We start from the raw sequence: 64589 nt of genomic DNA on the forward strand, positions 1-64589 counted from the left end.
CCAACCGTGTTTTAATAAATGTTACACTTCTTTTTTTTGGCAAAAAGCTACATTAAAATATTATATCTTTCTCCTCACATGGTTCCCACCCAAACCCACTACTACTTTTTTTATTATATATTTTCTCTCACATTCATTACTTTTCAATAAACTATTAACCCCACTATATTTCTTTTACAATTTTTTAATACTCCAACTACCCCACTTACCTCTTTTTTTTTTTTTTTTTTTTTTTTTTTTTTTTTTTTTTTTTTAAGTCGATTAAATTGCCTAAAATTATGTGCCGGTCAAACTGTAACACGTTACAAAAAATACGGAGGGAGTATATTAAACTACTTTCCAATTAGCATTTAGGGTCAGTTTACATTTACTGAATTGAGCTGAACTGAACTGAGTTGAAATGAATATTTTATGAGAGAGGGAAATTAAGAGCTTAAATGAAATGAACATAACTGATTGGAGTTTAACTGAACTGAATTGAACTGAATTAATTAGAGTTAAACTGAACTGAACTGAAATTAAGTAAATATGAACAGACCCTTAGATTTTAAAAAAAATACCTAAAAGGAAAAAAAAATTTAGGCGGGAAAAAAATGAATGAAAAGCTTACACGTGTACAGTTTAAAAAAAATAATGATGTCAGCGGCTATTACTTTAGTAATATTTATAGATTATTCTCTTATACTATTCAATGTGATTTTTTTATTTTTTTAAGGTCCACAAAAAGTGTTTCCTATTGATAATATATTATTCTCTTGTACTATTCAATGTGATTTCCTTAAACATATATTGGTTGAAATTAGATAAGATTCATTCTCTGCTGTTATTAGGTCCTCTTTATTAACTGATTAATTTAAATCATCCTTTAAATATCACAACATCGTTCATTCTTTCTGTACCATCTATTATCACACCATTCACACAATCACACCCAAACATCCTTTCAAATATATCGTCATAAAGCCAGAGGTGTCAACTTGATGACCTCATCTGAAACCGACTCACAAAAAAAAAAAAAAAAAAAAAAAAAAAAAAAAAAAAAAAAACAAAAACAAAACCATAATTCAAATTTTGAGCTGTTTGAACACAATAATTTAGCATAACTCACATTTAAAAGGGTAAGTCTTGTATGTAGTTAGGCATACGGTGTGGCCAGATTAGTTTATAAGAGTAATTTTCATTCATATGTATGAGTAACCTCATTTTTCATAAGAGTAATCCCATGTTGTCCATAAAAGTAACTCAAAATAATTATACGAGTAAAATCAAGTAACCTCATTTGTTCATTCGAGTAACCCCTATTATTTAGTTTTAATAAATGAATAATAATTCAATTTATTAAAAGAGTAACCTTTTTTTTCTCATTTAAGTGACCTACATATACGTTAAGGTAACCCTATTTACTCATCAATGTAACCTTTATTGCGTAATTAATCGTCTTATATGTGATTATGTGAAGTGGCCATACCATGTGGCTAGCCACATACAAGATTTTGTGAATTTAAAAATTAACCCAACCTCATCAAACCCGACCCAAACACCCAAATTAACATCTCTATACAGGGAAAGGGCGCAAGAGTGCAAGATAACGTTTTGTTAAGGCCAGAAGTTGGCCGGTTTTGTCATTTGGCAAAAAACAAATATAGTATTATTTTCACAATTTAACTTATGCGTCCATGTGAGTCACGATTTATCTTTTTACTCTCTTAATTTATTCTTAAATTCTTGTCCCATTTGGTTTGTTTATTTTAGTTTGTCTTATACGGTTTTGTCATTTGGCTAAAAATAAATATAGTATTATTTTCACAATTTAACTTATGCGTCCGTGTGAGTCACGATTTATCTTTTTACTCTCTTAGTTTATTCTTAAATTCTTGTCCCTTTTGGTTTATTTATTTTAGTTTTTCTTATAATATTTTAGGTTATAGGAACCACGAAGTATAACTTTAATCTCATAAATAGAATTAGTATCTATTCTATTGTTTGTGTCGGGTTTGATGAGATCGGGTCAACTCGGATGAGGTCAAATTTATTTTAAATTTAAATCATTTTTAATTGTGTGTTCATTCAAAGTCGAAATGTAAACTCAGCTATTTTTGAGTTAGTTTTGGATCAGGTCGTGCGATTAGGTTTGAGGCGTAGCCTCTACTCACAACCACTATATACTTTTAACCCACAGCTTTTCTCTCTCATCAACTAATTTCAACCAAAAATTAAAAAAATAACTCCACACACTCTCGAGCAGATAATAGGGGACGTAGGAGTAGTTTGTATAGGATGGTCTCTATCTCTATTTGAATAATTGAATAGGATGGTCTCCACTCTCCAGCAGGCCATAAGATTTAAGACCGGGCATATCTTCAATCATAGGCTTATTCTTATCCATTTGGATTTTTTTGTTGTTTAGAGAGTCATAAAAACGGGGGTGACAATCGATCCTAAGACCTCCTAAATTTGAGAGGGAAACTCTAACCACCTTAAAATTGACAATATCAAAATTATGGACAATAATCAAGTATCCCATGCAGTCAAACTTTGAAACACTTCCCACCCCCATATCACAAAAACACATTAATTCCTAACTAATTTTATATCAATGATATATTTTAAAATTTGATATGTACAAATTAAAAATTTATCTTAAAATTCAATAAACAACTCGGGTATCGCACGGAACACAAAATTAGTATATATATAAAGGGGAGTTTTTTTTTCCCAAGTTTTAAGAAAGCCACGTAGGATTTTTTTTTTTTTTTCAGCGCGCCATGTAGGATAATAAATTTTAGTGAAAGCTAATTAAATACGAGATTATTACTCTGCATTGCTTTAGCTTCTATGTTTCGTATGCGCTAATTGCCACTAGTATACTTCAATTTAAGATACTTGCAATGTACTAGGGAAGCCTACGCGTTCGATATAGCTAGCCATCGTAGGGGAGTTATAATTTGAACCTCAAAGTTTACATACTTTGAGTTGCTGTTGAATTATACTTGTCTTAGGTCGATCAATAAGAGATTATATTTTAATTTGTTTTATTGTAGAAACATGTTTTGTGTTATGATTATATATTTTGAAAATGATCATATATTATAACTCACCAATGTACGTATTACTATATAAAAAGGCCATCAAAGTTATTGCATCATTCTATGACTATAATAGGAGTGTTATGAAGAGGACAAAACACTCATTGAACACCGTGGCACAAAGGCTATGTGAATTAGTATATTTACTTGCAATTAGATAGTCTTTGGACCATATAATGGAGGAGATAGCATTTATGAGCTACGAGTATTTAACTGATGATGTATGAGTACATATTAACTCTTTCCTATAATCATAAACTATAAGCTTTTCCTAGGATAAAAATCGAGACAATGACACAATAACTAAAGCAAAATACATCTTCAAACAACCTCTTAATCAAAAGCATAAAACTATATTACCTCATATGTGAGACATAACTGCTACATTCCGTAGAAGAATCATCAAAAGAGTTGCTTTGTTTGACTCCCCTATAAACACAACTAAAAGAGATTACATCAAAAGCATTACTCTTATGCATTTTTTTTTTTTTTTTATCATTTTAATGGTATCCAAGCAATTACGCTCCTTCACTATGAAGGTACCATTATTGTATTCCTCCTTCAACTCCATCAATCTTGAGCCGTCCCCAACTCTAACCGGATACGAGCGTCTCTAAATAGCATGTTTATTCACCTCTTCGTATAACATAAACAAATAGATTGCACAAACTTTACATTTCCTTTAATTTAGTATTAAAAAAAAAAAAAAAAAAAAACAACCAGCAGGGTCATCATCCTTATAGAATTATCGCGGCGGTGGGTGGTGACCTGGGGTACCGGAATGGAAATTGACATGTTAGCAGTATTTTCCAGCAACCAGAAAAAGAGTTCGTGAGAAAAGAGGAAATTGAGAAATGAGGAGATTTGGCCTTTTCGGTGGTATGATAAGAAGGAACATAAAAAAAAAAAAAAAAAAAAAAAAAAACAGAGGACAAAAATACGAAAGGTTAAAAACTTAAATGCATCAAAATTAATTTTAATTGAGGGCAAATATGTAAATTAACTTTTTTAAGGGTATAATGATCTTCACACTATTCATAAGAGTATTCTCCCACTTTTTATAAGGAAGAGATTTAAGATACTTCCAATGTGTTTGGATAAAGAAAGGGGAGAGAGGAGGGGAGGAGGGGAGAAAAGAACAGTGAGATTTTCTTCCAAATCTCTCCATTGTTGGAGAGATCAATTTTTTTACAATACTCCCTCCATTTCTCTCCCCTTCCATTCCCATCCGTCCTCATTTGTTATCTAAATGAAATATACAACATCTCTCCATTTTTCTTCCCTTCCTTTTTCCCTCTATTTCCTCCAATCGAACACACCGTTCAATTACAATAAGATTACAAATATAATATGATGAGGTTATTTTTAGAGGTGATAAAAAATCGGGCCGGGCCTTAACATAATTTCTTGTGCCCAAATCTGCAAAAAAGTAGCGGAATTGTCGGGCCAAACTGGGCTTTTTCGGGTCGGGTTCGGGTTTTGAACTAAAAATGCGTTTTTAGCTAGGCTTGGCCTAACCCGCCCTTATTTTGACTTTTACAACCTGCAAAAAACGAAAAAATTTGCTTTTTCCACTTCCATAAAAAAAAAAGTTTTATTTTACTACCACATTAAAAAATGAAAGTTGGTTTTACCACCAATTACCTATCATCAACTAACGGATTCTGTCCATAAACCTGTTAGTAGGGTCTACCATGTTATTAAAAAAATACTCCCTCCGTGTTTTTTAAGGGTTACAGTTTGACTGGCACATAGTTTTAGGCAATTTAATTGACTTAAATAAAATAAGAGGTAAGTGGGGTAGTTGGAGTATTAAAAAATTGTAAAATAAAAGATAGTAGAGTTAATAGTTTATTGAAATGTAATAAATGTGAGAGGAGAGATATAATAATAATTAAAAAGTAGTAGTGGATTATAGTGGGGACCATGAGAGGAGAGAGATATAATATTTTAATGTAGCTTTTTGCCAAAAAAAAAAAGAAAGTGTAACACTTCTTAAAACATGGCCGAATTTAGTAAATGTAATACTTTAAAAAAACACAGAGGGAGTAACAAATAACAAAACTCAATAATATGGTTACAGGTGGATGGTCTAAATTAAAGAATTTAGTGGATGGTCTCAATTAAAGAATTTAGCTTGTGTAATCAAGAGACAAGAGGTCTCAATTTAAATTTTTTACACGATCCAATAATTAGAAATTGGTTTTCTAGAAGTGGCTAGCTAGTTCGTTCCCTTTAAAACTTTTGTTTTTCATTTAGGATTTTTTGTGGATAAAAAATATTGAGTGGTGGAAAGTGAGTCACGGCTTCTATAAATAGGTTAAGTCTGGTGAATGAACACAGCAAGAACTAGTGAACTACCAATCTCCTCTCAAATTTAAACACTGCGCTCTACACACAGTGCCCTAAAAATCAAGTCTATATATATAGTACGTAGGCCGCTACGGTACAAACTTTTTAATTTCAATTTAGTTTTCTATAAATTTGACTCACCAAATTGCAATGGGGCCAAAAAATGGGGGCAATGGGAATATATATTCTTACATGCAAATCATCGTTTGTTGGTCATTCATCAATTTTATTTGAAATTAAATAGAGAGATCAACAGTAACAAAATCAACTATATATAATGTTGCATATAACAACTTTTTTTTTTTTTTTTTTTTTTTTTGACAAAGTACAACATTGCAGGTACATAAAGCAGCAAAAACGTCGATCAGGCTGCACACAATGACATAAACTACTATATTGAAGCTAAATATTGATGCCACCCTACTTTGTCATCAATAGTGTAGTTTTATGTCAATGTGTAATTTGCATCTGTGATGTGTAATATCATAATATGTGGTGTTATGTGCACCTTAGCAATATTTATGTTATTGTATCATATATTTTTGGAAATTTTGTCAACAACTACCAATTATAGCCTCTATTTTGAAAACAACTATCTTTTAAATTTTTTTTTAAAACAACTACCACAAAAATTTTAAAAGTTAGAGTAGCACTACCACATTAATATTTTCGGCTAGAATCTCCGGTGATAGGGGCCCACTTTTCACCTATATAAACAGTTATATAGAGAGGAGAGAGAAACTCATATTGGAGGGAAAGGTGAAAAGTGGGCCCCTATCACCGAAAATTCTAGCCGGAAATACTAATGTGGTAGTGCTACTCTAACTTTTAAAATTTTTGTGGTAGTTGTTTTGAAAAAAAAAAATTTAAAGGTAGTTGTTTTCAAAACAGAGACTATAACTGGTGGTTGTTGACAAAATTTCCTATATTTTTTTATCATAAATATGCTATAGGCTGTTTCTCACCAATAATTTTTTTTTTTTTTTTTTTTTTGGTCTTATATATTACAGCTTATTTATCAAGTCAAACAATGAGCATGAGAGGTGTTAATGTTACTACACAAAACTAGTATCAAAAAATCAAATAATATATATCTAGTGTATAAAACAGATTAAATGAACATTACACATACCTTTATACTTGATTCAAAATATAATTTTTATAACCCGAGCCCAACAAATTGCGTTGTGTCCTTAAGACAATTTTGCTCCCTCTACGATACCCAAGGTTATTAAGCAATTGTCTCCCAGGATAGAACATTCACAAACAATTGAAATCTAACAATCATCCCCCACATTAATGAGAAAGACTCATAATGAAACATCAAGGTATGTTATGAAATTTGCGGTTACTCAACGAAAAATATGTGCATTGGGAATAGTAGTCAAAGACTTTGAACCACCCCTAGTGAAGTCCATCGAGCTTACTCAGTCGATCAGTAGTATTTTTCAACTTTGAACAGCCAACTCTGAAATGTAAGCTAAGACAATAGAAATCACACAAATATTTCTCTAAAACAGTTTGTTCTCATGTTCGTGACCGTTTTGGCCATGGACACTCCTGGTTCTGCAAGTGTGTTAGAGAATTCGACCTCTAAATTCTCATGGAGGCGGCCCGTCCTCACACTCACATAGGTGACTTCTATACCTTCCAATAGAAATCATTAAAAATCTAAGCTTAATATTAAGCTTAAACTTAACCTTTCATGTATAAGCACCATTGTCACATATAGGAATGGATTAGAGTTTTGTACTCTATTGTGCTTTTACAGTTATCATAACTTGGTTGTCCCTTTGAACCTAGATCTTGGGATCTCCATTCAACTAGGTTGGGTAGCCGCTATAATAACTAATTGATAGGTCTTAACCCCATTCCCTTTGATGACTTATCCACTAGCTCTCTAGTTAAGCCTTTTGTTAACGGATCCGCAATATTATCCTTTGACCTTACAAAGTCCAACGTGATAATTCCACTAGAGAGTAGTTGTCTAATGGTATCATGTCTACGACGTATATGTCTAGACTTTCCATTATACATGACATTCCTTGCCCTTCCAATAGCTGCTTGACTATCACAATGTATGCAAATAGCAGGCATAGGTTTTGGCCAATTAGGAATATCTTCTAGAAAATTTCGAAGCCACTCAGCTTCTTCACCAGCTTTATCTAAAGCAATAAATTCAGACTCCATGGTAGATCGAGCAATACAAGTTTGCTTAGATGACTTCCAAGATACTGCCCCTCCACCTAGTGTAAATAAATATCCACTGGTAGATTTCGTATCCTTGGAGCCAGTTATCCAATTTGCATCACTATAACCTTCAAGTACAGCAGGATATTTAGTGTAATGCAAGCCAAAATTTTGAGTTTGCTTTAGATAACCCAATACACGTTTTAGCGCTTTCCAGTGATCTCCATTTGGATTACTCGTAAAACGGCTTAATTTGCTAACAGCAAAAGCTATATCAGGCCTAGTACAATTCATGATGTACATTAAACTGCCTAAAATACGAGCAAATTCTTTCTGAGATACACTTTGGCCGTTGTTCTTGGCAAGGTGTAAATTAATATCTATGGGTGTTCTCATGGGATTTATGCCAAAATCCTTAAACTTGCTCAAAACTTTTTCAATGTAATGAGATTGAGAAAGAGCTAAACCATCAGATGTCCTATGAATTTTAATCCCTAAAATCACATCTGCAACACCCATATCTTTCATTTCAAATCTATTAGTTAACATGCACTTAGTGACATTAATATGATTAATATCACTACCTATTATAAGCATGTCATCAACATACAAGCACACAATAACATATCCATTATGAGTGGTCTTAATATAAACACATTTATCACACTCATTGATTTTAAATCCATTTGACAACATTACATCATCAAACTTTTTATGCCATTGTTTCGGTGCTTGTTTTAAACCATAAAGAGATTTAACAAGTCGACAAACTTTATTTTCTTGTCCGGCAACAACAAACCCTTCCGGTTGTTGAATATAAATCTCTTCTTCTAGATCGCCATTTAAAAATGCTGTTTTAACATCCATTTGATGTATTTCAAGGCCATTTAATGCTGCAAAAGCAATTAACATTCTAATGGATGTTATTCGGGTAACCGGAGAATATGTATCGAAATAATCAAGTCCCTCTCGTTGGTTATTACCCCTTACAACCAGTCTTGCCTTGTATTTGTCAATAGATCCATCAACTTTTCTCTTTTTCGTAAAAATCCATTTACAACTCAAGGGCTTAACACCAGATGACAAATTTGTTAATTCACAAGTATTATTATGCATTATGGATTCAATTTCACTATTGACAGCTTCTTTCCAATGAAAGGATTCTGGAGACGACATAGCCTCTTTAAAAGTTTTTGGCTCATCTTCTAACATGAAAGTTAGAAAATCTGGACCAAATGACGTAGAAGTCCTTCGTCGTTTACTACGTCTAGGCTCCTCTATTTCGAGACTCTTTATATCTCGAGGTCTTTTATTTTTCCTATTTGACCCATCTTTATGACTATTGTCACCCTTTTCAGATTTATACGGAAAAATATCTTCAAAGAACACAGCGTCCCTTGACTCAATAATTGTATTGACATGTATATCTTCTATTTCTGATTTGTATACCAAAAACCGATATGCACTACTATTCAGTGCATATCTAATAAAAACACAATCTATAGTTTTCGGTCCTAATTTCACCTTTTTAGGCTTAGGAACTGAAACTTTAGCTAAACACCCCCACACTCGAAAATATTTCAAGGATGGCTTCTTTCCTTTCCATAATTCATAGGGTGTTTTTTGTGTCTTTTTATGAGGCACTCTATTAAGTATATAATTAGCAGTTAGAATAGCCTCACCCCACAAATTTTTTGGTAAACCAGAACTATTGGACATAGCACTCATCATTTCTTTTAATGTCCTATTTTTTCTTTCCGCTACTCCATTAGACTACGGTGCATAAGGAGCAGTGGTTTGGTGTATAATACCAAATTCTGAACAAATTTCCTCAAAAGGAAATTCATACTCACCACCCCTATCACTTCTGATTATTTTAATCTTCTTACCCAATTGATTTTCAACTTCATTTTTGTAGTTTTTGAAGGCACCGATAGCCTCATCTTTACTACTCAAAAGATAGACATAACAATATCTACTGCAATCATCTATGAAGGTTACAAAATAATTTTTACCTCCCCTAGATGGCAGTGATTTCATGTCACATAAATCAGTATGTATTAAATCTAAAGGTTCGGTATTCCTTCCATCAATTGAATGAAACGGTTGTCTAGTAAATTTAGATTCAACACACACTTGACATTTCCTTTTTGAACAATCAAAATATGGTAATATTTCCATGCTAATTAATTTCCGTAAGGAATTATAATTAACATGGCCTAATCTTGAGTGCCATAAATAAGAAGACTCAAGCAAATAAACAGAAGTAGCAGTCTTATTAACATTGTCATCTTTAGTTACAATAGTCATTACATTTAATTTAAATAAGCCATCACTAAGATAGCCTTTGCCTACATACATATCATTCTTAGAAAGTACAAACTTATCAGATACAAAGACCAATTTAAAACCATTCCTACTAAGTAATGATCCAGACACTAAATTCTTGCGAAGGTCAGGCACATGGAGCACATTATTTAGCGTCACCGTCTTGCCAGAAGTCATTTTTAGTGCTATTTTCCCAACTCCTTCAACTATAGAAGTTGAAGAATTTCCCATGTACAATTTTTCTCCTTCCGATGCAGGGGTATAGGATGAGAACATTGACTTGTTTGCACAAACATGACGGGTTGCACCTGTATCAATCCACCATTCTTTTGGATTCCCTACCATGTTGCACTCCGATATCACTGCTGAAAGATGTACATCATCAAGTTCTTCAGAGATCTTATCAACCTCCACAAAACTAGCTTGGGCATTCTTCTTTTTCTTATTGGGATTCCTGCAATCTTTGGCCTTGTGACCAAGTTTACCACACCCATAACATTTACCCTTAAACTTCTTTTTGTGGCTTTGGTTGGAGTCATCATTAGTACACTTTCTTTTCTTGGTTTTTGAAGAACCTTCAACCACATTGGCCTTGGAAGACATGATAGTGTTGCCACCGGCTTTTCGATTATCCTCTTCGATTCTTAACCGAACAATAAGATCTTCAAGTGACATGTCCTTTCTCTTATGTTTAAGATAATTCTTAAAATCTTTCCAAGACGGTGGCAATTTTTCTATACAAGCAGCCACTTGGAAAGACTCACTCAAAGTCATATTTTCAGCATGTATTTCATGGATAATTAATTGGAGTTCTTGGACTTGACTCATTACAGTCTTACTATCCACCATCTTGAACTCCAAAAATTTTCCAACAATGAATTTCTTTGAACCGGCATCTTCTATCTTGTACTTATGGTCTAGACTTTCCCACAATTCTTTTGCCGTTTTAATCGGACTATACACATTATAAAGTGTGTTGTCAAGACCATTAAGTACATAATTCCGACACAAAAAGTCGGAATGCTTCCAAGCATCTATGGCGGCGACCTTATCTTTGTCGGCCTCTCCATCCTTCAACTTAGGGGCTTCCTCTGTGAGGAACCTCGCCAAGTTCAATGTAGTCAAATAAAACAACATTTTTTGTTGCCATCTCTTAAAATCAGTTCCATTGAACTTTTCTGGCTTTTCCCCATGGTTGACACTAGGCAAAGGAGTAACCAAATTGGTGTTTGTAGCCATTTCTATCACAAAAATAGAAAATATGATTAAATAAATAATCACATGCACCACACTAGATAAGAGTTAATTAATTAAAAAATATATAAATAAACTCCACCTAACCAAGAATTTAGATTGTAGTAATTTACGCAACATCTACGACCGACAATAATAAAACAATAAAAGAAAAAATTAAATAAACATAAAAACTTTACTTCTTAATAATTTAATACATGCAAATCCCAAACAAGTTGCATGAATAATAATCGGAACAAAGTTTAGAACTTTACTTCTAAACTCTCATGGCACTTTAATACGAAATGCAAAAGAACAAAAAAAAAAAAAAAAAAAAAAAAAAAAAAAAAAATTGTCTGATATATATTATTTGATTTTTTTATACTAGTTTTGTGTAGTAACATTAACAATCTTAAGACAATTTTCTTTTCTTTTTTTTTATTTTTTATTTTTTTTATTTTTATATACATGCATATAGAATATAAGTTGTAGATGTAGCAAAAAAAATTGTTCACGTTGTTCATGACCAAGTTTCTCATTTGTGTCATATTGCAGCAGACGGGATGCATCATTTCGCAGAAGGCGTTCGTTCAGTAGTTAATAAAGTGGGACACTTTTTCTCGACACTATTTTAATTATAGCAGTACACGTAGTTTATTATAGAACTTTCGTTTAGTTTATTATAGAACTTTCTTGTAATTTTTATTCTGTTTTCATAAAAAGTAGTTAAGCTGTCAGGCTTAAAGTCAGGTTTTTTGTCACTTTTTCCTGTCATGGCCAAGAAAGTGACTTTGAATAAGGCAGCATTGTATAGTATTTTAAATGAACTTGTAAAGTGTGTAGCACTGTAAAATTACTAATGTTTAAACTTGCGTGTTAACAACAATTTGTTTAATTACAAGTTTTACGTATAATCGTATCTTTTAATTTGTGCTTATATTGGTAAATTTTATTTCGTAACAAGTGAAAATTCTAGCGTAGTCATCAGCTATGGACGACTATTGTCGACTACGATAAGATATTAAATCTAAATCGTTAATGTATTATATGTCAAATCCTAGTCGTCCAATCCGACAGCTCAAAAAAACAATCATCAAGTCTTGTTTGGATACATTTTTCTGTTCAAACTCTGGTATTTTTTTTTCTTTTATAAAAGTGAATAAAAGTTTTTTCTAAATTATAACCTTCATATGGTTTTCAACATCATCTTCAACCTATGTCATCTAAAACCTTTATGTTTAACCTCAAACCTTCATCATTCATCTACAACTTGTCCATAATTACCAAAGTATATATGAAATCAAGAAAATCAATGCTATTCATCATAATTCTGGCTCAATTTTTAATAAAATTAAATTCGTTTATTTAATTTAATTTTGTAAATTAAAATCAATTATTTATTTGTATTATCACTTATTATATATTATAATTACGTGTTAACATTTGATCAGTCGTACGATTCAAGATTAATATGTATGCTAAGAATTTATTTTTTTATTTTTTTTTATTCAATGATTTTGGGATTAATTTCTGGATTAGACATATTATTTTTTTGTTTAACTTTGATTAGTCGCATGAATTCATGAGTATTATCCGCTATTGTTGAATGTTGATATGAGCATGATTTTGGGTTGAAAATAAATAAAAATAAAAAGCAAGATATTAAATAAAACTGATAAGGTGTTTCCATGATTTTAGCTTCATATTTTTTATTTAAACAGTCGTTGATTGTGGAGTTTTTTTTAATTATTATGTAATTTTTTTTATAAACAGAAAAGACGTGATTTGGGGAGGGTATCATGATAAAATATTTCCTTATGATTTAATTATTTCAATTATGTAAATAAATTTGTTTCAAAATAAAAAATATGTAAATAAATAAAAATAAAATCTTAATATATAAGAGGGAGGGATCTAATATATACAAAGGAGAGTCTTTCCCAGAGATTTTAGAGAGCCACGTACAATTTAATTTTATAGTGCGCCATGTAGGATTATATATTTAAGTTGTAGCCAAATAAATAAGAGATTATTAATTTCTTTTATAATTAAATAATTCAAATGCCACGTAAGCAAAATTGACGAATGAAATTTTAAGGTTTAAATTAATTAAATACAAAGTATTATCTTTTGAGATTAGGAATTTTATCTAATATTTTAAAACTAATATAATCACAATTTTATCTCATCTTGCATCGCCTTACGCCATCCGACGTCTTTAACCGCCTCTTTGAAAGAATACGATTCCTTTCCCTTAGTAACCGTCGCCAGAAAACACCTGTGTCTCATAGATCAACATGACAAGCTATAGGGAAAGGTTTACCTGAGGAATGTGATTGAGGAGGGACGACAGTTGATGTAGATGGGTCTATGTTTTCAGTGTTGATTGTATGAGTAACATAATTCCGATGCCACGAAGGAGGCCGTTTTTCACGATGACCACGACCCAAATTATCCGACGAACTCCCCCTTAAATATTCCGGATTAATAAAAATAGACTCTCCATCCAATTCTCGCTCAATAATACGCGAAGAACGCTCAACATTACCCAAATTATCAGAAATCGGCAAAGTATCATTACGGCCGCCACTGGCTGCCGGACCACCGCTAACCGGGGTGGGGTTTGACCGGCACCGGAGGCCGGTAGGGGCTGCCTAGTCAAGCCAGGTAGGAGTGCTAACTGCCCTGCACCGGCTGGCTGGTTGCAGCTGCCCTGCTGAGACGCTGCTATGCTGCTGTGTTGGCCAGCGCCCGCTGGAATTCCAACGTGCTGACCAGACTGGTGCCGCTGCCTGCCACTGCTCTGGCCAACTGCCGCTTGAATTCCAGTGGGCTGAACAGTGTGTGTTGCTGGAAATTCCAGCGGCCTAGCAACAAGCGCTTGCTGGGTGTGTAGGGGGGGCTGGGCAGGCTGTGCCACGACTTGGATGTGGCTGGGCTGTGGTGCGGACTGCTTCGATGTTCGCACCCCCCACTCGCTTATCATAAACCCCAAATTCACCAAAATCATCGTCTTCCCATACCGGTAGAGTAGCAAAATATTTTTCCCACAATAAACGTCTGTTATCTGGAAGAGACTCTAAATACAGGAATTTATCTTCAAAAAATTGCCCATCTCGACTCACAAAAAAAATCATTCGTCTCCAAATCATAGAGACGCCAACCCATTTTTCCATGAGGATAACCAACAAAAATACACTTACGACTCCGAGACAAACTTGTCCTTAACCCGAGGACGATTCGCAGCATAGGCAAGGCAACCAAAAACTCACAGACTATCATATGAGGGTGTTTGACCAAATAAACACTCATGAGGCGTTTTACCTTTGAGAACCGGAGTAGGTGTTGTAGACACCTAAAATGTCTCCCCAAAACCAAACCTAGTGATGAACAACCTTTCACCACCATTATTGCTCGGGTTGAGTATTTAATCTTGGAGTGCTTAAATCCGTATTTCAATTTCATAAACCAACCCAATTCCTAGCCCATTTCCCCAAACCATAACTTATTTTCCTCTTTTCGTGCCTTTAAACCCAAAATAATTTATTTCGTGTCCTTTAAAAGATCATTCATTTCGTGTCCTTTTTATAAAAACGTTTAGGTTATTTTATTTTGTTCCATAATCTGGGTTCAATGATTTAATAGTTGGACGGGGCTTAAAAATATCTTTCCAACGATATATTATAAGCCCAAATCCGAGTTATAACGAATATGTTATGGCCAAAATACTAAACGAGTCCAAACCAAATCTAAGCCCACCTTACCTACGTGAAAATAATGAGTATGCTGGAAGGGTTGCTAGCAAACCTAGCCAAATCCGCCCATCAGTATGTTCGTGGAGCTGCCCAAGTCAGGGAAGGGTCAAGGTAAACTGTTATGCCCATTTGGGTGTTAAAACTGGCTTGGGGGCTGTAATCAGAAATGATTAAGGGATTATTGTTGTTGCTGCAGTGAGGCAGGAGGGTTCTGGGTGGGATGTAGGGTGTGTAAAAGTTGCTTCCTGTCAATATGGTCTGCTTGTAGCGAAGAGGTTGGGATACTCTGATGTTCAGCTTGAAAGTGATGCCTTGAATGTGGTGAATGCTGTCCGAAACAATGCCAAAGGATTTTCCCTTGTGTTTCTCCTGTATGATGATATTTGTAGGCTTTCTTCCAGTTTTAGATCGTTTTTAATTTCTCATGTAAAGCGGTCGGGTAATACTCTAGCTCATAATGTCACTAGATGGGAGACTAGAGGTTGTGATGAATTTGTATCTTTAGGTCCTTTTCCTCAAACTTTATTGACTTGGCGGAAATTGATCTTCTTTAATATATTTTTCCCACTACTTGCCCTCAAAAAAAAAAAAAAAAAAAATGCGACGTTTTATTTTTATTAATTGTGTTGATGTTTTCTTTTATAAATTTTGTAATTAAATACGTACTCTTATTATTGTTGATTATTGTTTTTTTATAATCTAGTTGTATAGAATATTTGTTTATTTTAATGTTATTAATTTAATTTATGATAAATTTAAATAACTATAATGTATGTATGATGATAATAATTTAATAAAAGGGTAAAAAAGGTAAAAAAAAAAAAAAAACTTATAACAAAAATTCTAGACGCTTTTTAATGTCTATATATTTTGCACATTTTCATATTTCAAGAGTTTCCCGCCATACTATAGGCTAACACGAATAAACGCTAGACAACAAAAAGCATCGCTAAATTTGAGTATGTGGACATGTAAAAGCGTCGCTAAAAAACTACACAAATTAGGGATAACTAGCATAGTGCTCGTGCGATGCACGGATTATAAATCAAATTATTAAACCCGTAGGAAAAATAAAAATAAAAACAAAGGTAATTCATTTACTATTAAAGGACTTGTACTAATGGTCAATAAAAAAAAAAATTAAAGGAACATTATTTGAATAGTATTTTATGTTATTTGAATTTCTTTTAATTTTTTATAATGTTATTTTATTAATTGAAAAATAATTGAATAATACTCTACATAACTATATAAGAAGTGGACTAATTTATTTATATCTCCCGTTGAGAAAATACTAAAATTTTCTTATCATACCATCCGCATCAGTAGCTACAATCAATCAAATATATACATGTTTTATTTACCCGTCGCACTCATTAAATCTATAGACACAATAATAACTTTATATTTTACCTACCAGAACATATATTTTCCTAAGTTAAGCATTGTGCCAAAAACTATATATTATATAATAGTCAAATATATAACCAACAGCTGATTAAATATAGTATACGACACAAATACTTCTTATATAGGTATGGATACTGATAATTTTATATAAATAAAATATACGGAGTATATATTACTAAGATTTATCCCTACCTTAATTATAAAAAGGTTAACAAAACTCTTATAATAGTGCATGGACATTTATATATCTAAAAATGTTATTTTTACATATATTTTCCCCCATTTAATTTTAAATGCCTTAAAATTGTCTCTTGAATTCGCTAAATTAATTTAAAAGGTTATGTTTATTTCAATATTTAAAGCCATTTACTATTTTCATTTCCTTTTGTTTTAATTTTTCTATTTAGAATTTATTAGACTATTAGGTTTCAAGATCGAAGTCAATATATTTTAACCGTACAATCACTAAATCAAAGTCGCTCAACTAAAGTTTTGGACATTGCATAGCTACACAACATCCAACACATTTAATGATTACATGCAAATAATTTAATAATAAAACTACACATTCGATATAAGTTATTAAACAATTTAACTATATATACATTTTGATAGGTTTATATCTTTCATATTAACAAAAATTTACAAATGTTATTATCATATTTTGAAAAAAAAAAATAGACTTTGGAGTTTTGTATAAGATAGATAAAGGATAAGTTAATTCCCGTCATATATACATTGAGTTTTGGGTGTTCTATTCGGTTCACCCTTTGGGCTAATCCAGATTTGAGGATCAGTTCTAGGTTTTTAGGTTCCACTACCCTTCCGATTGTTGTTGCAGGGGAGCACACAGGTCCTCCCTACCAAGTGTAGTCTCAATCACCACTACACCAACAACCAATTGGTGTAGTGGTGATTGAGACTACAATTGGTATGGAGGACACGTGTTATAAAATATTATATTATATACGTATACTTTTTTATATTATAAAAAATATTATATTATATACACATACTATTATAGTTAAAAGTATTATTATGTATAAAACAATATAAATTATTGCACATGATTGTTGTATATCTAGTATAGTACATGAGCAATGCACGATTTTTAAATCAAAATGTTAGTTTTTCTAAAAAAAATTCATAAGTAATAGCATTGTTCATACGAATATTACAATTTAAAACATGAGTAATAGTTATAATACATTTTATATCTATCCCTTTTCCGTCAAATGTCTATTCAACTTAACTTTTATTCCTCTTGTTTAGATTGATTATTGGTTCAGTTTTTTTTTTTTTTTTTTTTTTTTTTTTTTTTTTTTTTTTTTTAATGCAAGAAAAACAAAAGGTCATTGAAAAAGACATTGTATAGAAAATGAAAGGCCGATTAAAATTAAATTTATGTTCAAGATTATGTATTTTTTTCCAAGACAACATTTCGGCTCAGCATTCAGTATTTGTCAAGGAGTACAATAAACGATAAAAGTAATTTTTACACTATTTTGTATCTTTATCAAAAACTTTTGTATTCATCCGATTACTTGAATTGAATTTAGGATAACTTGTAGACTATTTTGGGTAACTTTTATCAATAAAGCATAAATAACTTTCATTCATTACATGGTAGCTTTTATAATAGGTGCACAATATTTTATTGTACATCTGATTTTTTTAAATGTTTGTATTGATTTCATAATTGACGTCAAACTAAATATTATCGATTTTATTTAATTTTCATAAAAAAAAAACAATATTAGCCTTTCAAAATACGAACTATTTGTTTCCTTAATTATGTCACTTTAATCATATTGCTTCAAATTAGTTATTATTCTTTAACTTAACTATAAATAAAGATTGGAAAGATTTTATGGATTATTTGTAGTATTGGAAAGTATATATTTATTATAAAAAATTAAATCAATATTTATGTTAGGAAATAGGAAACATTGAAAATCTTAAGCATGTATAGAAACTTGCTTTTATTGTTTGAAGTTTAACAAAAATAACTATGCTAAAATATGTAAATATGTAAACAGTAATTATATAGATATATTTTATACATAAGATAAGCCAATGAGAGAGTGACAATTGTCATCCTCACATTAAGGCGCTTGTCTTTTAGTATAATATATAGATGCGCGAAATTAGTATTTTCCGACACTTTGTATATAAGTTGGGACACATAAAAGCGTCGACATTCTCGACGCTTTTTTGTGTCCTCCAAAATTCTCGACTCACGTATTCTCGACGCTTTTTAACAACGTCGAGAAATATATTTGCGACGCTTTTTAGCGTCGAAAAAAGGTCTAAAAAGCGTCCAAAATACACGCTTCTTGTAGTAGTGTAAATTACTAAATTGGGGTAGGCCAGAAAACTTTTTTAAGTTGCATGAATACAGTGTTTAATCTTAATAGATTGGCGATCTTATACATGTATTAGTGCATGATCGAAGATTGTTCTTCAATATATATGTGTGAAAAAAAAAAAAACCCTATTATATTATATATTAGTTCTATGATTGAAGTAATATATGAAATGTACAACTTAGCTATACTCTTGTATCAACATGTAAACTGAACTTTAAATTTCATATGAATACATGATGTCTTTTTAAAAAAATAAAATAAAAATAAATAAAAAATTTAAGCCTTAGCATGATTTGTGATTGCCTATATATCTATCAAACACGCAGCATAACCACCGTCCAGCTTGCGTTGACTAAGAACAATTGGACTAATCATAGTCCAATAACTATTAATTAGTGTTCCTAATAAGCAATGAAAGTTGTTGAGCAATTAGGTTTTGATGATTATCTATCTAACGTGTATGTTAAGTTGTGCATAGAAAGAGCAAGTTATGCTTGGAACAGGATACAAGGAACCTGAGTAATGACAGGTATATATGTAAGGAACTTGAGCAATATAGGATAAGCAATAGAGAGACAAGAACAACGATAAGTGTTATGGTTGATAAGCATGATGATGGCTAAGGAATCATGAAGGTAACTATGTAAACATGTGTTTACATATGTTAGCTTCATAAGGTAAGTATCCTATACATATTTATGTCATGTATGTGTAGGAGTCTTTTAATTTAGTTTAGTTTTCTTTATTGTTTTTTATAAATGAAAAAACTAACCTTCTGAGTTACTTTGTTATCCTAGAAGTTTGCTCAGTTTGTCATCATTAAAAAGGGGCAACTTGTTGACCCTTATGAGGTTTTGATGATGATGTTAAGAATTGAGCAAACTTCCATTTAATAAGGATTTTCTAGTGTTGTGATGTTTGCAGGTTCAGTAAGCGTTGAGGGCTGAAGTAGGAACTGAAACAGAGGAACTTTAGAAGATCCATGAGGATACAAGTAAAGTTAGAAGAAGAGTTCCAGAAATGGAACTTCTAGAAGTTTCTTAACAGGAACTTCGAAACGGGTTGTAACGACCTGGTTCCGGTGTAATGCTGGGGCAAACCCTAAGATCCAGATTATATCAAGACTACAGGATTCCAGAACAAGAGTTTCAGAGAAGCAACATGAAGACAGAGAAATAGAAGTATATTGCTCTAGGATTCATGTAAGTATGTTGGACATAAAAGTCGGTCTGGAACAAGTCTTTATAGAACCAAGGTGAACTCCAAACAGTCAATGAAATTAGAGTAACTGACTTGTCAGGAACTCGGAGACTGTCAGAGTTCAGGAACCTAATAGGAACTTAAGTGTGCACGTCGTTAAAAAGTCGGTTTTAATGATATATATATATTTACCTTATACGTGCATATCTTTTAGGGATTTAGTTTTACTGAATAAAGATATTTATCTTCTAATAAATCCCTTTTGGAAAAAGATAAATTTTGTTTAAAAAGTATTTTTAAACTAAAAAATAAGATTGAAATAAAATCTGATTTTATGTTAAGTTTATCTTATTATTATTGACAGATTTTATTCTTAACAAAAAGATATATTTTCGGAAAACTTGTTTTTAGAAAATATCTTTTAAACTTATCTTTTCAGAAAATCTATCTTTTTCAAGATGAAATGAATAATTCGAGTGTACTATAAATATGCTCATATGTATTCATTCAAAGTTGAGGCTGACGAAGTGTAGTGGTCGTGCTTAATGGTTTTATCCTTCACCACGAAGCTAAGTCAGTCCTCCTGGTCAAAGTTCCTATCAGGTTTTTGGTTACAGTACGTCCAGTGAGTTTCAGACAGATCTTGAGTGTTCAGCATATTAGTTTTTATCTCTTTATTCATAGATATGTATTTAGGGATATTCAAAGAGATCTTGTAATGGGAAAAAGGGTTTTGAGTGTTTTGTATTTTGGGGTGAGATTGTGAATTCTCTTAAATTCACACTTGTGTATGAGTTTGAAATCTCGTAAAATTCGAGTGATAGTTAGTCACCCTGAGTGTGTCTTGGGTTGCACAGTGAGTGAAAGGAACCTGAGAAGTGTCTTGGGTCACCTAGGAAGTGTCCTGGGTAAAGGGAGAAAAAGGGTCTTGAGAAGTGTCTTAGGTCTGGTAGAAAGTGTCCTATCATAGAGTCAAGTGTCCGTGGTGGAACTTGCAAAGCAAAGGTCTGTGTAATAGGTTGTACTAGGAGAGTTGCCTATTATAGTAGAATTTGTTTATAAGTCCCAATAGGGCCGAGGTTTTACTTCCAGTTAGGCACTGGATGGTTTCCTCGTAAAACTTGTTGTGTGCTTTAAGTTCCTTTACGTTTTGTTTTTAATTTCCGCATAAGTTCCGCGATTGGAACCTACTACCATTCACCCCCCCTCTTGTAGTAGTTCATCTAAAATAACAAAAGTACAAAAAATAAAAAGTGTACATGCTACATTCCTCTCATACAAAAACAATGGAGTAATAATAAATTATACTCCGTAATAAAACAAAAATTAGTAACTTTCTTTTAGCTTCATTTGGCCTTGATCACAATAGGGCTTCTTACATCATGTTTAGCGTCAGACCAAACCAAACTTCCGAAAATGTAATCTTTAGGAAGATGTTTAACATCCGCCGTGAAGATAAGCTTAAACTTTCTCTTTTGATTCTTCTTGGAGAACACCAATTGCTTAGGCTCTACGACGATTGACACCCCAGGTGGTGCATATATTCGTGGTTTGTAGGTATCCGGTTTTCCAACATTTTTCAACTTTCGCGTAACAATGGCATGGCCAGAGAAGTCAGGAATAGTTATAGACGGATAATTGAAATCCAATATATTAAATGAGGTCGGACATTTGTAAGAATGGTGTTTACTATATGCCTTCATTGTTGTAATGTTATGAGAACGTGAGCAAATGAAGTTAAGGTAATCATATTGATTCAAGTCATAAACCAAGCCAGGATCCATTGCTTTGTTGGGTATCACGTGACCCGACCCGTATGCAAAAGGTGTTGCCTCCGTTACCTTATCATGATCACGTATTGGCATCCCCGTATTGTCTAGGGGACTTGCTGCATTATTAACAGTCATGAAATTGGTTAATTGATTACACAACTTAGCTAATTAAAATCGGGGATTAACAAATATTATCGCATAAATCTTCATAATTAATTTAAATAAGAGTTGCAATTGTGTACCTGTTGTCATAAGTGCTGATTTGATAGCTGCAGTACTCCAATTAGGGTGTAACTTTTTAATAAGAGCTGCAATGCCAGTGATATGAGGAGCTGACATTGATGTTCCGGATCTCATAACGTATGAAGCATTCTCAATATTTGGAGGAAAAGCACCTAGAATATCTACTCCAGGAGCTGTTATATCAGGCTGTGTGCATGGACAAACGTGACAAATAAATGAGATCAATGCGCATTGTGTGCAGTTAGCCACACCATGTGGCCACTTGTAAAATAAAAATGTAACTCTTATAACACCGATCAAGTAACTCCTGTAATACTAATCGAGTAACCCCTATAAAACTAAATGAGTAACCCTTATAACACTAATAAAGTACGGTACGTAACCCTCATGAAGATGACCACACTGTGTGACCAGCCATATATAAAAATTTGTGATGTACGTTTGTTAAATAACTTTTAATTAGCATGACAGGTAATAGTAAGAAACCTTCAAAATTCCAGGGGTAATGACGTCTGGACCGCGTGACGAGAATGAACCCATGAACGGTGAAGGCTTTACTCCCATTACAGTCCTTTCGTCAGTAATTGTTGCAGTTGGAGAACTGTTGCATATGATATAGTAGTAGTGAATTATTAAATTGGTTATGCAATCATCGTGTTTTATTTTGGAGGAGAACAATTTTGTGTTTACATAGTTAGTTACCCTTCATGTTCTTTACATAATTTCTTTGAGCAATTGAATATATATAGCGAAACAATCAATATAATTGATTGTCCAAAAACTTTTTTATAAGAACATTGCATGAGGGTAACCAATTCAAATAAGATGCAAGAATAAGCTTTTAGTACACGTGATGTGGCTAATCTTTATCCTAAGTAAATTATATGAATACGATAAAACAAAATCTAAAGATAATAAATCTTGATTTTTAAATTCTTGATGCTTGATCCACGTCAACACGTACATACGCACATATAGTTTTGTAGTTATGAATTAATTGAACTAATATAATCGTAATTAATCTATTTACCCTTTTAAACGAGTTTATTAGTATTAAATATCATAAAAAAAAATAGTACTTTATTTTTTTTTTCAATTTGTTAGTTCCATATACTATTGTGAGCGTTTCAAAAACATCTACCCATATTGAATGCATTTCACTTTTAACCTAGTTTTTATTTCCTATTTTATACATATTAAATAATGATTTGTGCAATTATGGCTAATGCTTTCTTAAAATTTTCAAAAAAAATTTAAACAAGGCAAAACTATTTATGAATTATTTTTTACTTTAATGTCAGATTTCAAATAATCTTCTTTTCTTATTTTATGTGATTGATTCCATATAACACTATCATATTAAAACGGAGGGAGTAATATATACGAAATTTAATTGTTCTTGCCTTGTAGAGTTGATGTAAGAAAAAAGAGCTTCGGCGTCTTGGTAGCTAATGTGCACCGTGGAAACCGGAAGAGGCGCAAAAGGGCAAACTGCCGTGGTATTTTCATCTACTAAGATAAGCCCAATAGCTCCTGCATTTTTAGCTACAATGCTTCGTGAACTTTCAATTTCATATGTTTCATTGTGCGAGTTAAGACATACTAACATCTTTCCCTTCACCTTCGCTGCGTCTAGAGTTCCAGGTTGACACACCAAACTAGATCAATTGTAAATTAAACGTCACTCACAAAAGAACACAACTCAATATTGTAAGTATGAAATGAATTAAATCTTAAAAATCCATTTAATTAACTCACGCAAAAGTGTAATTAGCAGTAGGAATACGAGCCTCTGCGCCAGTTATTAAAGAATACAAATTTTTAGGGTCACTTGTACTTATCCACATATCGCGAACCCTGCATTTGTTTAACTAAATATTAATTTCAGTACACGCTATATATTTAAAATAAAGAATCACGTACTTTTAAGTATATATCAAGTTATTAACTAGTTAAAAATTAATTGCTCCTTCCGTCTGTAAAAGATCATTAGGTTGTTTTGACTTTTATTTGTGTGAGACGTTAACCATTTAAACAAATAAAAAAGTTTTAGAAAATGAAGGGGTATTAATAGAAGTGAATTGCTAAACACCGCCAAAAAAAAAAATGATCACCACCGCCAACATTTGGTGTGAATGGACAATCGTACCCTTACTACTTCACCATCCCTTCATCCTTCCGGCAACCCACAACCCCTTCCAACCGGCGATCACAACCCCTTTTGACCGACGACCCACCACACCCCCCTCTATGACAACCCACCACCTTCCCTGGTCGGCGTGAAGGTGGTGGTTTTTTTATTTATTTTAGGCAACCGTGGTAACCGGAGCCCAAAACCGGTTACCGTGCGTGGTAACCGGAACCCAAAACCGGTTACCGTGCGTGGTAACCGGAGCCCAAAACCGGTTACCATCCATGGTAACCGATTTTGGGCTCCGGTTACCTCACACGGTAACCGATTTTGGGCTCCGGTTACCGTGCACCTTAATCGATTCTATGGTAACCGGAGCCCAAAACCGGTTACCATGTACGGTAACCGGTTTTGGTTTCCGGTTACCATGCATGGTAACCGATTTTGGGTTCCGTTTACCATACACGGTAATTGATTTTGAGCTTTGGTTACCGCGATTGCCTGAAAATCTGAATTTTTTTTTAAAAAAAAAGAGGGAAGGTGGTGGGTCGCTAGTGCGGTGGTGATTGTCGCCGGTTAGTATGGTGGGGGTGGTGGTGGTGGTGTTAGTCGTCAATTAGGGTGGTGATGTCAAGGTGTTAGTGATTGATGACAAGAGGGAAGATAGTAGTGAAGTACTAAGGACATGATTGTCCATTCACACTAAATGTTGGCGGTTTTGATAATTTTGGATGGCGGTATTTAACACCCCTCCCTTGTTCTGACTTTCTGTTAGGGTGTTCATCCCAATCTCACATAATAATTTGTTATATACACCCGAGTGTACCGTATATCCAGGGTCATTTGCTCTCTAATCAACAAAGAGCAAATGATATTTAAACTCATTTGTTGATTGAATGAGCAAATAACCCGGATATTGGGTACACCCGGATGTACATAATAGGCTCTCGCTCCTATATGAAAAAAATTAATGATTAACAAACCTTGATCTTTTGATGGTTACCGAGTACGACAAAAGCCGAAAATTCTCTATCAATAGAACTAGCAGCAACATTTAACATCCATGGGGCAGTATTAGTAATACTCCCGGGTGTAGGTCCATCATTTCCACCACTAGCAATAGTAAGAATGCCATTCTTCATAGCATGGAATGAAGAAATAGCAACAGCATCATTATCAAAATACTTGCTATTATCCTCAACTAAAATTCCCTCGGATAAATTGATTACGTCTACGCCATCGTCGATGGCAGCTTCAAAGGCAGCCACAAAATCCATTGCATTCCCTGCAATTGGAAAACTTGTAGAAGGAGGCCAAACATTCTTGTAGGAAGCCAGACGTGCTCTCGGCGCAACGCCTTTCGCAGTCCCATTTGCTAAGCCTTCCCAGCTAACTCCGGGGACAATGTTTCCTCCGGAATTAGATAGGGTGTGAGTGCCATGCCCAAATGTATTATCTCCTGGAGTCAACTTATAGTTGAAGGTATAGTTTAATAACCTACCTTGTTCCTTAATCCCTTTGTAAAAATATCTAGCTCCTACAATCTTCCTGTAAATAGTTATATACTTGCTTTAAATTTAATTACATGCAATGATAAATCATGCATGGTGATCTATCTATAATTATTGTATATAGATTGATAGCATGAAAAAATTCGTTTCAAAATAATTGACACAATTCATTTCGTTAAATGTTATTTGCAACTTTAGGGTATTATCTATGAGATATAAAATATTTCAAAGTTGCACATAACATTTAATGGAGATGGTATATAATTGGTAAATTTTGTGACTACTATTAATAGGTACGGAGTATAATTTACCTAACATTGTACTACTATCTCTGTTTTTAAAATGCTTCTTCCATTTTGCTATTATTGCACCATTTGTGGAGTTTACATCTGATTTAAAAATGTTTCCTCCATTATGCTATTATTGCACCATTTGGGAAGTTTTATAAACATTATGCCATACTCGTTTTAAGAAAATAAATATATTTGTTCATGATGCAAATACCCTATATACCTTTTCATGTTACCATCTATTTTGTTAGTTTATAATTACAATTATATGAACATTTTGTACTTGTATTTTTCTACTTTCTCTTTCTTCCTTTTTCCCATTACCAAAAATATTGTGCCCTCCCCCCCCCCCCTCCCACCCTCCCCCTCCCTCTCCATAGGGCAATATTACTGTAACAAATGAAGTATAATTTCTTAAAATCTTGTCAAAGTGGTGCTAGAAAGTTAAAAAATCGAAATAATGCATCGTTTATAAAACGACAGTATTTCCTCCATTCCTTTTCTAGGGTCACATTTTACATAAGTATTAAAGTGGGTAAAATGGTTGAAAATAGGTAAATATTTTCGTAAATATGAATACTTTCTTTTGGAGTAGGTAAGTTTTCTAATAAACGGAAATAGTTGATTTAAGTGGTTTAAGATTATATAACTGTTTTGATAGAATGAGAATAGTAGTTGCATTAGAAATAGGTAAATAAAAACTATTACTTTAAATAAAAACATAGCCAAAGAAATGGTAAATTAATGGACACTACTTGATAGAGTAAATGGTTTATATCGGTAACCATACTTGTTACACTTGAATGTTGGATCGTGTTCATTTTCACATTTTCCTTTGAATTTTTTGGGAACTGGGCCAAAGCCTTCATCGGAAAAACTCTGACTCTCTGGCCATACACCTATCACACATTAATTTATGTAAATAAAATTAGAGGAACTTTATTAGATTTTCTATTAAATAATACTCTCTTCATTTTCATTTTTTTAAGTGTTTTGATGTGAAGTTTTGCATTATTCATCACGTAATCCACTTTAATTATTGTTAAGCCCTATTCTCTTCATCTATTCAAATACGTAGTAATATTTTGTAACAATGATTTAAGTTCAATAAAAAAAATAGTTTTAGCTTGGTAAAAATAAGCTAAATTAAACACACACACAAAAATGAAGTATTTAGTTAGTAAAAATCAGTAATATTAAAGAACAAATGTAATTGAGAATTAGTAACAATAAGTTTTAATCAATAATGGTTCAATAAAAATCCTCAAGTTCCTTAAAAAAAATTAAATTTAAGAAAATTATATCAATTCGGCAAAAATGAGGTGAAGAGAACATCACACTAGTGATTTATAGTCTTATACATAAGAAATAATATTGTCGTGTGAGTACATGTTAGCATCGTCTTAATGTATTGTTTTCTAAATATAAACTTTTTATAATACCTTTTTTTTTTAAAACAACTTTTTATAATATATACACATTGATAATCAAAGATATAATTGGTCAAAGTTCTACATTAACATATATGCCCAATTAAACTAGGTTACTTTAATAAAAATAGCAGTATTACCACTGCATTAGCTAGTATAATTACTCCTTAATTATGTACGAGAAGTTCCTTAATGTAAGATAAAGTAAAAGAGAGAATATAAAAAGGAAGGTCGTGTAAGTAAAAGGTGGTTAACGTAAGAGATGGAATATGAAAAGCAAAACTTACTGGAATCTATATGTCCTAAAAGAGATAATATAAAAAGGAAGGTTGTGTAAGAAATAGGTGGTTAATGTAAGAGACGGAATATTAAAAGCAAAACTTACTGGAATCTATATGTCCTATAATTGTATGAAAAGCATAACTTACCGGAATCTATATGTCCTATAATTGTGTCTTCTCCGAAGCTTGCTTTCTTCCATATGGACTCATCAATGGTATAGTCATCTTTATGTTGATTTGGAAATCCAATGAAATCCACTGATCGAGTTGTAAACAAATTTACTGGCTTGCTTTCAATTAATGATGCAACGCTAGGATGTTCTGCATTTTTAAAAATAAAAATACATTAAATGCAATGATTGGTCCCTCCAATAGATATTATTGCATCATTAAGTTTGTTAAAACTATAGATAACCTTTGCTTTAATTATTTTATGTCTTACTTGAGAGTACGTTGGCCTCCTCTTCGTGCAAGTTTGCGGCAAAGGCATTAAATATTTTATTATATGAATATACGATCCTTTCTGAAGGGTTTACATCACTGTGCAATTCAAGCATATATATACATACATCATTAAATGAAATAAATTAAATGAAAATGATGTAATTCTAAACAATAAAAAAAATATTGATTTATTTTATGTGTTTCCATTTTCATATACTTGAAGGAATTGAAACATTAAATGTACCTCATTAACACAGAAGAAATCAATTCATGATGTGAGTTTGTAACATTCTCCGGATTAGCTGACAAACGAGGTTCCGCATGGTGAGATGCCAAATAGATGATGTAGTGCTGCATTTCCATGGGAACAATTATTGATACTAATTATTTATTGTAAATAATCATGTATATATTAGTTTGTAATTTACTATTATGTCCTTAGCTGTAAACCCTAGACTAGGCTTGTATATATATTGATGCTTGATCAATGAGAAGCCTACGGCAAATATTCTCTATCTCTTACAGGTACACTTAAGTCGATCAACAACTTACATTTTACAAATATCGCGAGTAACCTTTTCTAAGAACTTGTTCACTTTAATAGAAATTGTCATTTTGTATTATTCATATATTGACATAATTTTACACTAATGTACAAAGGAAATATTATCAAGCGATCTAGATCTTATTATATTTGTTTCAATTTGTATTCTCTAAATATTTAAATATTACAATATTTTATAGTACACAATCAAGGCTTGATATGATGATCTAATTTTGATCTAAATATTTACTACATATAAGTTGATGTGATCGGTCTGGTTTAATTTGGGGGTGTTAAATACCGCCATCCAAAATTATCAAAACCGCCAACATTTAGTGTGAATGGACAATCATGTCCTTAGTACTTCACTACTATCTTCCCTCTTGCCATCAATCACTAACACCTTGACACCACCACCCTAATTGACGACTAACACCACCACCACCACCCCCACCACACTGACCGGCGACGATCACTACCGCACTAGCGACCCACCATCTTCCCTCTTTTTTTTTTTTTTTTTTTTTTTTTTAAATTTCAGATTTTCAGGCAATCGCGGTAACCAAAGCCCAAAATCAATTACCATGTATGGTAAACGGAGCCCAAAATTGGTTACCGTACATGGTAACCGGAGCCCAAAACCAATTACCATGCATGGTAACCGGTTTTGGGCTCCGGTTACCATAGAATCGATTAAGGTGCACGGTAACCGGAACCCAAAACCGGTTACCGTGCGTGGTACCACGCAAGGTAACCGGTTTTGGGCTCCGGTTACTACGGTTGCCTAAAATTAAAAAAAAAAAACCACCACCTTCACGCCGACCAGAGAAGGTGGTGGGTTGTCATAGAGGGGGGTGTGGTGGGTCGTCGGTCAAAAGGGGTTGTGGGTTGCCTGAAGGATGAAGGGATGGTGAAGTAGTAAGGGTATGATTGTCCATTCACACCAAATGTTGGCAGTGGTGATCATTTTTGTTGGCGGTGTTTAGCAATCCACTTTAATTTTAGCAACAATAAGTAATAAGTGTTTTAAAAATAAGTTTTAAGAAAATAAAATAAAATGAAATAAAAACAATCTAAGACCGATTACATTTAACAATGTATTAGAAAAAGGCCGGATAGATCTAGAAGGAGAGCATCTTATGAGATTGAAGTACCTTGGTTTAATTTCTCCCACCAATTCCAAATAAAAACATGATAATTAAAAGAAATAGATAAAGTACTAAATTAATAAAGAAATTTTTCATAAAAGAAATTGAAGGATTATGCAACAAGTTGAAGACTTGCCTTAGGGGCAGCAAAGATAGGTACTTGCCACAATGAAAAAAGAAGAATTGATAGGAAACCATGTAAAAACATTGAAATCTTCATTTTTCTTTTAATAAGGTTATTCAGCCTTTTTTTTCTCTTCTAGTTAGTCTCGTCCTTCCTTCACTTCTCAATCAGATTTGAGAATGCATTATATAAGTTTGTTAATTTCGCCTTGAAATTCAAACTTGTTAATTAGATGGTTAATTCACAAATTTAGTAAAATTTACATATATAATATGTACATGGTAATTAGAAAAAACTTAAGTGGATGCTTCTTAAGACTGCAAAAAAGTTTACAATTTTTTTTTTTTTTTACACTTTTTTTTTAATCCAAATTAAATTCATAACCTAGTTCCATCATCCATATTTAGTTAGTATGTATTGATCATTATAAATGTGATTATTATTAATTGATATGAATAGCTATAGGAATATTTAGGTTCGTGTTGGATTTTTAATTACACTCAAATGAATGTCTCTCCTAAAAGTTCTCTACGTTGCACACTTGCATGAGTCCTAAGGAGATCCTTATTAAAACTATGGTATTAAAAATATTGAAAAGCAAAGGTCCTAATAACAAGGGTATCAAGTTTTTATTCCTTAACATAAATGAAAAATATGAACCCATGTTTCCAACAATATTCTTAAACATGATTTTAGAAGTAACATATTAAGGTGTCATTCGAGCCACACAATACACTAATAAATTCATTAATTGAAAAACTAATTAATTTGTTGTTAAAGCAAACTCCTGCCATCAAGGAAAGGTTATCGAGCTTCTTAAAGAACCTTTTTTTGAAAAAAATTAAAAATTATCTCTTACCAAAAAGCTTTAGGATAGATAAAAGAGAACTTTCCTCTCAAATATTCATGACCTTTCTCACTAAAGGGGAAAAAAAAAATCAGGTCCTAATTATTAAAGGACCAACTCAACCAAAAGCTTAAGCTGATGGTTGAGCCCAAGAATATGGTTTATACTCTATCACGTCCCCTCACACGAGAGCCCGTTTGGGCTAAATATGTGGATCAATGCTTAATATTCGACTTGAAAGTGGAGGGCGGATGAGATTCGAACCCGTGACCTTTATGTCACGCTGGCTCTGATACCATGGTAGAGGACCAACTCAACTAAAAGCTTAGGCTAATGGGCGAGACCCAAGAATATGTTTTATACTCTATCACTAATGATAATATATTATTCAGTCCTCTTTGTTAACTGATAATTTAAATCATCCTTTAAATATTACAACATCGTTTATTCCATCTGTACCATCTATTATCACACCATTCACACAATCACACTGCAAACATCCTTTCAAATATATCCTCATAACGCCAGAGGTGTCAGGCTGTCAGCTACTTGACTTACTTGATCTGAAACCAACCAAAAAAAAAAAACAAATTTTGAGTTGTTTGAATAGAATAATTTAGCATAACTCAATTTAAAATTAACCCGACCGAAACACCAAATTGGAACCTCTATACAAGGCAAGGCAACATTTTGTTAAGGCCTCCCTCAAAAAAAAAAAAAAAAAAAAACAGCATTTTGTTAAGGCCAGAAGTTGGCCGGTTTTGTCATTTGGCTAAAAAAAAAAAAAAAAATAGTTATATCATATTATTGCTTCACAATTTAACTTATGCGTCCATGTGAGTCACGATTTATCTTTTTACTCTCTTGATTTATTCTTAATAAATTCTTGTCCCTTTTGATTTGTGTATTTTAGTTTGTCTTACTCCTTATAATATTTTAGGTTATAGGAACTATAACTTTAATCTCATAAGTAGAAGTAGTATCTATTATGTTGTTTGTGTCGGATTTGATGAGGCCGGGTTAAGGCAGATGAGGTCAGATTTATTTAATTATTTTAAATTTAAGTTATTCTAATTATGTGCTGATTCAAAGTCTAAATGTAAACTTGCCTATTTTCGAGTTAATTTTGGATCAGGTCATTGGTCACACGGTTAGGTTTGACGCATGACCTCTAGTCTACTCATAATCACTACATATTTAACCCCACAGCTTTTTTTCTCTCATCAACTAATTTCAACCAAAAATTAAAAAAAATAAATAAATAAATAACTCCACACTCTCCAGCAAATAATAGGGACGTAGGAGTAGTTTGTATAGGATGGTCTCTATCTCTATTTGAATAATTGAATAGGATGGTCTCCACTCTTCAGCAGGCCATAAGATTCAAGATCGACTGGGACTTCCATATCTTCAGTCATAGGCTTATTCTTATCCAATTGGATTCATATGTACTTGTACTTATTACAAAGTGTGTTGCATGTAGTAGAGTCGACTGTCTAGATGGCTACAAAGTTAGGGGTACTCGATTACGTGGGAGGAGGGGGACTGCCGGAGTGGACCGTCTAACTGGTTTTTTCCTCCCACCCTTTTTCGACTTTGTTTTTTCTCCTATCCCTCCCTCACTTTTTTTTGTTTGTTTCTTTGTATTTTTGTGAGACAATTTTAAAAATTTTGACCACACAAACTATCGTTAATCTATTATAAGAACTTAATCAAATAATGTATTTCTTGGTTTTGTGTTCGGACAATGTCTAGATTATTGATTAAGTTTTACAATTAAGTTTTTGTCTTAAATGTCGAATAGTAACATATTTATGTATTATTCAAATCGATCCGATCATAATGATCTGAACTATAAGAGGCAAATTGTCTATTCTAATTTTACATATTTTGAAATAGCATACTTCGTATGTATGTTATAAAATTACGTACAGTCTATATGAGATGAGAGAAAAACAACGGTGTAATCTCTATAGTTCCATAAGTAAACTATATTTACGTTACTTCAACTACGCAAGAATTAATTATCCCACGATAATTAATTTATCAAGTAAAAAATATATTATCACTGCTCCTAAAAGTTGTTAATAAGTTTGGGATATTACAAATTATGAAAAACATTACGACAATCATATTAGATTGTGAACTTTTAATTTTTAATCAATTATTAAAACGTATCATTAATGGATTTTGCTTTAAGTTAACTACTCCGTATTTTATAAACAATTTTATGATGTAAAATATTATTGGTCTTGTATGGACCCGGTCTACAATAAATTATTGTAGACCTAAAATTTGACACTTTCAAATAATATAATCACATTCTGGATGATATAATCACTTTTTTAGATGATATAATTATCTTTTTGTGAGTCATATTTTAATCTCATATTAAACCATTTAATGAGATTATATAATTATCTTTAGGATGATAAAATTTAAAAATCATATTTTGAATGATGTAATTTACTATTTGATGCTTTTTATAATGATAAATTCACTTTTTGAGTGATACATTTACATAATAGTTTCAAGATGATATAATCACTTTTGTAATAATATAATCACATTTCGTATGATATAATCACATTCGTATGGTACACTAGAAGGTTGGGTCTACAATAAGTTATTGTAGACCGGGTCTATTCTAGTGGGATATCCATTGAAAATTATTGTATAATTAATTTCTTACATACGAAATGTTGGAAGTTTATTATCCAAAATAAAATTATAAAATAACTTTTCTTTCCTAAAAATTCTGTTTGAATTTCACTTATTAGTTGACATTATACTTGTCATATTAATACAGTAAATACCCATGGTCAATATTAGTATGATGATATCTACATTTTTTTTTCACGGGATGATGATATCTACATTATTTTAATATAATAGTATTTGTAAGATAAAAAATATTCAAAGAATAACCATCAATGGTTAAGAAAGATTAAATAACAAACTTTTTAGTACAATAACAATAAATATATTGAGCAAGTACGGGAATGGAAAAAAACAATATCAAAATTGTAGACAATCCAAGTATCCCATGCAGCCAAACACTGAAACACTACCCACCCCCATATCATAAAACCTCATCTTCTGCATAGCTTTAACTTCTGTGTTTCGTCTGCGTTAGTTGCCACTATAATATAATTTAAGATACTTCCATTACTATAAGATTACAAATGCAATATAATGACGACATGTAAACAATAAAAATGAAGTAAAACGACTAACAAATAAAAAATGCAAATTAAAAACATAATACAAATCCAAATTATACACAAAAATCAATGAAGTATTACGACAAACGTAATTAGTTGGTAGGGTGACACGTTAATGAGTTCAAATAGGATTATATAAAGGAAGCCCTAGTTAATATCCGAGATTAACATTTCAGTTTATCTCCTCTCACACCTTTATGCATTGATTTATGTACTACTTTATTAATTTACTTTTATCATTCAAAAAATAAAAGAAAATGATTAGGTTGTGAGAGAAGATATATTCACAAATTTATCTCAGAGAAAAACTTGAATTTATCCAGATTATATGTTGACATTGCATAACCAAGTTTATTACTAGCCACATACATATTGGTAGGATTGTACACTGACTCAAAATCGAAGAGGGGTAGACAGGGATTGGAATGAATTGAGACCAAACCGAATCCTAAAATATCTTGGACCAGTGATCAAACCCTTAAAAATCCGATCCAAACCAATCTAGACCTGGCTTTAGTAATCAACAGACAAGAGGTCTCAATTTAAATTTTGTACACGATCCAATAATTAGAAATTGGTTTTCTATTAGTGGCTAGCTAGTTCGTTCCCTTCAAAACTTTTTTTTTTTCATTTAGGATTTTTTGTGGATAAAAAAGATTGAGTGGCGGAAATAGAGTCACGGCTTCTATAAATAGGTTAAGTTTGGTGAAAGAACACAGCAAGAACTAGTGAACTACACTGCCAAATTGCCAATCTCCTCTCAAATAAAAACACTGCACTCTACACAGGCCCTAGCGATCAAGTCTATTCATTAATTGAGCATATAATATATAGTAAGTACGCTGCTACTGTATAAATTTTTTTAATTTCACTCAATTATTTTAAAATTTAACTCGCCAAACTGCAATGGGGCAAAAAAATGGGGGCAAATGGGGATATATATTCTTACATGCAACTTATTAATTTTATTTGAAATTAGATAGGGAAATCGGCAGCAACATTAACTACGTAGTACATATAAAGCTGCATATAACAACATAAAATATTGCAGGTACAAAAGGCAGCAAAAACTCCGACCAAGGCTGCACACAATGACATAAACTACTACTCCCTCTTGTCCCTATTTTTTGCCCCATTGTAAATAATAGGGTCAACTTTGAAAATTTTGACCATAAATATCTATTAATCTATAAGTATTAATATAGTCAAGCGAGATTTTGTTGGATTCATCTCATGGTATATTTTTATTAATATCAAGTATTTATAATTTTTACGTGTATAGAAATGGAGTTATATCGTTGTAATTAAGACATGTCTTGGAGACTGTGATAAATCAAACGGGGAAAAAAATTAGGGGCGGATGGAGTATATTGAAGCATAAATGGTTAAAAATTGATGCCATCTTTTTTTTTTTTACCTTAGAAATAGTTTGTGTCAATATGTCATTGTGTGCACACTTGGACGAAGTTTGTGTTGTAATTTACATCTGCAATACATAGTATGTGTTCTACAGTGCAACTTAGAAATAGTTGGTGTTATTCACTTTTTTTTTCACATATACTTGTATGTTATAGGTTGTTAGTTGTTTCTCACCAATTTTATTATTATTTTTTTTTTTTTTTTTTGGTCTTATATATTACAGCTTATTTATCAAGTCAAACAATCAGCATGAGAGGATCAGTAGACCAAAATTCTGCCTTGATTTTGTCCCTATGGCATTGCAAATTTGCATGGTTCTTCGCAGATTCAACAAACAAATATGCCAAAATGTTGAGCAGGTCTCCGATGATACACAAAGCATTGGGATCAATCTACCACTCCATGAAACCCCTTCGTATTGCCATTCATGATCACCACATCAACAACATCCCTGAAATAGCAAGACACTTCAATTGCATCGTCTTGGAATCCGGTATCCCGCATGAGGTGTGGATGGGGGAGCTTCATTCCTTGATGGAGGAAGTTGTATCCATTAGCCATGTCCTTAAGGATTACCAACACCGCCTTCTGGTGCACGCGAATGATACAAAGAGCACAAGCACGCTGAGAGATAGTTTTGATCACATTCATGAACAACCCAAATTTACAGTCTGTTTATTAACCCTTTGGTATTGGTTAGTTGTTTGGTGCTTCCCTGACAGTAGTAAACCTTCTTCAAATCATAGTATTAATGACCATTTAAAAAATGAATTTATTTTGGCTATTGAGTCACACTTTGACATGTTAGCAAGATGTTTGGTTAACCCTTCACCAACGATAAATAAAACTGAGCAACACCACCTCCAAAATCTCTTTACTATGCTAATAAGGATGCTGAAATTAGACCTTCAACATTGGATCGACGCCTTGGATTATTTCACCGGTAAGATGGCGAACGCTGGATTATTACGAGGACAAGTGAAGAAAGTTTTCAATGCCACCACAGCTCTCAAAGATGATGGTACAATGCCAATGGTAAGTCAATTTGTAATCTGCTGCTAAATAATGCATGTTTTATACTACATCTATTTCTTATTATTTGCAACAAAGGTAGTAAAATCCATTTCAACTTGCAAACAAGCTTTTCTTTCCCTTTCACTTCAAATCCTTCTAGTTGCTCCATATAAGATTCTTCATGTATTTATAAAAAAAGTTTACTACTACAGCATACATGTATTCATAAAGTGATTACAGCTAGCCTTAAATAGAGGTAGTAAATAATTAATTATTATTACCATAGTAGGTTATAAGTTAATCTGTACTAGTCCATTATATATACAATTAGGGTCTGTTCTCTTATGTTGAAATTCAATTCAGTTCAGTTCAGCTCCTAATTTCCTTCTCTTATAAAATATTCAGTTCAGTTCAGTTCAGTTCAGTTCGGCTCAGTTCAGTTCAGCTCAGTTAATGAGAACAGACCCTTAACCTCTTAAATAAATGCAAAAGTAGTAGCAAAAAATAAGGATATAATATCTTTCAGTGACAACCATAATTCAAAACACTACATCCAACATAAAAATTTCAAACGACCACTACATTCATGCTTTGTAAGCCTTTTTTTTGGGGACCAATTGATCAAATTTTCTTGTGTTTTGCAATCGCAGTTGTATGCAGCAGAAACGACTCAAAAAAGTTTGGTAATGTCCGCGCCGAAGTTTTTAGGGAAAAAGGGCTGGCTGAAGAACCTTATACGTGATGCATTGATACAGAAAATTTTCAGCGAAGTAGTTGATAATCTAGAGCATGTGGTAGTGAATGTTTACCATGGCCTGAAAGATGCCGCAGATTTTCTCGTCGAAGAAATTCCAGAGGTTGTAGACGAAGTTGGTCATGAAGTTGTAGATGTAGCAAAAAAAATTGTTCACGTTGTTCATGACCAAGTTTCTCATTTGGGTCATATTATAGCAGACGGAATGCATCGTTTCGCAGAAGGCGTTCATTCAGTAGTTAATAAAGTGGGACACTTTTTCTCATCAATATTTTAATGATAGCAGTTACAGAACTTTCGTTTAGTATATACTCGTAAAACAGGTCATGATTTTCCGGGTTTTACCTACTAGGGAGTACTAAAAATGCCAAAATCAATTTCGGAAGTACCAAAATCAGTTCTTGTAATTTTTATTTCATTTTTCATAAAGTAATTAAGCTGTCAGGCTTAAAGTCAGGTTTTTTGTCACTTTTTCCTGTCATGGCCAAGAAAGTGACTTTGAATAAGGCAGCATTGTAATAGGAGTATTTTTGATGAACTTGTGAAGTGTGTAGTAATAATAAAATTACTAATGATTAAACTTGCGTGTTAAAAACATTTTGTTTAATTACAAGTTCTACGTACAATCGTATCTTTTAAGATGTGCTTATTTTGGTAATTTTTATTTCCCTAATAGATTATGCGTATGACATTGTGAAAATCGATGGAATTATGCAATATTCCCTCCATTTTCTTTTGTGGTTCCCGTTTTGAATTTACACAATGTTTAAAACTAACATCATACATCAATTTCATTAAAAAAAATGATATAATAAAACTGCACAATGATTGAGACAAATGTAACAATATCTCACATGATTATATCTATTATATTCCTTTCGTTATTTCACATTATGATTTTGGCACTATATATACCACTTTGACCAATGTTTATGCTTTATACGGAATACATAATACGGAGTATAAAATAGGATCATTTAGATATTTGTTAGAATAATCTCAACATATATCTTTCGAATAACTACTTTTTATATATTACACTATTGTTATTTTCAGATAATATTATATTGGTCAAAAAACACTTGAAAATACAAAGGAAGTATATTAATGAGAATATTTGTCAAACATGAAAGTCAAAACAGGATATGATCTTATATCTTTAATTGATTATTGTTTTTGTTTTTGCTAATATCTGTGAGTAAAATCCCTATCCAGGGTTAAGCGTAGTGGCGAAGGTTCGGTTTACAGTTTGGATTATACCCTAAACCGAATCCAATCCATATTAATTTGTTTGAGATTTTTAAACCAAATCCAAAATGTATTACTATTCGGTCCAATCCAAACCAATCTGATTCGATTTTTTTAAAAAAAAAAATAAAAAAAGACCAAACCAAATCAAACGTTAATTTTGGGCATAGTGTAATAGAAAATGTCTAATTATTACTAATAGATAAGATAAGGTGAAATGTTAAATAGTGTTAATTATCACTATTGGAGCAAAATTGGCGCTATGTTTTTGTATTGGTGGCCCTGTAAAGTAGTGTTACAAGCATTAACTGCCGTTGCCAACAAATTAGTATTCCAAGTTGGTGAAGACATAATATTGTATGTAGTACGGAGTAGTAGATTGGAAAGTGCTACGGAAATTATAAACAAGTTTCGTGATTCCGTTCAAATAAATTAAATTAAAGATGTCGAATCATCAAATGGAATTTTGAAAGTGGAGTAAAGGTCCAGTCTTAAAGCGTGAGAATTGCAAAACATCTGAGTCTTGTCTTGCCTAAGAAGCACGAAACATACCTTCAAAAAACAGGTCGAGGCTGTCATGGCTAGCGTCAAATGCCAATAGTTTCTCAAGTGCTTCCTGCATAATGACATTGTAATTAACAATAAAAATAAAAAATAAACACCACATACTCTTATAATCTCATGAATACGTAAGCAAGAGTCGAACTTGGCTATCTTAATAAATTTCTATGATTTAAATCGAGAATGACAATTCAAGAGTCCACGCTCTTGCCAGGACCAAAGATGAAATAAGGGCTTCAATGACATTATAAGGATAAGAAACAACACCTAGTATTGCTGATCTTGAGCCTGTATACATTTAAAAATGAAAGGAAGAGTTCAAATGACATTAGACAGATAAGAAACAACACCTGGTATTGTTGATCTTGAGCCTGTATATTCTCATTTGAGAGTCGCTCAACATGATTACCCTTCCCAGTTGCATCCAGTATCTCAGCTGCTCTTTTTACAACATCATTAGAAATACCTGTGTGAAGTTAAACAAACACTAGGATGTTTATACTCGCAACTAGATAGTGAAATTTTCACACCCCCAACCCACCCAACCTACGTAAAACACAGCTTGGAAGCAGAACAATATCAATCACAATGATATCAAGAGCATGCTGTTGCAGTGCGCATCTATTATTGTGACTAAACAGCAATTCCAGATATAAATGGAAGTGCAATCCAACTTAATCATGAAAAATTAAATCTAAGACATACCAGCAAGCATTGCACAATGTAGGCCTGCAAAGAAGAAGATATTTGAATTAAGAAACCTCTCAGAGTGTGAACTTAATAATTTGGTTAAATATAAAAATAAAAAAGCACTTACCATAACTCAAGTGTGCCTGTCCTGGAACTAATCTGTGTCATTGCATATTCAGAAATAAATTAGTTCATACAGAATGTCTTTCAGAGGGAAAATTAGAAATAAATAACAACTAATACGGAGTACTACTTAAGATTTCTTTGAATCACAGGACTAAAAGTAGATAAAATCATAAAAGAAAAGATTATGAACAGCTATGACTGGGTCGAATGGCATCTTCACACAGACATGTATTGTAAATAAAGAAAATGGAAAGGATATGATCAGTATGCTACGGAAAGGTACCTATACAGAAACACAATGTCTTCTGAAGGCATACTGCTTTCTTCAGGTCTCAGCACACTCATCGTGTAGAAGTTGATTTTTTCAGACTGCACAAAGTTCAAAGAAATGTCATTATTCAGTTGGGTTACCAAAAAATCCATGATTCAGTAGTACTAAGAGATTGACAAATAAAAAACCTTTGGCAGCAAATTCTTGTGAAATATTTCAGTCAAATGAGTGCAAACAAAAACCTGCAAATCAAAGTCAGTGTCATGAGCTGAAAGTCAAAACTCCTGTCAATATTAAGACTCTCTAACCATACCAAAAAGTCAGATTCATCAGTCAAGACATGAAGGTTAATGCTAGCAAATGGTAGTACAACTTTGTGCTAATATACAGTTACTGTAAAACTCAATTGGTTCAATAATATTTCCAAAAGCACATAATATAGAATTCAAGAGCTATTTTGCAGAAAGCAGGACTCTAGAATTCTCACTTCCCTCTTGCCCTTTCTGTTTTCATTTTATTAGAGGGGAGAATTGGAAAGGCCATGAACAACTTCTAACTTCAGCCATCTTCCAGGAAATAGACTGGTCTATCAAGTTTGGCAAAATTCCAAATAGGGCAGTGCCTTGACGATTATGTGGAAGGTCAATCAATTAATTTTTTAAGGACTGTAGTTAATAACTATGATTAAAATCTTTACATGTAACAAAGATATTAGGACTTAATTTACACATCAAGGGTGGTAGAGTATAAAAACCATCAAATAACTATATTATAGAAGAAAACAAAAGAAAATGAAAGACGCTGCAAAATGTTAAAATCCCATGAGAGAGTACTCAAATAAGACAAGCAAAAATACCAGGACGCATCAACTCCACCAATCTTTAGGGAGAATGCCTCGAAGAACTAACTTCAATTTATCTCTCAAGAGAGCCATCCAATTCAGCAATTACCATAAATTTGGTTATAATAATATATAGTTTGAAGAAACAAATTTTTATACTTGGAATGTACTCCCTCCGTTCAAAAGACCAGAACTAATGGTCAGATGAGCAATTTTATGATGGCTGGAAAAAATAATCACATTCTTAAAAAAGTTAATCATTTTTTTATGATTGGCTTTCTTAATACACCCTTTATAGTGTGTTTTGATGAAGATATATATAGGAAAAATACAACTGAAGGGATCCAGGTTCTTTCGCCTATTAATGAACCAAATTCTCCCCCTTTCAAATAAATTTGGAAGGGAAATGGAATCACATTCAAACCTTTCCCTCCTCTCACCTCCTTTTCCCTACCACTCTTTTCTTTGCCCTCCCCTTCCCTACAAAAATGCAAACCAAACTAAAGTACAACTATAAATGATGGTTAGTGATGGAAAGAGGATAGATCTATAAATGTACAGATATACAGAAGACAAGAGTCACAAGATCAAGAACCTTTCAAGCACAGATGGAATAGAGAGACTCATAGTTGTATCAGTGCATATAGTTAGTCAGATATCTCTAGCACAGACAGTAATATAGGTCTCAAATTTACTCAAATGATCAACAGTCAACAGTTTATTGATGTTACTCAGTCAATAAGCTCCTTTTCTTTTGTGCCTTGTTAGCTGAAGGACTGAAAACTCAGGGGAGAAAATTCAATCTCTAACCTTTGGAGTATCATCATTACCAGCAAAATAGTTCACAGTTCCACCAAGAAGACCAACACCATCTGAAAAAGACATGAGATGCAATATCTATTGAGCATAATGTCTGGAAGAGAAGAGATACAATTTTAAAAGAAGCGATAAAATTTCACCTTCTGTAAGTGTGCCTTTACCGAATTCATCCAAAAGGCATAGAGATCGTGACGTAGCTTGCCTATCAAAGTTTATATTGATTTCCTTATTGTTACAAAGCTAGATCAAAATTCCAAAGTACACTAGTAAACTTGTTTCCATAACGAAGCAAAGAAGTTCAATATTTAACAGATATAAAAGACATTTCACCCCAAACTTCAATTCAAATACAGATATGATGACCAATCGACCAGTAGAATTACCAGAAATGGACTAGCAGTATTTAAGAACAAAATGATTAAATTAGCAAGCACAAATATTACTTTCAGCAATTTCTCACAAATGTATACCTCAACATCATGCTTACTTGCTGTAGATCAATCATAAATGTAGACTGTTCAGCAGCCATGAGCTTGCTTCCCATTGCGCAAAATATCCTGTCAATAAGTATAATAAAACCTATCATAGCTATAAAAATATGCCACCAGCACATAAAGAGGCATGTGACCATCATAAACATACCTATCAGTTAATCCTACCACAGCAGCATCCGCAGGTACAAAACTCCCAATGTGAGAGAGGAAAACAATCAAGGCTACCTGCAGAAAAGAATACATATGAAACACAACCATCTTGTACAATCTATAACACTTCTTGAGGCAGTAGGAAGCCTCCATAAGTCCATATACATAAAGGTTGAAACTGTATTTTACCTATTCATTCTCTTTTTTTCTATTCAATGAAACATTAAAAACCCTACATAATAAAATACTTCATATATTCTAGACTCAAAAGATATTTACAGATAACAAGGGTCCAAATCATACAACTCAAATCTGCAAAGTTGAAAAGGAAAAGGTACTCCATAGTCCATAGTATTTTACAACAGAATTTGTGATCCATATTTGGCCAAAATCTTAAAATTAAAGCTCCCAAAACCAAGCATTAAAGTTGAAGTTTGCATCTTAAATGAATAAACAATCTCAATTTCAACCCTTCAAAATAAGCCAATAATAACAGAAGTTTGCATTGTAGCATAAGAATTCTTGGAAGACACGATTCGGAGCAAGGTGAATGTATCTTTTTAATCAAACCAAACTCAAAAATCTCTTCACAACTGTGACCTTTGAATGAAGATTGCAAAATTAAAAATCTATAGTTGAAATTCAGCAGAGCTAGTTATGATATTGGTCCATACTTTTCTCATAATACTGCAATATTTATTGAAATTTAGAGGAGACCAAGGTTATACAAAAGAAATCTAAATGTTAAAAGTTGTCATCATAAATTTTACTTCATGAGTAAATCAAACACAAGAAAGTGAAGAAATCTGAAAAAATAATACTTCCTTCGTTCTTTTTTTATCGCACCATAAGTGATTTCACGCTTGCCAATACATTACTTTGCCTATTAATATCTTTAATTACACTTTTTGTAAAAATTATAAAAATTAGATATTTGAAATGTAGATTTCAAGACGAATCTAACTAGATCCCACATGAGTATGTTCTCCCTTATGAATAAATCACAAATGATGGTCAAAGAACATTATGTGAATAGTGTAAAAGTCTTTATGGTACAATAAAAGAAAAACGGGGAAAGTAATAATAATAATAAATAAATAAAGGTAAAGTTCTAATTTTCAATAGAACTTTTTGTATGTACAGTTTCTGCCCTTTTGGGCACTTTCCAAAAATGCAATTTTCTAAGATGTGCATTTTCCTTAGAAAGTGTGGATTTTACATCTAAAGTTTGACCAAATGGCCACTTAGATTTAATCAAAGGAAGGTGCAATCAAACGATTATAGCAACAACAATCTAATTGAATTTCTTCAAGGTTAAATTTATAAAGGTCGAATGGTATGCAGCCTTACTCAAAGCTATTCAAAGACTAAATAGGTTTTTCAAAGAATCCAAACTAAGGAAGGGGGATATAAAAGTAATAAGTTAAGATAATAGCAGACCTGTTTTATATAGATGCTTTTCCCAGAATAGTTTGGACCAGTTATGATATTAATTTTTCCTGAGAAATATAAAATGCACAATTTGAGTCATATATAATGATGACTGATTAGATAATAATTCTGATTCAGTTCAGATGAATGTCAGCTAGGAAAATGACAAGAAAGCGTGGTGAAATTTGAATACTCAGACCTTCATCAAGTATGTTTGTGTCATTTGGGATAAACGTATCTACTGTCATTTCCTGCAAAACATGTCTGGCGAAAATGCATTCTTATCAGGAATTCTTTTATAAAGAGCAACTCATTTCAATATCAAGAACATAAGAAGCAGCAGTATGTTAGAAAACCTTCCATTTTGTACATTCAGTATGGCATCAGTAGTCAAATTAGGCCTTACATAGTTGTTTTGTCGAGCAACCAAAGCCAAAGACAAAAAGCTACGAATGAAAACAATAATTTGATGTCAGAAATAGCACCAATGAACCAGACCACATAAATGACAACATTCAACCATAAAGCTTGAATTTACCAGTCAAGTTCTGCTGCAAAGTTCATAGCTTTAAGCAAATGTGTTGAGAATAAGAGAACATGTGATATCAGGTCCCTTGTAATCACCCTCTCCATGTCTAACACAATTAAAGAAAACAATTATATAAAATATCCCTGGGAACATTTGCAAGTTTATATTTCACACGATAAATAAGACAGTAACCCTCTCTGATCTGTCTTGTCAAATGTAATTCAAGCTGCCAGTACATTACAGTATAACACCAGGCCATGAAAACAAGTACAATGGAAGATACCCAGAATTTTGTGATATATGTCCCCAAGAAGGTTGTCCAACTCCCGTGTCTTTGAGGTACGATAGAAAAACCTTTTTGGCTCATTTTCACCATCAGAAAACTGCATTAGAGCTGACACCTCAGTTGCTAAAGTACTATTGCTAACTTTTTGTAGTAACATTTTCAGTGAGATCCGCTACACTTACAGCAAATTCAAGATCTTCAAGCGTCTGTAGAGTACACTCATCAAATTTTTCATCAAGTTTGCACAGCAAGTATCCTGAAAAACATACAAAGTTGTCTAGCTATAAGATACTTGGAATCTCATAGGGCCAGGGAATATAAGGTTTGGGTAGAAAAAAGAATGAAATTCTGGATCAGATTCATGAAAAAGAATAGTATCAACATGAGACGGAATCACATCTAGCAAGAAAAGCCAGACAAAGCATTATCTTGCAAAGACAAATGTCAAAATTAAGAGGTCACCGGATTCAGGGAAACAAGTATGGATCTTGCATTCTCTTGCTAAACATTGGAAATAGGCTGATTTGATCAATCTTGTCCACAAATTATTATCAGGCAAGGAAGCATATAAATAGGCACCTAAGATCTAAAGTTGTAAGATGTCTTATGCATGCTGTCAGCCTATTTGATGTTGTAAAGACTATAAAAGACATAATTAAACCCAGGCACAAGAGCGCAGATTGTAAACCCACCTATTTGATGTATGTAAACAATAGATGGAACATGCTCGTCGCGTTGCAAATTAGGCAGTCGTGCAAGCTCCAGTGACGACACCTACACATTTGAACAATTGCTATGAAGTCGGACATGGACATAGCCAGGAATGTGAAAACTGCTCCCTTTGATGACTTTTTTTACTTAATAGCTACCTCTTCCAGAAGTTCCGGCAGCTCCTCGTATATTTGTCTCAGTTCATCTAACTACATAAGAAACATTGAATATTGATTAGGCGCATCAGTTCATGGATATCATAATAAATAAAGAAAATATTCGCTTTTTAATACAGAACAATGTCTTTAGAAAAGTAAAATGAACACGAGTCCAACAAGTAAAACTGAAAGAAAACATAGAGCAAGGAGGTTAAAAACAAAGGCAATGCAGAGACAATGCAACATACAGTATTCAGCATAGAAGTGAAGCACTAGAAAACTAACCTCTTCACAGAAACCCTCTTTGACAATTGTCCCGTAACCTTTCTCTTTTTCTCTAGTGACATCAATGATGCCAATAACCTGCATAATCGATATTATCTTGTTGACGGCCATTAAGTACACAACACTACAGATAAAATATCATTGCCACAATATTATGTGGATGAGAAAAATATTAACGGAGAAAACAACTTAGAAAGTGTCTAATATAAAAAGGTTTAATTTCCAGGACCATGATGTATGACAAAGTACACTCTCTTTGCTATGACATTGTTATCTACTTTTGGCTATGCTTGCAGTAGCAAGAAGATATGCTATCAAGATGCTTTACAACTCTTATAAAAAGCTGAGGGTAATTACAGACTTACAATTATTCCACTTTCATTAATTGTAAAAAAAAGGCACAATATAGCTGACCTTCCCTACCAAGAAGTAGACAGATAAATGAATACAAAAGGACTACCCAAACAAATAATCAAACAATACATTGTTCATTTGGTTCACGTAAGCTTTTGCAATGATTTAACTTAGCTTAGACGCCGTTGAATCGACAACGGTAGATAAAAAGGGAAGAATATTAAGTTCAATTGATTAAAACAGCAATAATAAAAGATAGTTACAAGCATTTGAGAGGCTTGTTTTCTTCCAAAATGTAAAGCAAATTAATGATAAACTCCCAATATTATTCCAAGTAACTCTCTCTCCCTAACAAACTACCTATATTACTCTTTCAAGCTACTAACAAGTTGGTTATAATTCTACATTTCTACTACCTAAAGTGCCTCTCCCCCAAAATATTGGTGCTTAGCAACTTTTATACTAATATTCCTTACCACTCTAGTTACAGATGATCTTGCCATTAGAGGTATTGGAATTAATGCTGTAGATGAAATTAAGGAACATATTGACAGCCAACAAGGCCCACCGCAAAAAATGCAAGAAAATTCCTATATGCTTGAGAAACCTAGGAAAAAGGTCTTGATGGATGATCATCAACACTACCAAATTTGTTTCAATCAAGAGTTTAATTAATGCAGTCACAGCAGATAACTTCAACCTCAGTGGCCTCATTATATGGGCTGCAAAATGCTCTCATCAGCTGATATAGCAATATTTGCAAGACATTTAGGGATGGAGGTGGTAACAGATAAGCAAGAGTATTGGAAGGAATTAAAGAGCATTACCAGTTCATATATATAAGAGAGCTCTGTTGTAACACATGAGGCTGCCTGAAACATTAATAAAGATGATAAAGAGTTGCCACATCTTTATAACATTTAAAGCATAGAGATTGAAAGTATCATCATCAATTGTTACCTTCTCGGCAATATCCAGATAAAATTGATTGGCATGCCCCCTCAAACTTTCAGAAATGCCAACTTCGAATATCTTGTTCAGGTGCAGGAGAGAAGAAAGGCTCTAGAACAGAAGGTTAATATCATACACCGTAAGCATGATGATAATTTAACAAAGTACAAGAACTAGCAAACAACTGGTCAAGGAGGGAACAAAAGAAACCCAAGTGTTTTACATAGACAAACTTAAGTTGAATGCCAAACAGCCTATTAATCAGTAATTATGGTGCACTGTATATCAATGCATACCTTTAAAATGACATACAGACAGAGATATGTATATCATACTACAGTGCTTAGAACAATATTAAACAAGAAATTTTGACATGACAGGCTAATGCAACTATAAGTCTATAATTGCCTACTTTGTCAGAACAGAAACTCTATAAACTGTGTTGCACGACAAATAGAAATCACATAGTCAAACTTAGAAGTTTAGAAAACATCGGCCATCAAGTGATGGCTTATAGAATAAATCAGATTCACAAAAAAAAAAAAAAAATAAATAAATAAAAAAAAATCCCAAATATATCTACATGATGGACCAGGCCTGTAAAATATTATTCCATGGTTTTATAGGTACTTGATAAAATGTTTCAGAGTACAAATAATAGAAAAAATGAGAGACATTAAAGTTAAGCTGACCTTAAGAAAAGCTGCCCAGTCACTGGTTGTGCATACAGAGCTTGGGGAATTGAATTTCTTCCATCAAAAAAAAAATGAAATGTGTGACCAACTTTTGGCAATTAGAAAATGCACTTTACATTGCATTTGCATCTATAATCAAAGGAAACATTTCCAAGAGTAGCAAATGCATAACTGCAATTTTCATGGTATAGGATTTTTATGTTAAAAAAAAAATTAAAAAAAAAAAAATTTCATAAACTGCACCAAATTTAAAAGTCACGTATGCATAATGCTCTTACTGGAATAACTGATAGATGTGTACACAGATGACCATATAAAAATAAAAACACCCAATCATTGAAGGCTAAAAATCTGAACAGACAAAAAAGTATAGACGAAAGATCAGAGGAAGAGACAAATAGACAATAGTACCTTCAGTATGTAGGGGACATCTTTTATGGATTTAAGTGTTCCTCGTATAGATGTCATAAGCTCTTCAGAACACAAGAAAAATGATATCTTCACAGAATTAAGGAATGTGAAATATCTGTACTGCTAATACTACATTGTTCTCAGATGCTGTTGGGTAAACCTATGTCCAGTAGTGGCAGAAATATTTCTGTATAAATAGTTCTCCTGTACAACCTCAATATCTGAAGCATAAATTTTAAGATCACACATACTATACATGCGATTTAGCTTTTTATAAAGCAGACTAGGGAGAGGAAGCAAGTATGCTGCGTGCCCTTTGTACCTAGCTCATACTAATCAGAGCAAAATAAAATAAAAATATGCAGCCTTGTAAATTATTTCAGAAATTACAAAAAGATTCACCCATGAAACAAGATGTTCTTACTAGAATATATGTCAAAAGGGATATGGATTTAATAAAATGAAGCAGCTAAACAAAAGACATATACCTCAAGCGCTTCATTCGGTAGTTTCTCAAAAACTATGGTAAATATGTAGCATTACAACAGCTTGTCTCTTATGACATAGACCATAAAAGCAGACATGAGATTAGCATGGGTTCAAAAGCTCAAAAGTGTCTTCTAAAGTCAGGTAAGAAAAGGATACAGCATCAAGCCGACTGTTTAAAATTTCAAGGTCAAGTATGGGTCGGAGGAACCAGTTTCTGCACACATATCCGTTTGCAAGAATTTTTTCAGTAACAAATCTTGTAGTTGTTTTGGTGGGTCACAATGTTGTCAGTTTAGTTTACCTCAAGAGACGTCGACCCATTGGTGTAACACACTGAGAAAATGTAGCAATGAATCAAACCACATAGCAAAATACCCTTGTCAATCAAAAAAATAAATGTTGAGGTACCGCACCTTGTTCATCATTCCGAAGACAGAGAACCTACAATCAGAAAATAGTACTTGATAACTTCGAAAGGCAAAAAGAACCATAACAAAAAGATGCATTTTACCCTTCTTTTGCTCGACCAATTCCCATATGGCTTGGATGTTTGTCTATTTGGAAAATTTGCAATGCTTCATGAGCTGCTGCGTCCAGTTTGAGGAAATTATTTCTATCCCGGTTAAGTAAAACTCTGGGTAAACAACTCTTGGAATAAGTGTGCAACACATTATCCTCTCATTTACAACATAAACAAGTGATCAGATTCTAAAAGTGCGCATCTTAATCATATGACATAGGATACAGTGAAACCTCTGTTAGACAATCAATTGAAATAGATGCATCGCCATACTCCTTTGGTTCAAGGGTATCCACAATCCTTTCATTCTCCAGTATTGCAAGAAGGCCCCCACTAGCACGAACTTGAACCTCACTTGCAATATCCATCATAGAATTAAGCTGAAATAGAGTCAAATATGAAACATTCAACAAGAATGAGTTAATGACTATTTCCAAACAAATTTGCTTTCATACTCTAAATAAAAATTATCAAGAATAGACAGCTAAAATAAAGAGCCCAAATTTCAAGAATAATTCAGCACAAATGTTTTGAACATTGATTGAGTAATTAATCCATACAGCAAAAGTATTATTTTTTTTCAAATTTGGAAAATAAAAAAGAAATTGAGCACAAAAAAAGGTGTGTCTATCATTAGCAGAGATATTACAAAGATAAGAACATGAGAATGGGGATTCTCCAAAAGATTCAGCATAATAAATTTTCTAGTGATGATCGATGCAGTATCTGTGGAAAGGGAAGTTATATCAGATTATTAAGCCATATATTGTTTCAGATAGTTTCCCAAATTCCCAGTATATGCACACTTTGATGCTGAATATGTTCCACATGCGTACATGTCACTATGAAAAAGGGGCTTACAAAAGCAATCCTCTCTTTGACACTCAAACCGTCATCCATTCCTGAAACTCTGAGATATATCAATCTGCATTTTACATAAGATGGATCAAGAAGAATGGAAAGAGAGAAAGGAAAAGAATGCACCTATCAAGTGGAAGGACCTTATCGAATTCTAAATTTTAAAAGTAAACCACTAAACATAAGAACAAGCGTTGTCAACTTCTTCAAATTCTAGCTGCTATAACAAGCACAAATCATCTTTTCCTAATTCCACTCCCCAAGAATCTCAGCTTAATTCCTCATCCTTCAAAGAAATCCCTTAGTAATGACATCCAGACAACAGTAGCAGTAGACTCCATCCAACAGTACAATACACCAATATTGCTTGAACTGTCACTTGGCATGTCATATTCTTCATCTCAGATTATCTGCTAAAAACTCAAGGGAACTGCATAAAGTGAAAATGGGAGAAGCAAAAATGACATATTAAACGTAAATGAATGCAATTGAAAGAACCAGCATCTCAAACGATTTGTGGATCACAGTTTTCCTTCTTTTCCCTTTTTCATAGCCCAGTAATCCCTTTATATGTAGATTAAACAAGTCTCGCAGACTCGCAACAATTTCAATGCCGAGAATCAAGACAATTTATTGGTCAGGCCATGTGTGATAGAATCAAATAATTCACTGGTCGGACACATATATCCACAATTTCATACACTGCTTTTCACATCAAATTTTGGCAAGAAGTCAACAATATGAGTCACTGATGCAAGGATTTACTCATTCCTTTAACAACATAGGCAGCTAATTATGCTCATGGTGATCTCTTTACTCCAAAAGTTCCTTCCAAAATTCAACTAACAAACATGTATGATGTATCCCAAGAAACATGCAATGGGATAGAGAGAGAATACACACCTGTGCCAAGCTTGTTCATAGCTAAAAATTGAACTTTTCATAAGTTTCACTGTGGGAGTAAAGTTTAATCCATCTGCACTATTTTTAAAAAGAAATGAGATCAACCCTTCATTTCTTTAACTAAAAAACAGAGTAATTTACATACCACTTCTTTGTAAAGCCGATAAGAATGACTCATCAACTTTGGTGCTGGTGTAAATGATCAAAGGCTGTGCCTGATATTTCACTGAAAATATAGTAAAGTCAAAATCAAAAAAACATGATTACATTGAATTGAAATGGCAGCAAGAATATAAAAAAAAAAAAAAAAAAAAAAAAAAAAGAGCAATTGGCAATGGTCTATTACATGGTTCCAACCCACACACAGTACATCAGTAATCCAACAATCCCTTTACAGCTTTACTAGATCATGTATCACAAAAATATGAAAATGAAATTCATACCCAAATCAATCAATGAATAATCTGCACCATCCTCCCAAACTTCTAGCACACTAAGTTGTCGAACACTGGAATCATAATAGGAAACTCCAACTCTGTCATACAACAAAACAATAGATTCAACAAAGTTTGGGAAAATATAGCACATTTTTCAAAATCTTATAAACTATTTATTAAATACTACATATTCAGCCATTTAAAAGAGACATAGTATCAATACACAAGATACAAAGCTTTAGCACAGGCATGTTTATTTACCCCAAGCATCAAATACCAAAGCCGCAAGTAGGAAAAACAACTGTTAATAATTAACCTCCCAATGGTTTTAGCAAATAATACATTGGTAAGGAAAAAAATACCTATGACCATGCATGACACATGCCATGTAGACCTGCATATCAAATTAATTTGAGTCAGAGCATAACAAATTAGAGCAGAATCAAAAGATTAAATATACAACTCCCCAAGACAGATCTGAATAGTCCATTGGAATCTTCAAGCCAGCCTTATGTTCTCTGATTTCTTTTCTAAACTTATTTACTACCTCCGCCCACAATTATCTGCAACATTTGTCATGAATGGGTGCTCTCTATTATGTGCAACAAATTTTTTTCTTTCCTCTTTTAGTAAAATTTAAAGTGTAAAAAGGCCATCTTACCCTTACTTTTTTGTTTTAATTTGTTTTAACCTTTTTTAATTAAACATATGGGAACACTTTCTCTCTCCTCTTTCCCACTCACTATAACCCACTATCACACTTAAACATATGGGACTACTTTCTCTCTCCTATTTTCCTCCTTTTTACTACTCCATTTAATTAAAACCCACCCAAACTTAATTAAACTAAACTAAAAGTTTTGCCTAGGAGTCCGCAAAAAGTACATTTGGTGCAGATAATCGTGGGCGGAGGTAGTACATAACTGAATGCTTTATTAAAAAAAACCAAAGATTTGCAAAGTTTCTTTTGGTTAATCAAAAATAGAAAGCAGGAGTATAGAAATTTCAACTCTTCACAAAATAACAGGCTAACATTATCTTTTGTGGATCAAAAACTATGAATACTAGTCATTTTCCAATGAATGTAATCTCAACATGAATCCACATACTTCTTTTAAAATTAATAATCGAAGTTATCAAATTTTGAGATTTATTTACTTCAAACATATGTGGTTATTAGTTTGGGAAGTGTAAAAGTTAGTATGAAGTATATTGCAGCTTTCCTCGGCATCATCATAAACACATATAATTGCTTAGGAAATGAACTCCAAGCTTATCTCATTCTGTCTTCCACTTATTACTCTACATAAAACTCACAATTCATAAAAACCTCAATTCCTCCACACATCATCAACCAGCATCCTTCTTCAAATTCTCTAACCTTCATGTTTAAACCTAATTATCGTCGAAACATCTGATCAAACCTGACCTAGATGATCCTATATACTCAACTTCCAATACATTACTTTGCCCATATTCACTTCATCCAAATAAACGCCAAATCATAACACAACTAAAAAAATAGGCCAAATACATAAAAATTTAACAAAAATTGCGGTCGCCACTTCTTACATCAAATTACTTTTCGCGTAAATTAATCAAATAACTGCAATGTATATAAACAGATCAAAATTTCCAGAAAAAAAAAAAAAAAAAAAAAAAAAAATCAGCTAAATTCACTTTTCTTTTCCAAATTCGAAGTAAATTAGCAATTCTACTTCAAAATTTCGACGCATATTAGTATCAATTAGGGCAAATGAAAGTACAAAATTCGCCATTCAATTTGTGGATGACATTATGAATTGCAATTTTAATCATAAACTTCATTAATCAATCAGTTAATTAAAAAGAAATTATATGTTGAAATTGAGCGAGAAATCAAAACCTGAGATTGAAATTCAGTTTCGTCGACCTCTTCCTCCATTGTTGAGTCCATTTACTGATAAATGAAGGAGACGAGCACGAAATTTGTGAATGAGAGAGAAGGAGAGAGGAGAAGGAAGAGTATTGAATGTACGGGTGAAGAAATTGAAGGCGCTTCGCCTTATTTATACGTTTTCTTTTGAAACAGCTTGCCCCAAAATGAATTGACTAATTAAAGGCGTAATTAAAGGCGGGGGGATTTATTCGACTAGGGGTTATTCGAGTTATTCGGTTCGGAGATATTCGAGTTACTCGATTAGAGATTACTCGAGTTACTCTCTACCGAGTAATCCTCGCTCCCTTACCGAAACCTTTAAGTAACCCTTAACCGAGTAACCCCTTAAGTAACCTCTTAAGTAACCCCTGACCGAACCCTTAAGTAACCCCTGAACGAGTAACCTCTTACCGAACCCTTAAGTAACTTTTGATTGAAAAACTCTTGACCAAACCCCTTAAGTAACCCCCTGATCGAGTAGCTCAACTAGCGTCGAGCACACAGTGTGGCTAGCCACACATAAAAATATATTTTAAAGGCTTGACATGAATACATGATCCAGTGGATATTTTTATCAGCATTATACATACTTTCAATCTCAAAATAATTTGAAATATTTTTGTAACTATGTGAGTCCATTTTACACCAACCACTTCATTCAAGTTGTCCGATAAAACGTCACGAAAATTTTTTAAGACCATCTAAAAGATAACTATCAAAATTAGCAAATCAATCGACTACTCTATTTGATTTGCCCTACCTACCAGGGTGTATCATCAATGCTTTATGGGATCATAATTTAAAATGAAATGCATGTCCTAGTCTCAAACCATTTGCACGTGCCAACATCACGACTTCGTGAGCCGTAAGCAAATCAAATGACCATGCATAAAGATCGACGTTCATCACTACTATCACGTCTAATTTAACCAGAAAGTAAACCCTTTTTGCAAAAAAGTTGAAAGATTATGCATGTACTCGATTCGTCTAAAGAACTCGTGTACTAAAGGATGATAGATATTGCTTTTATAAAGTTATCACTAAAGAAATAGCCTATTCATATCATCTACTCCGTATAACTTTACAAAGAAAGTGGTTAATTAATTTGTTATTGATACTACTATTATTCCGTAAAACTTTCAAGGAGTCAGTGAGTAGTATTGTCTAGTGAGTGTTAAGAGTGTAGTGACTAGTGAGACAGGTGAGTGGTGGTGACTATCAAATGCAAGCAATTTAGAATTTGTAGATAAAAAGTGTTGGAACAAATATGAATATAAATCAATACCTTAAGCTAAGGACTTGTTCTCTTCAATTATTTCAGATACTTACGAATATTCTTTAATAAATTCAGATCAGATCGGAAATATTTAGATTAGAATTTTTAATTATCATTTACTTATCGTTATATATCGTTAATTGCGTATAAAAAAATTAATAAAAATTACATATTTCAAAAGTTCATAATCTCCTAAAACGAATATAACAAGATCCATTTTGATGGTGTTTTTCTTTATAGATTAGTATTAAAATGCGGTTAAAGTTTAGTCAAATTGTTAAATCAAGAAATCTCATTCCACCCGATCATAGGCCTTAGCCATATCAAGTTTTAAAGCCAAATGCCCCCCTTTTGTCTTCGAGGTTTTCATATGGTGAAACATTTCAAAGGCCACTAGCACATTATCAGAAATCAATCTACCCGGAGTAAAAGCGCTTTGATTAGCCGAAATTATATCATTGAGAAACAGTTTAAGTCTATTAGCCAAGACTTTCGATACAAGCTTATACACCACATTGCATAGACTAATAGGCCTAAAATCCACCATATTATCAACATTTTTCTTCTTTGGGATCAACACAATATAGGTCCTATTTAAATATGCAGGAATGCTCCCACCCCTCAAAATACCCAACACCAAATTACAAACCGACGGACCAACAATATGCCAATAGGTTTGAAAAAATAAAGGACACATACCATCCGGCCCCGGAGCTTTTATAGGGTGCATTTGAGCGAGAGCTTCTCGAACCTCTTCACCCCTATAATCAGCCGCAAGAATCTCATTCATAGCAGGGGTGACACGACTTTCCACACCACGAAGAGCAGCCTCGATATCCACGGCCCCCTGCGACGCAAACAAACCGGAGAAATAGTTGTTTGCTACATGCCCAACAGCCACATTGCCCGATCGTTTCTGACCCTGCGCATCAAGTAAATAAGCAATGAAATTCTTACTCTTCCTACCCGACGCTCGCCGATGGAAGAAACTAGTGTTCCGGTCGCCAGCCTCCGGCTAAAGAACTCGAGACCTTTGACGCCAAAAGACCTCCTCCTGCCGCAAAAGACCAGCAATATCACGGAGGAGTTTGCGTCGATTATCCAGCTGAGCACGAGATAATCCCCCCTATTAAGGTCCTTCAATTTCTTTCTCTTTTTTCTCAAATCTTTAAACACCTCACCAAAATTCTTCTCTCCCCAAGACTTCAAACGATCAGCGCAAAGCTGCATTTTATGCTCAACACTAAGACCCTCCCCCCAAGCATCCCTCACAACCCCTTCACAGCCCTCATGATCAACCCACATTTGTTCGAACCGAAAGAGTTTCTCCTGTATACTCACCCCTCCATCTCTCTCCTCAATAAGAAGCTTGATTGGAGCATGATCGGACCATTCCTGATCAATGTGAATAAGTCTTGAACCCGGAAATCTCTCCATCCACTCCCCATTAGCAAGGGCACGGTCAAGTCTACATTGGACATTTTCACCCTCCTCCCTCCCATTATCATAAGTAAAGGGGTACCCCTCAAAATTAATGTCATGGAACCCACATAAATCCACCGCTTCTCTAAAATTCGACATTTACCATATAGCTCTATCAACACCCCCATTCTTAATTGAGTCCTTGAGAATTTCATTGAAATCCCCGATGAATTTTTTGGAGGTCGTTCTGGTTCGGATGAATTTTCATAGTGGGTGGATTAGTCGGGTTATGGAGTATGTTCGGACGGTTAGTTTTTCGGTGCTTATTAATGGTTCTCCGAGCTCTGATTTTGTTCCATCAAGGGGGATTCGCCAAGGTGATCCTATTTCTCCTTATTTGTTAATTCTTGTAGCGGAGGCCCTCTCGGGGCTCATTAGGAAGGCAATGGAAGATAATGTGATTCATGGCATTCGAATTGCTAGTACGGCTCCTCCGATTTCGCACTTGCTTTTTGCGGATGATTGTGTGATTTTTACAAAAGCTTCTTCTGTGGAAGCTATGGCCATTAAAGAGGTACTAAAGGTATATGAAAAGGCTTCGGGGCAATTGGTTAACTTTGATAAAACGACGGTGTTGTTTAGCAAAGGTGTTGATGGGAGTAGGAGAAATGATATTGCTACGGTTTTGGGTGTGAGGGAGGTGGGTGTTCATGACAAATATTTGGGGTTACCTACAATTGTGGGGCGCTCTAAGAAGGTGTTGACTAGGGGCATCAAGGAGAGGCTTTGGAAAAAATTACAAGGGTGGAAGGGTTTATGTCTTTCAAAAGCGGGTAGGGAGGTTTTGATTAAGGCGGTGGCCCAATCGCTTCCTACTTATGTGATGAGTGTGTTTAGACTTCCTTCTTTCTTTTGTGATGAGATTCGCTCTCTCATTTCTCAGTTTTGGTGGGGGCAAAAGCAAGGAGAACGCAAGATTCATTGGGTAGCTTGGAAAAAACTTTGCAAACTGAAGGCTCTTGGGGGGTTGGGCTTCCGTGACTTGAAATATTTTAATTGGGCTCTTCTTGGCAAACAAGCGTGGAGGTTGGCTACTAATCCTAATTCTCTTTTGTTCCGGGTGCTTAAGGCTCGATACTTCCCTAATACATCGTTCCTAGAATCATCTTTGGGGTCTAATCCTAGCTATGCGTGGAGGGGGATTAGTGAGGCTCGGTGGGTGGTGAAAAGGGGTATGAGATGGAGAATAGGGGATGGACAGCAAGTTCGGGTGTGGGGTGATTGTTGGCTGCTGGATACTCAATCTCGTATGGTAATTTCTCCTTGTCCAAATGGATCCAAAAATATGAGAGTAAGTGAGTTGATGCTAGCCGGTGGAGGGGGTTGGAATGTCGAGATTATCAGGTCTCTTTTCCTGCCTTTTGAACAAGAGAGAATACTAGCTATTCCCTTAAGTGAGAGGCGCCCATCTGATTGTTTGTGTTGGGAGGGGGAGAAGGATGGTTTGTATTCGGTCAGGTCTGCCTACAGATTAATTTTTGATAATGGGAGTGAGGATGCTAGCTGCTCGAATGATGTTGTCATTCGTAAGACTTGGAACTTGGTCTGGAGCGAACCGGTCTTGCCTCGGATTAAAGTGTTTTTCTGGAGAGCATGTAATGAGGCCCTTCCTACAAATCAGGGTCTGAAGATCCGTGTAAAGGATATTAATGAGTTGTGTGGAGTTTGTGGTGAGGTGAAGGAGGATGTTGCCCATGCTATTCTATATTGTACGCGTGCTGCTTCTATATGGGAGAAGAGTGGTTTGGAATGGGTCGTTGAGGGCAGGTACAGGAACTTTATGGATTGGGTGTCCAATTCATTTTGCAAGCTTGACAGCGCGCAACGTAGAGAAGTAATGACCCTTTGCTGGTCAATATGGAATGCTCGAAATCATGGGCTATTTCAGAATGAATGGTGGGAGCCTAAGGAGGTGATATCTCATGTGCATCAATTGATGAAGGAGATGGGGAGTGTTGGGCAGAAGCAGGTGAAAAGGCCTGTTCCTAGGGGCAATGGCTGCTGGAAACTCCCTGCTGCAGGTCGTGTCAAGGTGAATATTGATGCGGGCTTGCTTGGAGAGATCGATATTGGTATTGGTGTGGTGGCGCGTGATGCTGAGGGAAGGACTCTATGGTGCGCCTCCATCAAGCGGGGGGAAAAATTGGAGCCCATGCTGGCGGAAGCGAGAGCTATTCTGGTTGGTATGAAGCTTGCTGCTGAAAGGGGTCATGATTTGGTCGAGTTCGAGAATGACAGTGAGTGTGTGGTAAATGCCATCAATAAGAAGGTTCCTGGTGTGAGTTCTTTTCATCTTATATTAGATGATATTATGGATGTTGCTCAGATGTTTTCGTTTTGTTCTTGGAGTTGGGTTCAAAGAGAGGGAAACAAAGTGGCGCATGAATTAGCCCATGCCCCACCCTTTGCTCTAGGTTGTAAGCTCTGGTCTGACAATTTCCCTGATTTCCTTTGTAACCTGTTAGACTCTGATTATGCAGCTTAATTATAATTATCCCCTTGTGGGTTTTTTCAAAAAAAAAAAATTGTTAAATCAGTTCAAACCAGACCAGATCAGACCAAATTAGAGCTTAAAAAATTCAGACCATATCTACTTGTTTCAGATGAAGAGAATAAGTCCTAAATGGTATTCTATACAGAGTACTCAATTAGTACGGAGTACACAAAAATAGTGTGTGCTTACTGGTTAGGAGATACCTCAAGTTGTTATACTATTACATTGAATATATATTACTTTGTATTGTACTTGTCTTGCTTTATAAGAGTGTTTTTTTTACTCTCTTTTTAAAAAAAAAAAAATATATCTTGAAGATTTCTTATTTTGAAAATAGATTTTAAATTAACTAAGACTATGTTAATTAGGTCACCTTATTTTTCTTGTCTAATTAGATCTAAACTTATTTTTTCTAATTTGATGATCAAAACTTATTTTTTCTAACCTAAGTTGATTGTTTGATTTGAATAAACTTTGGCTTTATTTATATATACGATATTCTATAAGAAAATAATATCAAATGAGTCTTATTAAATTTGGATTAATGTGTAATACATTAATAGATAACTTTCATAATTTTAATTCATTACGGAACTATTTAAAGATATTTAGCAATAAAAAACCAATTAAAAAACGATAAAATATGTTCAGAACTTATTTTTTCGGATTTAAACTTATAATTTGTTATCTGATTAGAAATAAGTAATTAGCTCCTGAAATAAGGTCAACTGAGCATATATATTTGGTATATATTTCCGCTCCTTTTGATTTAATTTTGTTCTACCTATATTATTTTTGGGTTGGTTTTTGATAGAAGTTTTAGAACTATGTTTATTATCTTCTATTATGTTACAATTCAAAGATGTTTAGCATGGACTATTTAACCTGAAAAATAAAATATTACACTAGGTGAAAAAATAAGATTGGCACCGCCCTAAGGCCACCGGTTTTCAAAAACCGGTGGGGAAAATAGGGAGAAAAATAGGCGGGATTTTGATGGGTGATTTTTGCCACCGGTTCAAACCAAACCGGTGGGAAACCCATTATTCCCACCGGTTCAAACCGGTGCCCTTTTATTATTAAAAAAAAAAAAACCCACCCATATATAAACCCCCTAACCCTACCCAGCCCATTCACGCAGCCTCCTATCTCCTCTCCATTCTCCATCTCTCCTCTCTCCTCTCCATTCACGCAGCCTGCTCTCTCCTCTCTCCTCTCCATTCTCGATCTCTCCTCTCTCCTCTCAATTCTCCATCTCTCCTCTCCATCTCTCGGTCTCACCACCGTCCTCTTATCTCTCCTTTCCTCTCCCTCGTCTCTCCTTCTATCTCCTCTCCCTCGTCTCGTCTCACCACCACCACCACCACGAACCACCGCTGCCACCACCAATTTATCCTTCGATCTCCACGACCACCATCAATTTATCCACCCTCACCACCACGACCACCACCAATTTTCCCACCACTAATTTTTCCACCACCACCGCAACATAACACCACCACCGAAACAATAACACCACCACCGCTACAATAACACCACGAACACATGCATGAGCAAAACCGACTTTAATCGAGGTTAGTGTTTGAGCGCGGGGAAATTATGTCGTTGACTAACCTCCTCACGGCCAAACAAAATTTATTATAATCCTAAACTAACCCCTAAACAAGTCTAGTGGTAAGTTCGGAGTCGAACCACAAGGAACGGTAATGTTGGATTGTTCTCGATCTAATGCTTAAGCTACGCCGAAGTCGGTTTATGGATAGTGGACACTACAACTACACTAACACACATATAAAGATCAAGATATTACAAAGTCTACTAGGGGCAAAGATCCACTTTGAACAATTAACAAGTTAATGGGAATCGATTTGATAATCAATCATGCAAAGAAAGAATTAAAATGGGAATTAATTACCATCAAGAGCAATCTCTCAAATTCCTAGCCTAGATCCCTCATTGACTAGGTGCATAGAAGAAATTTACCCAAAATGCAATCAAATATATAAATTCTAATTCACAATCCCTTGTCAAACTAGAACTCACATGCAATTAAGTTTGCTATATTGGGAGATCAATCCAATCTAAAACAAACAACATGCCATCATCAATTCAATCAATTTAATCACACAATTATCATCAAATTTATCTCAAATAACTCAATTAACCATAACAAAGCTCCACTCAACACCTAGTAGAAGGAAATCTACTCAAACATGATTAACAAAGCAATTAATAAAGCATAAAGAGAGAAGAGAGTAAGAAATGCTCATTGATATAAAATGGAGATCTTCAAATTCCTCCTTTGATTATCCAAAATCCATGAAAACCATTGTTTCTCTCACTTTCTCTCTCCAAAATTTGAGAGTTTCTCTCTCTAAAAACCTAAAACTAACCTAAAACTACTGAAAATATGAATTCTCTCTCTAAAATGAGCAAAAAAATCTATTTATAGCCCTTACTAAATTGCCTAGGAAGCTCCGCAAAAAGTCGAGCAGCGCGTAGAGGAGCGGGCGTGCAGGAGGAGGAGCGGGCGTGCAGAAGGTCGGAGCGCCCGCTCCAAATCTGGAGGAAACAATCTGTTTTTTTATTTTGGATTTCCTGTGAGGAGCGGGCGTGCAGATTTTGGAGCGCCCGCTCCAAGAACCGGAGCGCCCGCTCCTCTCGGACTAGGCAAACTGCTCAGCTTCAAATGAACATATCTCCCACGTTTTACATCGGAATTGAGCATATGACCTGTCGTTGGAAAGCTCTCAAGATAAGCTTTCATCTCTGTTGATCTTAAGTTTTGATGATGAATCAAGGAACCTAAGCAAACCCATAAGGGCTTTAACTTTTGTCTATTAGCTTTGTTGTATTTGACAGGTTCTTATAGGCAACGAAGTTCTAGAGTCAGAACGGAGCATGGAACAAGTCTAAAGAATGAGCTATGGACGAGCATATAAGACAATCAGAAACCAAGTTCCTTGAGTGAGGAACTGAAGCTCCAGAGTCGAAGCTTCACTGAGTTCCAAGAAGTCTATTGTTTCTTTATTGTTTATTTTAGGCTTCTTGTATATATGTTAAGTGCATGGTAAATTGATAGGATTTAAGTGGATTAAATTTCAGTTTATAAAGATTTTATTTTTCCTTTCTTTAACAAGATTTAATTTTTATTTAGGAAAAATATCTTTTAAGTAAAAATATCTTATTTATTAAAAGATTTTCTGTTTTAATTTTATCCTATTTTTTTGAAAATCTGACTTGGTAAAAACTCTTTTAAAAACGGATCTTTTACTTAGTCAAGGAGGTTGAGAAAATTAAGGGAGCAGTAAACCACTTCCTTGTATATGCTTCTGCTTGCTGCCCAAGCTTCCACGTACTACACTTCCTAGTTTAATGGAAGTCGTGGTGTAGTGGGAGTTGGAGGCAAACGAAAAAGTTTCAACCGCTTTCCTCTTGTATAAATAAGATTAGTTTTCTGTTTTGAAAAGTACACTTGAGCATTACAATTCTAAGTTTTTCGAAAAGAGTAAAAAATCCACTTAAGTCCTTGAGTGTCCTTGTACTTAGCATCTTAGGAGTTTTTGTCTTGAGTTGTATTGGGGTAGAGTTTGGGTAAACTCTAGAGTGTGTAATTGCTTTGAGTGAAGCAAGGAGGAAGAGAGAGATTTGAGAGCTTAACTGATTGAGGGATCAGTTAAGGTGGAACTTAAGTTCATTGAGGAACTTGAGTATAGAGTCTTAATTTGTAATAGGTTGTTTGCCCTATTATTATTAAGAGTTGAGTTTAAAATCCCTTGTGGTCGTGGTTTTTCTTCTTGATTAGGGCCAAGAAGTTTTCCACGTAAAATCTCTCTTGCACTTTAAAGTTTTTGTTTAAGTTCCGTTAAGAATTTCGCAAAAATTACCCTAGTTCCTCTACAATACAATTCACCCCCCTCTTGTATTGTTCATTCGAGTCAACAATCTCCAATTGGAATCGCCCCAAAATGTTTTGTAGATCAAAAGATATAGGCGTTTGAAGTATGATCTTTGCAAATCAAGTGCACATATCTTCATTACTTGTTCTTTTATGTTTTATATTTCTTCAATCTTGAGCAATGAACTTATCCAAGTGTTCCTAAACATAAGAGTAAACCAATAAAGTTTAATCTAATGTCATAAGCCACCAAAATATGCAAGAATACCAAAATTGAGCAATAACGACATTTCACACACAAACATGACAAATGTAGTAAAACGCTATTAAAACCAAGTAAAAAGATAGAAAAACTATGAAAAACTAACTACAAAACTCCTAAAAATAGCGACATAAATGACACTTATCAGTGTTTGATTTTAATCGATTTTAATTCGATTTTAATTTGATTTTAATCGATTTAAATTCGATCTTTATTGATCTTAATCGATTTTATTCGATTTCTTCTTGGTTTTTCTGGGTTAAAAAACAAATTTATCTGGGTTTTTTAAATTGAATTTTTCTGGGTTTTTTAGATCGAATTTTTCTAGGTTTTTTAAATCCAATTCGTGGGATGTGGTGGTTTTTGGTGGTGGTTTAAGGTGGGTGGGTTTTTGTTATTTTTGGCCAAATTCGAAATGGATTTTTTCTGGTTTTATGAGTTTAATTGATTTCGAAATTTTTCTGGGGTTAATTAATCTTCGAAATTTTTCTGTGTTTGATTGATTTTGAAAATTTTCTGGGTTTTTCTGGGTTTCGTAAATCTGTTTTTTCTGGGTTTGTCGAAATTTTTTTGTGATTCGTAAATGTGGTTTTTTCGCATTTTTTTTTTAGTTTTATTAATTTCTGGGTTTAATTGATGCAGGTGTACGTTAATTGATGCAACAAGGATTGAAGACATTGATTTTGGAATATTGTTTTTTAATGTTGTAATTTTTTATGTTGATGTTGTAATTTTTTATTTTATTTTTTTATTTCTAAGTTGTAATTTTTTTTTTTTAATTTCTGAGTTGTAATTTTATTGTTCGATTTTTATGTAGTAATTTTTTTTTTGGTATTGTACAATAACAGTTAAATGAAAATTATATTTTTGTTGATTTTGAGTGTTTTTGGTACATTTTGATTATGATATTTCTGAGTATACTAAACCCAAATAAAACCAAAACCAGAAAAAAAAAAAAATTATTTACATGTACATTGCCACCGGTTAACCGGTGGCAATAGTTGTTAATACCCAAAAAAAAAAATTTGCGGGAAGTCTTATTGCCACCGGTTAATACTTGTTTTTGCCACCGGTTTTGAACCGGTGGCTTTTGCATCAGATTATTGCCACCCCCCAAATGACCACCGGTTCAAAACCGGTGGCATAGGGGGGTTTTGAACCGGTGGCTAATTGCTTTTTTCTACTAGTGTTACTTCCTATATTTCATCTGGAAAAAAAAAAATTAAAAAAGACACAAAATTTGTAAAACTCAAAAGTAAGGTAACTAATATGCCTTATGATCATTAATTATATAGTTTTTTTTTAGAGAGCTATAAGGGCAAGGGTGAGAGTCGATATTAGGATCTCCTGGAACCGGAAAGGAAGCTCTAACCACTTGAGATATCCAATTCAACTACTATTATTTTACTTATTATTTTAGTGGAATAGGTAAATAAACACATTAAATTGAATGGTTCAGATAATAACTTAATAAGACAGTCGTATGATATAATACACAGTTGGTGTTAATACATAATACATAGTTGGTATTAATACGTGACACACTGACACATATACTTTGTTAGAGATGCTTTAATTATCTTAGAATCGATCTTAGGACAAAATATTCAAACTCATTAGCTTAGAGACAGCAATTATAACCAACTTGCTTGTGACTTTCGCATAAGAGTATGTTGTGCTATTGTGCATGCTAACCAACCCCATTTATGTTACAAATCTCAATTATGCATGTAATTGCTACTAGTGGTGTATGACTAAATTAATAAAGACCTGTTCAAAATATTTTGTTAATGTATCACTTGAAGTATCTAGTAATTTCAAAGCTAAAATTTAATGCATGACCTTTTCATCGCCGTTTCTTGTGAATTTGTCTTTCTGATAAGAGGAGAGGGAGTCCAATACCAACAAATAATTATAATGTATAAATAGAAGTTAATCCATG

The 64589-nt window shown here is 33.6% G+C and overlaps 3 protein-coding genes across 5 annotated transcripts; 1 reads left to right on the forward strand and 2 right to left on the reverse strand.

Annotated features, from left to right (window-relative positions):
* Positions 1 to 21269: 21269 nt before the first annotated feature.
* Positions 21270 to 28388, reverse strand: LOC145628235 (subtilisin-like protease SBT5.4). Its single transcript, XM_081680534.1, has 10 exons — positions 28270 to 28388; positions 28024 to 28121; positions 27729 to 27902; positions 26661 to 26769; positions 25053 to 25617; positions 23697 to 23809; positions 23342 to 23596; positions 22425 to 22539; positions 21938 to 22124; positions 21270 to 21811 (listed from the first exon to the last, which is right to left on the reverse strand). The coding sequence occupies exons 1-10, from the start codon at positions 28386 to 28388 to the stop codon at positions 21270 to 21272; spliced, it is 2277 nt and encodes a 758-aa protein (XP_081536660.1).
* Positions 28389 to 34621: 6233 nt separating this feature from the next.
* On the forward strand, positions 34622 to 37707 carry LOC145627368 (uncharacterized). The gene is made up of 3 exons (XM_081679758.1): positions 34622 to 34745; positions 35555 to 36366; positions 36996 to 37707. The coding sequence occupies exons 2-3, from the start codon at positions 35581 to 35583 to the stop codon at positions 37374 to 37376; spliced, it is 1167 nt and encodes a 388-aa protein (XP_081535884.1). The 5' UTR covers positions 34622 to 34745; positions 35555 to 35580; the 3' UTR covers positions 37377 to 37707.
* An 883-nt stretch (positions 37708 to 38590) lies between these two features.
* On the reverse strand, positions 38591 to 53327 carry LOC145627369 (DNA mismatch repair protein MSH5-like). 3 transcript variants are annotated; one of them, XM_081679760.1, is made up of 34 exons: positions 53203 to 53327; positions 51680 to 51711; positions 51324 to 51415; positions 51026 to 51106; positions 50881 to 50953; positions 49981 to 50044; positions 49345 to 49499; positions 49111 to 49212; positions 49013 to 49040; positions 48901 to 48932; positions 48756 to 48813; positions 48111 to 48197; positions 47697 to 47753; positions 47014 to 47115; positions 46881 to 46925; positions 45700 to 45777; positions 45415 to 45465; positions 45238 to 45319; positions 44728 to 44801; positions 44543 to 44642; positions 44269 to 44365; positions 44087 to 44176; positions 43930 to 43994; positions 43740 to 43798; positions 42298 to 42374; positions 42126 to 42212; positions 41796 to 41857; positions 41647 to 41708; positions 40184 to 40237; positions 40008 to 40093; positions 39726 to 39757; positions 39614 to 39637; positions 39259 to 39374; positions 38591 to 38963 (listed from the first exon to the last, which is right to left on the reverse strand). In XM_081679760.1, the coding sequence occupies exons 1-34, from the start codon at positions 53251 to 53253 to the stop codon at positions 38880 to 38882; spliced, it is 2439 nt and encodes an 812-aa protein (XP_081535886.1). In that variant the 5' UTR covers positions 53254 to 53327; the 3' UTR covers positions 38591 to 38879. The 3 variants fall into 3 exon arrangements, with proteins under 3 accessions (XP_081535886.1, XP_081535885.1, XP_081535887.1); XM_081679759.1 differs by having other exon boundaries at positions 49111 to 49233; XM_081679761.1 differs by having other exon boundaries at positions 49111 to 49233; positions 50881 to 50958.
* Positions 53328 to 64589: the final 11262 nt, after the last annotated feature.

The sequence above is a fragment of the Chenopodium album genome, chromosome 4 (genome assembly GCF_948465745.1).
Source record: "Chenopodium album chromosome 4, dcCheAlbu1.1, whole genome shotgun sequence".
Classification (NCBI taxonomy): Eukaryota; Viridiplantae; Streptophyta; class Magnoliopsida; order Caryophyllales; family Amaranthaceae; genus Chenopodium; species Chenopodium album.

What these genes read in the sequence shown, in the direction of transcription:
- LOC145628235 (XM_081680534.1), bottom strand. Translation starts at nt 28,388, where the DNA reads ATGGAAATGCAGCACTACATCATCTATTTGGCATCTCACCATGCGGAA. An exon ending in CCAACATTCAAGTGTAACAA is followed by an intron (nt 25,618 to 26,660) that starts GTATGGTTACCG and finishes AACTATTTACAG; the next exon opens with GAAGATTGTAGGAGCTAGAT. An exon ending in ACTGCTAATTACACTTTTGC is followed by an intron (nt 23,597 to 23,696) that starts GTGAGTTAATTA and finishes CAATTGATCTAG; the next exon opens with TTTGGTGTGTCAACCTGGAA.
- LOC145627368 (XM_081679758.1), top strand. Translation starts at nt 35,581, where the DNA reads ATGAGAGGATCAGTAGACCAAAATTCTGCCTTGATTTTGTCCCTATGG. An exon ending in ATGATGGTACAATGCCAATG is followed by an intron (nt 36,367 to 36,995) that starts GTAAGTCAATTT and finishes TTGCAATCGCAG; the next exon opens with TTGTATGCAGCAGAAACGAC.
- LOC145627369 (XM_081679759.1), bottom strand. Translation starts at nt 53,253, where the DNA reads ATGGACTCAACAATGGAGGAAGAGGTCGACGAAACTGAATTTCAATCT. An exon ending in ATCGGCTTTACAAAGAAGTG is followed by an intron (nt 50,954 to 51,025) that starts GTATGTAAATTA and finishes AAAATAGTGCAG; the next exon opens with ATGGATTAAACTTTACTCCC. An exon ending in TGTCTAACAGAGGTTTCACT is followed by an intron (nt 49,234 to 49,344) that starts GTATCCTATGTC and finishes TTGTTTACCCAG; the next exon opens with AGTTTTACTTAACCGGGATA.